We start from the raw sequence: 72,089 nt of genomic DNA on the forward strand, positions 1-72,089 counted from the left end.
GTTTATTTAAATGTATCAAAACCAGACTGCATTTTGTTTATAAGTGATGGACAGGAATAACAACCTGCAGAGTAGGTTACATTAGCATATTTATATAATAGAAATTTGGCACGTCAAGTATATCTGACATTAAGTCATGTTATGCAAATTGTCTTTCTACTCTCCGATAATTAAAACTGAATAGTTCTAAGGTTGGTATTATTCTCTAACACAGAAACCAGAATATAAGGTCACCTTTGAAAATATCTACTTGATGTTAACAATAATAATTAGATTAATAGGACAGTTATGATAAGAATTGCTTTGAGAAATTAATGTTAATTAACTTGGAAAATCAAATATAATTAATTGATTTATTTAATACATCCATCTGCTATGGAACAGTAAGGCATGAGGGCACACATTTTATACAGCACTGTGTATCTGAGTTCAATTGAGATGAGGACAATTTTAAGAAGGATAGTCTGGGGTTCCAGCAAAATGTGCTTTGAGATGACCACATAAGAAGCTGTAATATTATAATTGGGATGATGTCTTTTTTTTGTAGGAGAAAGACTGAAAAACCTTTTGTCCTTTTTGATGTGATCCACCTCACTTCAAAACAACTCACTTTATTTGTAGAAAGGACTATGGTATAGACATAAAGCACAAAATCTTGTAGGTCTTGTGGTACAAAAATATCCAAAATCTTTATTGACACAGTTACAAAATTCTTAAAAAGGAGGTCTCTGCAGGATGCTCCTCATTTGCATGAATAATCACAGGAAATTTCAGTAATTTGTAAAAAAGGCTTTCAGCAAGAAATCAATTGGCAACGACACGCTCGTTTCGGGCATATAATGCCCTTCATCAGGCCACTGTATAAGCACTTTCTATATATCCTGTAGGCAATACATGGCAGGAGCAAAGGGCATGACAGAAACTAGGTCTGACCAAGCAGACACATATCACACAATCCTGATGGCAGGTGTGAAGATCACCAAGCAGCTATAGACAGGAGTGCACTCCTGCCATGTATTGCCTACAGGATATATAGAAAGTGCTTATACAGTGGCCTGATGAAGGGCATTATATGCCCGAAACGAGCGTGTCGTTGCCAATTGATTTCTTGCTGAAAGCCTTTTTTACAAATTACTGAAATTTCCTGTGATTATTCATGCAAATGAGGAGCATCCTGCAGAGACCTCCTTTTTAAGAATTTTGTAACTGTGTCAATAAAGATTTTGGATATTTTTGTACCACAAGACCTACAAGATTTTGTGCTTTATGTCTATACCATAGTCCTTTCTACAAATAAAGCACATAAGAAGCTGAACACCTATCAGGAACTGAGTTTCTAGTCATAGGCAGGCATGGGCTCACGAGTAGTTACGAGTCCCTAAGGACTGGAATTTGTGATTTAAATGAGGCTTAATTGCCTCCGGTGTGCGGATGTATCTGAACAGGTTAGTTACCCATAAGTCCGTCATCCTCCCTGCGCTCCAAACAGCTTGCACACTTCCTATTGGATGCGTTGCAAGCCTCACTACACACACTTACTCCTTCAAGCCTATTGGACGTGTTGCAAGCCTCACCACCGCGCACTTCCTCCTTCTGGCTTGAAGGAGGAAGTGCGCATAGTGAGGCTTGCAACGCGTCCAATTAGACGAGTGCAAGATGTTTGGAGTGCAGGAAGGACGATGGACTTATGGGTAACTAACCCCTTCAGATCCATCCGCACACCTGAGGAACTTAAGCCTCATTTAAATCACGAATTGAAGTCCTTAGGGACTCGTAACTACTTGTGAGCCGATGCCTGGATAGGTCCTATCAGCCCCACAGTGACACTATCATGCCTCATTCTCAAGTGTGCGAATAACCTGCAGATCTAATAGGAGCTTGAATAGCCACTGTGATTACCTAAGTGAGCTTTATGGTGCACTAAAACTTTGATGGACCATTTGGTCTCTTGGGGCAGTAGGTGATAGGACCTAGAGATATTCTGGATGTGAGGAGAGGCTACTACATTCCGAACCCATCATCTCCCACACATGAAGTAGTCAGAGATGAGAGGATAGAAAGCAGCAACCAAACTCTTGCTGTAGCACAGATCATTGTAGCACAGATCATCTGACCTCACCTACCTCCTCCTTTTGTTGAGCTTAATTCTGGAAACAGTTGGCTGACTGAAAACCAGCAAGTGAAAGTATGTGCATTGGCATCCATTTCTCTATGCAATAGCCACATGGGAAAATTAAATTAAGCTTCTGCATAAGTTTCTACGTGTGTTAGAAATGCATATGTGTCACAGAATTAGTTCCATAGAATTGTGACACTAATCTTCTTGAACATTGGTGCTCTTCAGAACCACTTGTCTCTATTCTGAATGGTTGTCGAACAGCTGTGTAGAGTGGCTTTTAAAGGTGGCCATTAACGATACAATCCTGCGGACAATCAATCTTTGTAATCAGTTGGAAATGTATGTTTGTGCCCATTAATCGCAGCAAACCTGATAGCCAATCCAATCATATTGATGGGTTAGATCTGTTCTTCGGATGGATCCCATCAACCTGATCAGATTGGTTAGCAGGCTTTCATCTGTTAATAGGCACGACTGATTATTTCCAATCGATTACTGCAGTGATTGGAAAAAATCGTCCATGGGATTGTATCATTAATGGCCACCAGTACACTATTCTTTTCTGTGTGCACACTAAAATAAGACATGATAACTTGAGGCTCACCCTAGGTTTCTGATCAGTCTCTCAGTACTGGGAGCTGGGCAGTAGGGAGGAAGAGGACTGTCTGTCACCTAATTTTTTATCGGACTTCTGACTCCTCCTTAAAAACAACTTTTATATCTTATCCAATAAAAACATTGCATAACTATAATTGGCATCTCATATTTTGTTATGTTCTAGAACGTTTCATTATTCTTACAAAGCAATTTCTTTAGTTTGAATGAATTATAACGATTAAAACTGTAAAATAACTTTTTCAGCTGAAGGTCGGCTTTTCAGCTATCACAGTATCATCACAGTTATGTTACATCTCAATCTTTGATTTGGAGTTTTTTTGTAGGCTTTTTTTCATGCTCATTGCACAATGACAGTTGGTATTATCATTGCACATGCAACACAGTTGATGTTGAATTATGGAAAGACCCCAGATACTTCTGTTGAAGGTCACAAACTTACAGTGGCAGCAAGCTTTAACTTCATCAGTTCATCAGTAGTACAGATGCACTCTGTTGTACCAAGTTCAATGAAAAATTGAATTTCATTAAAAATATAAAGAAATAAAGAACATATGTGATCAGTAGGACTGCATTCCCTTCTGTGTCTCATAGAAGCTCAAGGGTTACTGAACATCTATGCCATTAGACAACAACAACATCTCAAACCATCAATAAAAGTCTGGCCCAACACTTAAATCCTACTCTATGGTTGTGAAATATGGGGCCTTATTACCCACCCAAATCAATCTAAATGAAAATCTACGACTAAAGTAATATCCACATGACAAACAACAAAAAAAACCTTTTCAAGTCCAGTGAAGCACTTCAAACATTGTTTGTCTAGCTGAGCTTCGATATATTCCCATTACTGTGTGAGATACAGAAGAGAATGCAGTCCTACTGGGCTTACATACAAAACAACACCCCCAATTCATACTACCAGAAAGCCATTTTGCAAAATGAGGAGCAAGAAAAAACCTGTACCCTGAAAAATGTCATCAGCTCCCTGTTCAGTCCAAATCCACATCTAGGAGACTAACATACCCAGATTAAATACACCACAACCAAGTATGTGGATGCATGGAGGATGGTAACCATATTCAAGTCTGTGCAGGGAGACCATTCACTGAACTCATACATAAAAATGTGCAAAACCTTAGAGAGTGGGAAGTCCTTAGCAATACAGACTTTAGTGCTCACAAACTGAAATCAAGTCTGGCCAAATCAAGTGACCAGGAGACAACAACATTCAGCAGAGATAAAGAGAGTGTGCATGAAGTGTTGGAAAGAGAGAGATTGTGGAAAAGAGGGCTTGGAAATACACTGGGGGCTATTTTACTAGGCCAGATGATTTTAAATTCAACTTTGTATGTCTATTTTTATAAGGTAGGATGTGGTTGCATCCTCTCTTGGAAATCAGTGGACACGATTTGCAGAAACTGGAGACTGCTGCTGCCTTATGTCTGAATTCATTTATTTCACCAAGACCAACAGGCGTTGTACCCGGAGTTATTTTTGGAACATACAGGGTCGGTGATGGCACAGTGAACAGTAGAATATACATAAGTACAGAATATACATAGAGTAGGCATATGTACATCATATAGAGCATAGTGGAGAAAGACCAGGAGGTAGTCTGAGTGCTATGTGAGCAGAGCTGTGTGGCAAGGCCATGCTGTGGTGTTGGAATTCGGGATTGTCTAATGCTGGGCATACACGGCTTGATTTGCTGCTCGATTCTCCCGCTCGATAGATTCCCCGCTCAAGTCCGCAGGTGATTCTCTTATCTTCCGGTCATTTTTCTTATCTTTTTTGCATTGTCTTCAATGCGGAATAGAGCAACGAAACGATCAAACCAGAAATCGGACATGCTGGAAATGATCTATTGAGCCATCTAAATGGCTCAGAATCTAGCCGTGTATTCCCAGCATAAGAGCGGTATCAGTGGGGAGGACCAGTGGGAGATAGAGTGCATTTTTAGAGCATACCTTTAAGGTGTTAAACACCAGGCTTGAGTTAGTCCACGTGTGTAGTAGTATTTGTGGACAACTGGAACTGCTAGACCTCCCGATTGCTTGGGTCCTTTTAAGGTCTGTCTATGAATCCTAGGAGGTTTGCTTCTCCAGATATATCTATTGAAGGTCATTGGTGTTCTTTTTAGGAAGGATTTAAGAATGCATACGGGAAGGGTCTGGAATAGGTACAACAGTCTTGGCATTACATTCATTTTTATGACTGCTACCCTTCCTAGCCATGAAAACTGTGGTTTATCCCATTTCATGAGCTCTGAGCATATAAGTCATCAAGTGTTGACAGTGATCTTCTCTGCCAGTTCTGATAGGTCATCTTTCATCAGGAAGCTAAGTAAGTTGTTTCAGATTTCATTCAGTGATATGGAGGGTGCCTTATTGCTAGTATCTTTTGCATTGGCACCTCTGGCAGAGAAAGTTTCAGCCTTGTTGGTTTATGCCGATGCTGGTAACCGGGGGTTCAGGAAATTTGTGACTGATTGCTGGATTGGGTTTCCACCTTTTTGAGTTTTAGAAGCGTCAAGTCGTCATCTTTGTTTCTTCAGTTATATCTTCAGCTACTTTTGGCAGGAGTAAGTGGCAGGAGCTCTGTTGAAATGTGTCCTCACGAGGCCATGGCTTGCTCCGCCTCCACTTTTGAAATATGAACTGGATTTTATCATTTAGTGACAGTTAAGATGCAAGAGCAGGACCCCAGCCTAACAGAAGTATAAGGTCATATTTCCTCTTCAACCCTGCATTAAGTTAAGAAAAATCCCTAACTACTTGTATGTGAGGGCTTTAGCTGCTTTTTTACATGCTGAGAAAAGAAAGAAAAGAAAAGCTGATTACATTTTTTTATCAGATGAACAGAATCCATTAAATCAGATCCTTAAAACAAACGTACACATTAAACTCACAGTTAAGTTATGCATTAAACTCGCAGTTTGCAACACAATTTGTTTTATTCCTGATAGTCATGGCATAAGTAAGAATAACATTTTAATTTCTATGGCACTAAATACATCATCACTCATTACCATGAAGAAAGCAGGATGTTAAACATATTTTAAAAGGTTGTCTAATATTGGATTATCATGAAAATTACTTTACACTCGCTCTAAATAAAGAACTTAAGTGTTAATAATTTGAATTAAACCTGTTCACATTTGTGTACTTAATGCGAAATAAGCTTTAAATCTGAATGCTGAAAAATAAAGACTTAATAACTTGCTATTGTCACTTATGCACCATGTAGACCCCTGATACCAACTGGCAGCCCTAGAACCACATTCTGTTCTTCACTGTTTACTGTGTGGCCCCTATACTGTTTAATGCAAGAAAGGAAATTCCAATATTAAGCTGTCACAGCATTATTTTTAGAAACATACAGCCCATTCTTATGTACAGGTTCTCTTGTTCGTGTTTAGTAACATGCAGCTGTAATATAACAGTCTTTAGTAATATAGTATGTATAGTATGTAAGTATAGTAGGTATAATTTCTTATCTAGATGAACATCTATTTATTTAAATGAATTGAAGTTGTGCAATATAAATAATAATAATAATAACAAACTAGCTTTATTTGGGTGATGGCAGCCAGTGTGGCTTGCGAATTTTCGATTTCAAAAAAATATTCATAAAAATACATTGTATTTTTGCAAGGTGGTCATTTTTTTTCTGATGCAAAAATAAAAAATGCAAAAAATTGGCAATTTCAATGCGAAATTTTGCAAAAAGCATGGAAATCATTTATATATAAAAAAATGTGAAAAATCACAAACATATTACAAAATTATTTTTGATGGCATTTTCGCTCAAAAATCAAATTTTACATTATTTTCGTGAAAATTAATGTGAAAAGAATATTGTCTTTTTCGCTTATGGAAGCCTCTAATTGACCTCAGCTGCACGGAACAGGTGATAATAAACCCTATAGGAATATGTGGACCTGCACATACAGTATTTATCACAACTCAGGAATTAACAGCTGTAAATGCATTCACAGACACCACTATTACTATCTTACTAGGGAGAAACAGAAGAGATTGGACAAAGCTTTCCAGTAACAGCTAGTGGTCTAGGCACAAAATCTGTATACATGAAGTTGTTGCCACATTCAGTAAAAACTTACCGAATTCAGCTGCTGCTGGTGCTCCATATGGGAATTCTCTTTTTCTGCAAAAACTGAAGAATGGGCTGTTTGGAATCAATTTACAGACACCACCATTATTATCATACTAGAAAAGAACAAAAGAAAAGGTGACACTGCGAATCTGAGGTTGTGGAGGAGCAATATAGCTTCAATAACTATAAATATCCAGGGCATATATTGTATAAGGGTTTAAATGAAAAATACTTTCCTAAGCATGGGTAACCCTTAGGGAGAGCAAAGAATCAACATTTTATGACACTGGTGGGGTGGTTTAAGCCTGTATAGAAGGCACAGCAATAATCTAGCTACAGAGCCAAATTTACAACTCAGGAGATTGTAGGTGCAGGTGTTCTGGCACCCTAAACCCCTCTTCTCAACTGCGGACACACTCCTATATTAGGTAGGTAGGCGTCCCTCCTCTCTAGACTAGGTAAACAGATTTTCCCTAGTATTTGGTAACCCCATTAATCTAGGTAGTAGATCCCCCACCCCAAGTATAGGGAGCCAGATGTGCTCCCACCCCATTATTAAGTACCCCCCATAGGTCAGGGTACATTTGGGGAGGGGAGCTGCCTCTCCTGCATGAGCCTACAGGGCCTTATGGTAAATCTAAACCAGCCTTGCTATGATATAATGAAAACATATGGAACTAATGACAGCAGATTTTCTGGGCTATGAGGTGCTTATGGGGTGAAAGTAGGATGATTTTACAAAAGCAGTAAATTATTTCTGAAGTTTAATTTTCCATAATTTAATACACCCAATTTGAGCATATGGTCAGAGCCATGTAAGTTTGTGCTCCTTAAACCCAGTGGTTATAACAGTGGAACTGTTTTGCTGCTTGGTGCTGACCTCCAATGACTAGTACATAGGGTGGCACAGTGGATGGCACTATTGCCTTGCAGCACCAGAATCCCAAGTATAAATCTTAGCTAAAGTGCTATCTGCATGGAGACTGTATGTTATTTCCATTTGCCTGAGTTTCCTGGGCACACCAATTTCCTTCCATATCCTAAAAACATACTGATAAGTTAAAAGGCTATGAGCTTGATTCTCTAACCGGCGCTAAGACGGTTAGTGAGCCTTAATACCTAGTGGGCGCAAACCACGGAGTTAGGTGGTTTGCGCCCACACATCGCGCACAGCAGCGTGCACAGCGGTGCACCGGTAATAGTGCGCGGTGCGACGTTAACATCGCACCCACTGCGCTGTAAACGTCACACCCGGTGCACCGAAAACAGCGCATTGGGTGCCCCCAAAGCAGCATATCAATGTGCTGCTTCGGGGATACCCGATGCGCCGGTTTCTTTTTTTTTTTTTAACACATTTTATTGAAACCAAGGCAAACACATCTATATATAACCCATTGTTTACATCGCCATGTTCATACATCCATCAGCAAAGAAAAAACATTGTTGCATGAAACTAAGGATTGATTTACATCGCATAGAGTATGCCTTGGAGATTTTTCATTTTCTCCCCAGCTTCCCAGAACTATCCCCAAACCTATCCTCCCCCCACCCCACCCAATAGAAAACCTCTCCCCTTGCCTCTACATGCTCCAGCACTCGCTGAACCGTATAGTCTCCAACCCTATAGCAAAGTATGCCCGAGAGAATGTTACACTGCCAATGACCCCAATGTGCCATGCATTTGCTCAGCTAGGTACCACTTTGTATAAGTAAAGTTCCCCATTAATGCTGTTCTTTCCGGTGGTGTAAGCTGAGTAGTTATGAACTTCCTCCAATTCTTAAAGAAGGTTTTCGTCCTTTTATCTTTTGCTTGTAACGTGTTCATTTTGTCTAGAATAAAAAGGCGATGTAATTCCTGTTTTGCCATTCCCACTGTAGGTATGTCATGTTCCAGCCATTTCATAAATATTGCTTTGCGAGCTACTATCAGTATTAAGTGAAACAATGTTGAAGGCCTTAAATGTACATCCTCTACATCATTGGGCACATAGCTAAAAAGACACAGATATGGATCCTTTCCTATGTTCTTGCTACATATCCTATTTCCATAAGATAGCACTCTATCCCAGTATGAGGTTAATCGTGGGCAGGACCACATACAATGCAGTAGGTCAGCATTTTGGAGTTTACATTTCAGACAGAATGGATTATAGTGTGCTGGCGGTTTCTTATATTTAATATTAAAAGCATACTTTGCCTTATCCATTACCATCAAATGATAAGTTCTCCACACCTCGCTGACAATACTCTTTCGTACCATATTCCAGCCTACCACAATCTTATCTGGCAATGTTTCATCTTGAAAACTTTCACTCCAAGACTTGAATATTTGGTTTTTGATTTTATTTACCCAGAAATTTTGTAGCCCTCTATACAATTCTGACAAAGATTTGCTTCCTCCCCCTGGTCTCATGTAATGGTCAAAATCAGTTATTCTTGCTATGTGTCGGATTTCCCGAATGTGGGAACGCACCAGTGATTTAATTTGTAAGTAGGGAAAAATATCACTTCCTGACAGCCCATAAGCTTTCCTCAATTCAGTAAAAGGCTTCCAGGTCCTTTTTCTAATGTCTAATAGATGTCCTAACGTTGTTATCCCCTTTTGGTCCCAGATGGAGAAACTAAGTTGTTGGATGCTGGGTGGATAACCAGGGTTACCCCAAATTGGCAAGTATTTGGACAATCGCATAGGTAGCTTAAATAGTTTCCTGGTGTCCTGCCAGGCAGCAATTGTGTCTCGGAACATCGCATTTATCTTTATTCGCAGTAGCAATTGCTTGAGTTTCGCATGCAGCACCCCCGCTGGGGTCCAGGGCAATAATATTTCAGCTTCTAAAGCATAATTGAAGTGCGTACTTGTTTGATTTAGCCAATCTCTAGTATGCCGAATAAGTGCAGCCAAATTATACGCTCTGATATTAGGCAAATTAAAGCCCCTCATTTCTTTTGGGCATTGTAGCTTGGCTAGAGCTACTCTCGGCTTCTTCCCTTTCCAGAGAAACTTAGAAAAAGCGGATTGTAATAATTGCAGGTCCTTGTGCCTGAGTAGGAGTGGGATTGTCTGCAGGGGGTACAATAAGTGGCCCATTGAAACCCGATGCGCCGTTTTCAATGCACCGGTGCAACGTTTACAGGGCAGCGGGTGCAACGTTATCGTTGCACTGCATACTATTACCGGCGCACCGTGCACACTACTGTGCGCGATGTAGCTCTGCGCAGCTGTTAGTGCACACAAAGCTGCTTTTGGGGCACTAAGTGGCTTTTCACTCTGGCGCTAATACTTAGCGCCAGTTAGTGAATCAAGCCCCATAAAGTATAAAATACTGATGGTATGCTTGGCATTCTTGTAAAAAGTTATACTTACTTTTGCTGTATAACTGACTCTCGGAGCCCCTCTGTGCCGCAACTTCCGATGGAAACTATAGTCTATAACTATGGTAGAGTATACACTGTGAGCTCCTCTGAGAGATAATTAGTGAAATGACTACAGCCTACACTGCAAAGGTGTCATTGCTATATAAATGCATCTTAATAAGTTTAAGTTTTGTCGCATTAAGTTTCAACTATTTGTCATATAGCTGTTAATGCAGCTTAGTTTAGATTGCAAGGCAAGGGTCATATATTCCCTTTTATAGATAAACATTGTTTTCAAACACTGCCTAGGAGGAGATTACAGATAAGATAGATGTTGATGGTGTCTGAACAAAAAAAAACCTGATCTGAAGGATGGACTCTAGTATTGCAGGGAGTGAAGAAGTAGTTGGGCCCCCTTATAACTAGAGATGGCTCGAATCTCCAATTTTCGGTTCGCGAACCTCGAACGTGTACCTCCACAAAAATTTCGGTTCGCGTGAACTTTTCGAACCGCAATAGACTTCAATGGGGAGACAAACTTGGAAAATTAGAAACATTTATGCTGGTCACAAAAGTGATGGAGAAGATGTTTCAAGGGGTCTAACATCTGAGTTTTTGCATAGCGGAGTGGGATACACGCCAAAAGTCCTGAGAAAAATCTGGATTTGGCGCACAGCAGTGTTTTAAGGGCAGAAATCACATTGCATGCTAAATTGGAGGCCTAAAGTGCTTTAAAACATCTTGCATGTATATACATCAATCAAGCAGTGTAATTAGTGTCCTGCTTCACACTGACAGACCAAGCTCACTGTGTAACGCACCGCACACAGCAGTTTGTAGTGACGGCCGTGCTGGACTGGTGCGCACTATGGCGAGAGTGCAGGTGATGGTGACTTCTAGCCCATACGGTCGCCAGGCTGAGGTAGCTCAATGACAGAACAGTGACTGTCCAGCTGATCGAATTTGGTCTGTCCACAATGCAGCAACAACCTTAATATCTTGGGTGTGCCCCCCCCCCCCCCTGAGACACTCATATAGCTGGCGGTCATTGCTTCATTGTGATACGCAAGCCCCTTCACCGCGGCGAGGTAACGATCATGAAGGGGAATTGACACATGTACATGCCTTTTGTTTTGTTGTTGCAGCTGCAGTGCAGCCAGAAAAATTAGGCAGGCATGTAAACGCACCAGAAAAAGTAGCATAGCGGCCGCTGCTAGCAGGAATCCACCTGGAGTCCTGGACCCTGTTGATGGAGGCAGAAAAGGCAGTCAAGCGGCCTGCGGGCAGAGGTGCTATGTGGGGAGTGACTTAGTCTTGGGGCAGGCAGTCACACGGCGTGCAGGCAGAAATGCTGTGTGTGGGAACTGACTTAGTCTTCGGGCGGGCAGTAGCCCTCCGGGACCCATGCCTCATTCATTTTGATAAAGGTGAGGTATTTAACACTTTTGTGACTTAGGCGACATCTCTTCTCAGTGACAATGCCTCCAGCTGTGCTGAAGGTCCTTTCTGACAGGACGCTTGAGGCAGGGCAAGACAGAGGTTGGATGGCAAATTGTGACAGCTCTGGCCACAGGTCAAGCCTGTGCACCCAGTAGTCCAAGGGTTCATCGCTGCTCACAGTGTCTACATCCACACTTAAGGCCAGGTAGTTGGCTACCTGCCGGTCCAGGCATTGGTGGAGGGTGGATCCGGAAGGGCTAAGGCGAGGCGTTGGACTAAAGAATGTCCGCATGTCCGACATTACAATGAGATCGCTGGATCATCCTGTCCTTGCCTGTGTGGACATGGGAGAAGGATTACTGGCAGTGGTACGTTTATTGCGTTGTGCTGTGACATCACCCTTAAACGCATTGCAAAGCATAGTTGCCAGCTTGTTCTGCAAGTGCTGCATCCTTTCTGCCGTCTGGTGATTTGGAAACATCTCTGTCACTTTGTGCCTATACCGAGGGTCTAGTAGCGTGGCCACCCAGTACAGCTCATTCCCCTTGAGTTCTTTAATACGAGGGTCCCTCAACAGTCTGGACAGCATGAAAGACACCATCTGCACAAAGTTGGATCCAGACGTACTATCCTCAGTAACGTCAGGTAAGTCCTTCTGCTCCCCCCAGCCACGAATAATACCACGGGAACGTTGAGCAGCACAAGCCCCCTGCGACGCCTGCTGCGGTTGTTCTTCTGCTGCCGCCTCCTCCTCCTCCCCCAAAGAAACACTTTCCTCATCATCCGAGTATGACTCCTCTTCCCCACACGACTCTTCCTCCTCCTCCTCCTCCCCCCTCTGTGCTGCTGCAGGTGTTGAGGAAACATCTGGTTCTGATGAGAATTGATCCCACAACGCTTCCTCCTGTAACTGTTCCTGTTCACGCTCCTCCACAGATTGATCCACCACTCTACGCAAGGCACGCTCCAGGAAATAAGCATACGGGATCAAGTCGCTGATGGTGCCTTCACTGCGACTCACCAGGTTGGTCACTTCCTCAAATGGGTGCATGAAGAACATCCCCATCTCCCTAGATTCTGTCCTTCTACTGTAGTTGTAGAGGTACTGGGTGACAGCTTTTTCCTGTTCTAGCAGGCGAGAGAACATAAGGAGGGTCGAATTCCAGCAAGTCGGGCTATCGTAAATCAGGCGTCTCACCGGCAATGGCTTAATATTGGCAAAGCGTGCCATGGCCATGTAAGGCCGCCTGAAATGCCCACACACCTTCCTGGCCTGCTTCAGGACGTCCTCCAAGCCTGGGTACTTTGACACAAATATTTGAATGACTAGATTCAGTACATGTGCCATGCAGGGTACATGTGTCAGCTTTCCCAAATTCAAAGCGGAAATGAGATTGCTGCCGTTGTCACACACCACGTTGCCAATCTTCAGCTGGTGCGGGGTCAGCCACTGATCCACCTGTTTGTTAAGAGCGGCCAGGAGAGCTGGTCCAGTGTGACTTTCCGCTTTGAGGCAAGACATGTCTAAGATGGCGTGACACCGTCTTACCTGGCATGCAGTATAGGCCCTGGGGAGCTGGGGCTGTGTAGCTGGAGAGCAGATCGCAGTACCAGTAGAGTTGAACTGCCACTCAGGCAAGGAAGAGGAGGAGGATGACAGCAAAGAGGATGTAGCAGGAGGAGAGGAGGTGGCAGGATGCCTGCCTGCAAGCCGTGGAGGTGTCACAAGTTGGTCTGCTGCACAGCCACATACTCCTTGCTTGTCAGCGGTCACCAGGTTGACCCAATGGGCTGTGTAAGTAATGTACCTGCCCTGACCATGCTTGGCAGACAAGGCATCCGTGGTCAGGTGGACCCTTGACCCAATGCTGTGTGCCAGAGATGACACCATTTGCCTTTCAACTTCACGGTACAGTTTGGGTATCGCCTTTTTAGAGAAATAATTGCAGCTTGGTATCTTCCACTGCGGTTTCCCAATGGCCACAAATTTACGGAAGACGTCAGAGTCCACCAGCTGGTATGATAGCAGCTGGCGAGCTAACAGTTCCGCCCGGCCAGCTGTCAGACCCCGGGCAAGTGGGTGACTGGCAGAAATTGGCTTCTTCCACTCAAAGATTTCCTTCACAGACACCTGGCTGCTGTGGGCAGAGGAGCAGGAACCGCTCAAGGGCAGAGGTGGAGTGGAGGAGGGTGGCTGTGAAGGTGCAAGGGAGAAAGCTCCTGAAGATGCTGCACCAAGGAGGAAGAGAAGAAGGAGGGTGGCTTTTCTTTTGTGTGCCGCTTTTGCTCAGGTGCTCTTCCCATTGCAGTTTGTGCCTTTTCTGCATGTGCCTTCGTAAGGCAGTTGTCCCCACTTTGGTGGCCTTCCCATGGCTCAATTTTTGGAGGTAGAGAGAACACGTGGCATTGCTCTGATCTGAGGCAGACACATTAAAAATGTCCAAACCGTTGAGCCCCCCTGGGGTGATGGCACTATGGTGGCATCAGCAGCTGACATTGAAGGGCATGTTGGCTGGATGTCCATAGGTGGCGTAACATGGCGCCGGACACTGCCACCAGCTGTTTCTGATGACGAGCTCCCCGTGCTTCTTTCAGGAACTCATCTCCTCCTACTCTTCTCTGACTCCCCCTCTGAACTGTCCCCTTGGTCATCTTGTCTCTTAGGATCCCACGTGGCATCCGTATCATCGTCATCATCATAATCATCCTGCCCAGCTTTGCTTGCCTCAGACACCTTCAAAACTGCACAAACAGCAGGTACTTCATTATCCTCCTCCTCACACCTTACGTCCATAGTGTCACCTAACTCAGACATATGAGGTGGTGTAACTTGCTTAGCGCCTTCATCTTGTTGTAACAATAATGGCTGTGCATCAGTGATTTCCCCACCAAATAACTCCTGCGTACTGTCAAATTCAGCAGATGTGGTGTTTATAGTAGCGCTGGTGACTGCGGAAGATGAGGTGTTCTGTGTTAAATAGTCTACCATGTCCTGACAATCTTGGGAGTTGATGGGACGTGCCTTCTTCTAAGCATTGTACTTTGGTCCAGGGCCGCACGAAATCACATCAACATGACCTCGCACAGACCTGCCGGGTGGCCTTCCTCTGGGTCTGCCTCTACCTCTGCCTCTACCTGTTTTGTCCATTTTGTCCATATTGGGGGGATGAAGTGAAAGGTATGCACTGACTTGACTAATACAATGCGCAGTCACACAGGTGCAGTTAACAGGTATGCACGGAGTGGTATATCACATTGCGTGCACTCACGTAGGTAGGTGGGTGCACTGAACACAACAGGTAGGTATATGCAGTGATGGGTATTACAAATGTGCACCTGTCACACACACGTACCGTGAACAGGTACAGTGACTGGTGGTATTAAATATCACACTGCGTGCAATCACGTAGGTAGGTGGGTGCACTGAACACAACAGGTAGGTATATGCAGTGATGGGTATTACAAATGTGCACCTGTCACACACACGTACCATGAACAGGTACAGTGACTGGTGGTATTAAATATCACACTGCGTGTGCTCACGTAGGTAGGTGGGTGCACTGAAGTGAACAACAGGTAGGTATATGCAATTATGGGTATTACAATGTGCACCTGTCACACACAGACAGGAGCCGGACAGGCACAGTGACACTGCATGCGCTCACGTAGGTAGGTGGGTGCACTGTGAACAGCTAGGTACTGTAAATGCAGTGATGGGTATTATAATGTGCACCTGTCACACACAGACAGGTACCAGACAGGCATAGTGACACAGCGCGTGCTCACGTAGGTGGGTGGGTGCACTGTGAACAACAGGTAGGTATATGCAGTGATGGGTATTATAATGTGCACCTGTCACACACAGACAGGTAGCGGACAGGCACAGTGACACTGCGTGCGCTCGCCGCTCACGTAGGTAGGTGGGTGCACTGAAGTGAACAACAGGTAGGTATATGCAGTGATGGGTATTACAATGTGCACCTGTCACACACAGACAGGTACCGGACAGACACAGTGACACTGCGTGCGCTCACATAGGTAGGTGGGTGCACTGTGAACAACACGTAGTTACATGCAGTGAATGGGTATTACAAATCTGCACCTGGCACAGTAGTAATTATACCACTAAGGGGCCAAAGGCCAGCTGTGACTCACTGCACTATGGGGGCGACTCGAACTTCCGGAAAAGTTTGCGGTTCTTCGTGAACGCGAACCATGTTGGCTGGCTGTCCATTGGCGGCGATACATGGCGCCGGACACTGCCACCTGTTGTTTCTGAAGATGACCCCCCCCCTGCTTCTTTCAGCAACTCGTCTCCTCCTACTCCTCTCTGACTCCCCCTCTGAACTGTCCCCTTGGGTCATCTTGTCTCTTAGGATCCCTTGTGGCATCCATATCATAATCATCATAATCATCCTCCCCAGCTTCACTTGCCTCATACACCTCATAAATCTTGTCTGTTAGGATCCCACGTGGTATCCATATCATCGTCATCATCATAATCATCCTGCCCAGCTTCGCTTGTCTCAGTACCTGCACGTCAGCCCGACCTCGAACAGACCTGCTGGGTGGCCTGCCTCTGGGTCTGCCTCTGGATCTGCCTCTGCCTGTTGTTTTGTCCATATGGGGGGAGGGGGGGGGCTGAAGTGAAAGGTATGCACTGACTTGATTATTACAATGTGCAGTCACACAGGTGCAGTGAAAGGTATGCAGTGACTGGTATTACAATACAATGTGCAGCTGTCACACAGGTGCAGTTAACAGGTATGCACGGACTGGTATATTACACAGCGTACGGTCACACAGGTACTGTGAACAATTATGCAATGACTAGTATTACAAATATGCAGCTGTTACACACACAGGTACCATGAACAGGTGCAGTGACTGGTATATAACGCTGCTTACGGTCACGTAGGTAGGTAGGTGCACTGAACAGGTGGGTATGCAGTGATTGGTATTACAAATGTGCAGCTGTCACACACACAGGTACCGTGAACAGGTGCAGTGACACTGCGTGCGCTCACGTAGGTAGGTAGGTGCACTGAACAGGTGGGTATGCAGTGATTGGTATTACAAATGTGCAGCTGTCACACACAGAGGTACAGTGAACAGGTGCATCAGTGTGCTGGCGCAGCTAGCAAAGTGCTAGCTGCGTCCAGCAAAAAAAAAATTAAACAAATCGGCCCAGCAGGGCCTGAGCGGCACCCTCCGGCGGCTACCGCCAAGGAGGTTAAACAATGTCTAACCAGAACCTCAACTCAACCTCAAAACCTTAAACAATACCTAACTGTAACCTTTCTTACTATCTTTTATTAATCATCGAATTTATGATTCTAAAGCCTGGTACACACTTTCATTACGATTGGCCAATCACTGACTAATTTTACAACCTCCACGTAATATGAGGGTAAACAGATATTGAATACTATGAGAAGTTTGTGTAGGTAAACCCTCATTCTACATGGGGATGGTAAAATTGGTCAGTGATTGGCCAATCATAATCAAAAGTGTGTGCCAGGCTCAATATATTTGTAACTTTGTCAGAAGATATTTTATTTATTTGCTTCCAATCATTGTCCCCAAGGTAATATCACACCCCCAAATTGTAAAAAATAAACCCTGAAGCTGTCTAGCTTTGCCAATCGCATTCACTGGAATTCTTTGTGTGTTATTGGAGCATATGACATGGTACTTATTGTAGGCTTCATTACTGTAGAAGCAATCCAAAATCCCACAGGAAGAAATAAAATCTATAAACCACATATCAGAGAAATCCTTTCAATTCTCCAATTATAAAAAAAAAAGGCCAACAATGCAATTTTTACACTTCATGGGTTCGGTGCTCATTTGAGAATAATGAACATGATAGGAAGACTGTGGTTATTTTCTGCCGTTGAAGTGTTTGGAGCTGAAACCTTTAATACATGTTGAGGCGCTACTCTTGAATGATCACTAATCCGGCCTGTTAGTGCAATTTACAGTAAATGTGGATAAACAATCTTGTCCCCAATTTTCAGATAAACAATATCCGCTGCAGCTAAAAACTGAGGACCAAGTATTAAAATTATGACCAGTAAACATGCCTAGTGGATACATTAAAGAGTTGAATGTCTGACAATAAAATAACAGTCGTGATGCAATATTAATAGAAATAATTAACATCAGGAAATGTTATGTGTTTGTGGCTTTATTTTATTTTCATTTTTTTCTAAAAGATCTATGTGTCACTCACTGCTTTTTTCATTAAATGTAAGATAAAGATTTATTAATGGAAAAAATAAGAACATGGATTGAAATAGCACTCTGATATTCAATGCTTTGGGTAAGACGTATAAACCTAATTTCATGTTTCATTTTTGTTGTTTGAATATAAGGATAACCTGGACAGCATTACAAAAAGTGGTAGAGGTATATTATGTCATCATGATCATTATCCTTTTGGAAAGTCCAAGTGCGTCCCATATATGGTTGCTGGGCGAATGACTGCAAATTGTCTCCCACTTCTCTAATTACATGTAGTATTAATTGTGAATCAACTTCAACCAAATTTTCTGTGCTGCTGTAGTGCCCCCCCCCCCCCCCTGCCCAACTCAGTTCCACTTCCATGCTTCACAGTAGGGATGGTACTTTCACCATAATCTTTTTTGAATCCTTCCGAAGCAGGATGATATGTTGGAGCAAATGGCTTTCTTCTGGCAAATTGTCCATGCAGCTCATCTTTCTTCAAGTGCCTCCTTATTTTGCATCTTTAAACATCTACACTATTTTTCTGTAGAGAAGCCTGGATATCAGCTAAAGTTATATGTGGCTTTTCTTTGCATCCCAAACAACAAATTGTATCTCTCAGTTCTTGCTGAAATTGTTGTTGGTCTACCTGACCATGGCTTGATGTCAACAGAACCACTCGATTTCCCCTTTTTTATGAGCGTTTGGATATGTGTTTATATATTTTCCAGAGAGCAGATGAGACTAAATTGTACTCCAAGAATATAAATACAATTATAGTCTTCTTTTTTATTAGCAAATATGTGTGGATGCAATGTACTGCTGTTTAATTGACTGTGCATCTCTGACCTTTCATAATAACCTTATTGAAAAATAAAGAGAACTGACTGAACTGGCAGGAAAGAGTATCTTGTATATTCACATAAATGTTTCAAATTATATAAACCACATCCTCTTGTCCATCTGACTATTCTATAAATACATTATATATATATTTATTGAGCTGTTTTTTAATTTCTGTAATTTATTGTGTTAAATAGAAAAAAGAGCAGAGAAAATTATTTTTGCTTTATGAGATAAAGCAAAAACATTGATCTGAATTGAAAATACTTCCATTTCAATGTTTCTATTTCAAATTCCAGTTTTCAAAGATGTCTAAATTTTCCAAATTTCCAGTGGAAATTGCAATATTGTACAAATTTTCCGTCTTTAATAAGGCAATTCAGGGTATTTTAGTGGCATCCACCTTTAAAATAACTGTACACATACAGGTAATATGGGGGCTAGTTAGAGGCTTACTGATAGAATTAAGGATACTTTTAGGTGTACTTAAAGGGAGGTATGTTCCATTGTTAGTAGTAGGTTCATTGCTGTTCTTAGTGGTGGGATTCTTCTCATTGTGGCAGGCAGGTGTGATGAAACGATTTAAGTTGTACGCTTTTTAAGGGAAGGGGTAAGCTTGTTGATTGTAATCATGGAGCCAAAATATACTGACGTTAATTTATCAGTGCATATTCAGTGCAACACTCATCAGAATGGAAGCAGATGAAACACTGTGCCTTTAAGAAGAAAAACTCTGAAAGGGACACTTTTTCTGACAGAGTTGAGAATTAGCCAATAGGTATGCTATGAGCTTTTAGAAGAGCAGATGCCCTGGACCGTAAGACGTTACTGGTAAATACGGATCAAAAAAAGAGGAATAAAGTAAGGACTCTAAAGACTACAGATTTGCGTGTATCTTTAACAGTGATGAGCAAAAATTCCATTATTCTTATGTTATTTTCGTGAAAATAAGTACAATTTTCACTTCGACAAGCAAACATGTGCCCGAATATTTTAGTGTTTTTTTCACCTAATAGCTGCCGACTATTGCGGTTAATAGCTCAGCCATCTTACGAGCTAGAATCACCAAATTTGCAGGATATGTTAGGGAGAACAGTGGGTACAAGAGGGAAAAAAGTTTTCAAAAATACCTTATAGTTTTGGAGAAAATCGATTTTAAAGTTGTGATAGGAAAAAGTATAAATTTAAATGCAGTAAATGAGAGATAATGCAGCAACTTAACAGTAGTGTAAATTGACATATATCAAAAGAAAGTGCAATGAATTTCATGTCAGGGTTTCCAGGGGGTCCGTACTAGTGATGTCACGAACTTGAAATTTTCTATTCACAGACACAAATTTGCCTCAAACGTTCGCGAACCTGCACCGTGTGAACTGTCATAGACCTTAACAGGCAAGAAAATTCTAAAATCTAGAGGGACTTTTTCTGACCACAAAAGTGATAAAGCAGTTGACCTCCAAGGGTTTTTAAAAATAATGAAAATGTATTTCATTTTTCTATGGGAAGGTGTATAATAGGGTATTTGGATGTGGTTTTACTTTTTGGCCACAAGATGGAGATGCAGAATCAGTGTGTTTTAAAAATAGAAACAGAGCCAAGTGTTTATTATTTGTTTATATTTATGTAAACACAGGAGCTTAGAAACTCGTACTGGTGGTTTTAAAGTGGTTAAAAAGGCCTAACACCTGGACCATTGCATGCCGGAGGGGGATCCATGCAAAAAGTCCCACAAATTACGGAGTTGGCGCAGAGTCGTATTTTAATCTCTAAAGGGCAGAAATCACATTACATTCCTAATTTTGTGAAATAAAGTGTTTTAAAATGTCTAGCATGTGTACATGTCGATCAGGTAGTGTAAGGGTTAGGCCCGGTTCACACTGACAGACGAAACGCCACATTTAGTGCACCACTAACAATTGCAAAGAGCTTTAGTGATAACTGCTTATGGACTCCCTGGAAACTCCATGGAAGTGGAAGCTTTAGCCAGGGATCACTATACAGCCGCATTATGGCTGCATAAAGATCCCTGGCAATGCTGGATGTTTTAAAGCACTTTATTCCACAAATTTAGGGATGTAATGTCATTTCTGCCCTTTAGAGATTAAAACACAACTTTGGTTCAACTATGTCATTTTTCGTTTGACTTTTGCCATGGATCCCCCTCCAGCATACCATGGTCCAAGTGTTAGGCCCCTTTAAACAACTTTTCCATCAGTTTTGTGGGCAGAAAAAGTCCCTCTTGGTTTTAGAGCTTGCCCATTGAAGTTTATGGTGCCAAATTTGCATTTGTGAATGGAAAATTTCAAGTTCGTGACATCACTAGTACAAACCTCCTGGAAACCCCATCATGAAATTCATTGCTCTTTCTTTTGATATATGTAAATTTACAGTACCGTTAGCTTGACACATTATCTGTCATTTACCATATTTAGATGTATACTTTTTTCTTATCATAATTTTAAAATCGATTTTCTCCAAAAATATAAGGTCTTTTTGAAAAAAAAATTTCCTCTTAAACCCACTGTTCTCCCTAACATATCCTGCAAATTTGGTAATTCTAGCTGGTAAGGGGTTTTTGCTAGTAACCGCAAAAGTCGGCACCCATTAGGCGAGAATGCTACAATTTTAGCAGATGTACATAAAAATCTCAAAAGTGAAAAACCCGAAAAATGTAAGCATATTTTTGTGAAAAAAATCTCAAAAGAAAATGGCATTTTTGATGCGAAAATGCCTTTGGCAAAAATTCGAAAGCAACACTAATCTTTAATTACTCACCTATGGCAGACATTTTGGGTGGTCTGCTGGTTTATCCTTTATTGAACATGGTAAGTGTGATAATTTTTATGGTGTGTGATGACTAATGTGTATGTTGGGCATCTGACAAAATGGTCACATTGTGAAACGTGTCAGGACACTTGACCTTTCTATCACCCCCCCCTGCAAGCCACTGTATTAATGCTGAATGCAAAGCTGACCTCTTACAGTTCTGCATAATATGTTACTTTATAAATAAAATGCACTAAATATAATAATAATACCAAGGCAGTACCGTGCTGCAGGCAAAAATCCATTCTGCAGTGCATTCTTAGAATGCACTGTATTAAAATGTGCTGCTGTGAATATGATCTCTAAGGCCTGTTCCACATAGGCAGGTAAACTGCATGAGTGCTGTGCTGCTCAGCCTCAAATCTGATGGCCACTGCCCATCCTCATGTGTGACCACATATGTGTCAGTGCTTGACAACTAGTCCAGTTCCCAGGAAGCAGAAAAATCACCTCTTGTCACATCTGACTGAGTGCAGCTCCTGCCAATCTTCGATATACCTCCCTGATATGGACACTTCCCAATTGCTCATACTGATCACTTCCAAATGCCCAGTGGGTGCACAGAAACAGGCAGTGACGGTGGTAGATGCAGTGCTGCCCATGTGAAAGAGGCTTTAAAGTACCGGTAAATAAACTATCACAAACTTGATATACAATAACTGCTACAGATGCTGCAAGCAGTCAGAACAAACTTCTAAGTAGCAGCTCTAATATCTAAACACTAAAGCTTTGATCTGAATAAAGTGTTATATGTATGGATAAAAATAATTTATAGTTTTATGGTTGAATTTAGTAGTTCTTACCCTTCATAACTGACAGAGTGTACATTGTCATTTTGTTTGCCATAATGGTAATTGATTCCGATATTGAAAAAACAGTGTTCAACAAAAAATAGCCATAGTTAAACAGCATTGACATAAAAATAATACATGGTTGCTTAAATTTTGAGATGATTGTACTCTGTATTTTTTACTGGGAAGTTTTTATTCGGTGTTTATAGCCATGGTATAAAATCGGAAGGTTGAAGGCTGAAGTTTAGGAAACTTCAGCTTATAGTAACAATAATAATCAATGTAATATGTAACAAAGGATTCAGCCTAAGCTGAATACAATGGATTTTATATTTTTTAGCAAATTAATATATATCCAGGCTCTCAGTTGAGATGAATGAAAATGAATAAACAAAAAATGCCAATAAATGGTATTAAACACAATGTCATAGCTTAAAACCAAGCAAGAAAACTACAATTAAATTAGAAAAAAAAAAATAAAAAGTAATAATTTGAAATAAAATGGAATAATATGTCCAATGTACATACATTGTATTTCAGGATTTTTGATGTTTAACTGCAGGCAAAATTTTAATACTTTTTAGAAAAAAAACATGAATAGTGCTATGCACACAAAATCAAAGGGAAATATAGTTCAGATGCGGCATCTGCAGTGCACAACTCTGAAGTCGTAAAACCAAGAGCCCACTATAACTAGGTAGTGGAGTTATGATAAAATATGATTAAAAACCATAACAAGAAGGTAGGCTTACCTCAGATGACACAAATATTGGATAAAACGTTAATTTGCACTATAGTAACGCATTTTGTGGGAGATATACCTACTTATTCAGACCAATATACAGTGTCTAAAAGCATTAGTACAGACAACACTCAAAACTCTGGGTATGTAATGGTAAGCTTAAAACACGATTCACAGGAAAAACCTGTATAACATCATGTCACATGATTATCAAAAGTAAGTAATGTCATATGCCTATACATAAAACATATCATCCTATAACCATGCAACAATTGTGAAGCAGTGAGGGCAGGCCACCCCAGGTGTCACCATGGTAGGGGGGAGACCTGGAGTCCACTGCAGCCACCCGTGTCCTGGTGCAAACCCCTCTGCTGTGACTGTGTACCCAATTCTGTGCTCCCCCAGCTGAGGCAATGCAGAGTATTGCGTGAGCGGAGCCATGTTGCTGTTATCCCACCAGCTTTGCCGGAGTCCAGCAATGTCCAACCTCCTGTCACCACTCAGTTGGCATAATGTTGGCACTAGGGAGTGAGCTGAGTGGTGACCGGAGGACACACATCAGTGGACTTGGCAGAGCAGGTGAGATAACAGCAGCATGGATTCAGCACATTGATATTCTGCATTTCCTAAACTAGGGGAGCACAGGAAAAGGATTGGGGCCCCTAACATCACCAGAGGAGGGGGGCATTAGACCACCATGGAAGCTTTATTGGGGGAAATTCGACCACTAGCTCCAGGGAACATTAACATTAGGGAATCTTAGGTGGTGGTGGTGGGGGGGGGGGGGGGGGGGGGGGGCTGGCACTGGCACCAGGTAGCATTAATTCTTCATGGCAATCCACAGTGACCTTGGTCCATATTTGTGTTGTTTAACCACTTCACCACTGAGGGGTTTTACCCCCTGAGCACCAGAGCAATTTTCACCTTTCAGCGCTCCTTCCATTCATTCGTCTATAACTTTATTATTACTTATCGCAATGAAATGAACTATATCTTGTTTTTTTTGCCACCAATTAGGCTTTCTTTAGGTGGGACATTATGCCAAGAATTATTTTTTTCTAAATGTGTTTTAATGGGAAAATAGGAAAAATGTGGGGAAAAAAATAATTATTTTTCAGTTTTCGGCCATTATAGTTTTTAAATAATGCATGCTACTGTAATTAAAACCCATGAAATGTATTTGCCCTTTTGTCCCGGTTATAAAACCATTTAAATTATGTCCCTATCACAATGTTTGGCGCCAATATTTTATTTGGAAATAAAGGTGCATTTTTTTCAGTTTTGCGTCCATCCCTAATTACAAGCCCATAGTTTATAAAGTAACAGTGTTATACCCTCTTGATATAAATATTTAAAAAGTTCAGTCCCTAAGGTAACTATTTATGTATTTTTTTTAATTGTAAATTTTTTAATTTTTTTTTAATTACAAAAAAAAAAAAATGGGGAGTGTGGGAGGTAATGAGTTAATTTTATGTGTAAAAGTCATTTATTTGTATGTGAAAAATGTGTAGGGTGTAGTTTACTATTTGGCCACAAGATGGCCACAGTAACTTTTTGTTTTAATGCGACCTCCAAGCTTCCTTCCGGAAGCTTGGAGGAAGTATAATGAGCATGGACACGTGAGTTTTTTCTCACAATGATCGCGCTGCCCATAGGAGAGCAGCTGATCATTGCGGGGCTTAGATCAACGAACGGGAATGGATTTTCCCGTTCATTGATCTCTGGGCGAGCGGGCGGCGGCGGTTTTACTAGCGGCGGGCGGCGTGTTTACGAGCGGGAGCACGGGCAGCGTCGGGAACGCGGAAAGTACGTGTTTCTCCGTCCCTGGTTTTTAAAGGATGGAAAAAGGGGCGGAGAAATACGTACGCGCGGGGGTAAAGTGGTTAAATACCTTTAGGGTCACTTTGCCTAACCATGTTTTAGGAGGAAACTCAGACCCACTGCCTTTGAATTACACCCTTACATTACAGTTAGCTCCACCCACATCCTGTAATGGCCATGCCCATTTTTCACTGCCATCGCACTCCTTTCCTTTTTTAAAAGGGGTGGGGCAGAGGGTCTATAAATAATCAGTATCGGGTGTCAAATACCCTAGGTACACCACTGCTATGTAAACATAAAGAGATCAGTGTGATCGTTTCTGACTTTGTGGATTTTCTCTTCCCTGGACTGCAGTGCAATGAGGCTCAAAACATTGATTTTGATGGTCCCATCATCCCATATCTTCTTTAAGCCTAAATAACTATGTAAGAGTCAAATTTTATCGCTAAGCCGCTTGTCTAATGACAAGCTCAGATAATAGAGATGTGTAAACTGACATTGGTGTCAGTTAACTAGCACACATATATGTACACACTGTGCCCCCAGCAAACTTATTGGCACCCAGTGGGTGAACATAAATGAAAATGTATACTCACCTTCAACTGTCTAATCTTCTGTCGCCTCCATCTTCTCCTCTCCTTTGGGCCTTCATTCTGCTACTTTTACTCACTGCCTCTTGTGTGTTCTGTTGATGTGTCTCTCATCTTCTGCTGGGTCTCCCGTCTTCCCCTGTGCCTCTCATATTCTGTCATTTCCTTGCTGTCAGGCACCATTCTGTGCTCACTCATCCACAGATAAGGAAGTACATGATAATTGCCCCAAAACTGTTCAGAGTGATGCACCACGGATTAGATCAATCCGCCGTTGACATTAGTCATCAGTATAGGTATTGTATTTGTCCCAAAAAAAAGAGTTCCAATAAATAATGAAGTGACTTGAATTACAAAAAAAAACAACAATGGCAGCATTCTTATTTGGATGTGACTTTTATATTTGACTGAGAATTAAAGGCGTCTGCCTTAGCAACATTCTGGTAGTCTCTGTAAAGCCATGGATAGCATAAATAGATATGCTTGCCACCATCAGCATGTCTGTAGAGTTCACAGCAGGTCAAACTTTAATTTTACATTTCTTCTGCCATTCAGACAATATTTTGCTTTTGGGGTTTGATCGACTGTCTTCCTGCATATAGTAACTCAGTTATGCTTCATCTTTAGCTCAAGGACATATGACCAGACATTATCCTTGAGATTTTGATGCAATGAATAAGCGTATCATCCAGATCCCTAGACTAAAACAAAGAAACAGAAAAAACACACAAAACATTACTTTATTTTCAGACCACCAGTCTATAGTTATCTGGTATTCTTAAAGCAGTATACATTAATTGCTTTATGCCAAAAAATATTAGGACCTGTATTAAAGCCCTTTTCCTCTAGATACATTCTGATCTGAAATCAGATTGCATGTATATTCCCGATGCTCAGCAAATCGGAGGGGGCACTGTGCTTAACACTACCCCTGTTCCACCTTGGTGCTTTGTGATTTATACCAAATCACAGTCACACTGCTGTTAAAGTATTGTGTGATTGTGCTTCAGTATACTCTATGGATGAGCACTTTGCGATTTTCGTGCTGTTGTTCTGTGGAGCATGAAGCCCTGTCCCTTCCTGTCCCTTCATCTCCCAAAAATTGCTATCATGCTGCACATAATAACGATCATACAAAAAAACACAATGCAATGCATGGGAAATTGCTGCTCGATTGTGACCATGATTTGCAATGGAAAAGGCCTCTTATGCTGGGAATACACCAGTGGCGTAGCTAAGGAGCTGTGGGCCCTGATGCAAGTTTTACATGGGGCCCCCCAAGCACTCTATACATAACAATTGATACGGCATGCCAAAACCTGCCAATGGCAACTACAGTGTCAGAGGTGTAAGAAGAGGCTGGGAAACAGTTTGTTAGTGATTACTACTATTCACAGCATCTATAGAAATGATTATTATGAGCACAGGACCAATAGAGAGGTAATAATGTAGATGAGGGAGAGCCCTTCGGGGCCCCTCTGGCCCAAGGGCCCCGATGCGGTCGCTACCTTTGCACCCCCTATTGCTACGCCCCTGGAATACACCATGAGTTTTTTAGAAGATAGATGGCTCAATAGATCATTTCCATCTTCCCAATCTAATCCCTGCCACTAATTATCCTCAGAGAAGCTTGCAATCTAATCCCTGCTGTTAATCATGTCACCAGGGTGAAAGTCTTTTTTTTGGTGGGGTGGTGGTGGTAGGATGCAGTGGCTCATAGAGCAGCTAGTGATAGTTAGCCTTGGGTAGTAAAAAGTACAAATCCATCTCTGGCGAGTTTTACTGGGGGCACTCTTTCTGCCTACCTAATACTGGGGTGTCCCTCTCTCGCTACCTATACAGGGACTGCTCTGTGGCTACCTATGTTGTCTTACCACCTAATACTGGAAGTGTCTTCTCTTACTGCCTAATACTGGGATTACCCTCTCTGGCTACATATGCAGGGGTACTGGAAGGCCCACTTAATACTGGGGGCACAACTGGCTACTGTATCAAAACAGTGTGCCTGAGCTTGGGGGGGGGGGGGGGTTCCCTGAGAACGATTAAGCCTAGAACCTGCCCTGGTTGTCCAATGCAATGTGCCCATCTCAGATTCATCTTTAATCACTTCACCTCTTCCCTTTAAACACCATAGCATTTTTCACATTTCAGCTCTAACTTTATCATTACTTATCACACTGCAGTAATCTACACATGGTTTTGTTTTTTTCCACCACAAATGAGGCTCTCTCTGGTTGGTACTTTTTGCTAAAATTATTTTATTTTATATGCATTTTAAGGTGAATATGAAAAAAATATCAAAATTTCACAGCTAATATAAAACATGCTACTGTTATTAAAACCAACACTTTTTATTTGCCCATTTGTCCTGGTCATTACACCATTTAAATTATGTCCCTAGTACAATGTATGGTGACAATATTCTATTTGGAAATAAAGGTGTATTTTTTCCATTATGTGATTTTGGGTACTCTAACAAATAATGTAAGCCCTTATTTGCAAAAAAAATAACAGTAATACACCCTCATAGCATACATATTTTTAAAGCTAAGTTCCTAACGTTACAATTTATTTATTTATTGTCTTTTAAATTCTGTAGGAAGGGAGCATAATGAATTAAAAAGCTTGTTATAGGGATAGGACATGTATATATATACATATATATTTTTATTGTAATATTCTTTTTGGCCACTAGATGTCACACACAGTGACTGTCAGTGTTACAATGAAATGATTACTGTTGCTTGTTGCAACAACAATCATTTCAATTTAAGCACTTGGATTGGGTTTAGGAACATACATTGCTATTCCCCAATTTTTGCACTACAGCAGACAGGATGCGTCACAGACAGGGACGAGGATCTACCCCCCTGGGAGCTCAGGTGAGATTTTCATGGATGTAGATTCTGTCCCGCAGGAGGAGATGTGGTTAAACCAGGCCACTTCCCTCTGCTAGCAGGATAATATGCTAAGCAATTTTGTTTTCCACATTTCATTGTACTGTCTCTCTTATGTTTACTCCCATTGCTAGTTATAAATTCACTTAGGTTCTTGAAATACCCTTAAAATATTACCTGTCCATTGATAAACAGTAATTATTATTGATTTATTAAGCACCAACGTGGCACTGTACCAAGTAAGAAAGAAACTTGGGGTACAAAATAATACAGACCGTGATATTCATCGAGAGTTGATACAAAAATACAGAATAAGTAGTAATAAATTGCAAACACTGCTACAGTTTTCTTTAGCAAAGGACATGCATTAGGGGCAGCCTTATCCATGTGCCTTCCCTGCACATGTTCAGGGCCACCATTCCTGGGGGGTGGGAGGGAGTCACCACATGTGTTCCCCGGGGGACAACCTGGTGACTTTGGCTACTCATGTAACTGCCAGTGCCTCCCGTCACTGCAGCGCAGCAGGTCTTAGTGACACCATGTCCGTGTGCTGTGTCAGCCCCGCATGCATTACTAGTTAAGGCACTGTCTGCAGCCTGGTTCTCCCCATCAGCCCCAACCTTAGCAGTGTGGAGAAAGGACACCACGTGCTGAAACAATGGGGGAGGAGGCAAAACACAGTGGCAAATTTCAGCAAATGTTAAACATTTTTGTCATGAGCACAAGGCAGCTATGCAGTGTCCGCAACAGATGTGGCCATTTACCGTGCATAAGATACCATATTGACATTGGCGGGTGAAGGGGCAACCAATTCTTTCTCTGCCCAGGGCTACCACGAGCCTAGAGCTGCCCCTGCATGGATACATGCAATTAAATGCCCATCCACATGCATACTGTAATTAGAAAGGGAAAAATGCATTTTTATACAGAAGCAATAAAGGAAAAATGGAAAGTGAGCTTCTAGAAAGTTTGAAGTCATATCCTCATTTACACCCTTGATTAACCAGAGAGGTTGTCTAGGGAACATCTAGCCAGCTGTCAAGGAATACAGAAGAGCACTGATTTTTCTTTTCACTGCACATTCATTTAGAAAGTCTGAGAACCTGTACAATGTCTTTAGGTTGAAAATACTCTTGATATTTCTTTTGAAAGCCCACATCTCCATTATTCAAAGGCATTAATCTCTGCTGCGAAAAATGGCAACTTATGCTTCTTCGATCTAATTACAAGGTATTTATTTTGTCAGGATTGCTTTTGCAAATGCTGTTTTTCTTTGCTTCCAATTGAGCGTCAAGTTTTCTTGTACAATTGGGAATGTTTTAGCTCTCAGTGGTGAATTTGAAGCGGTAAATTAAGACAGCAGCATAAAAGGGAAATGTAATGATTCATTTTATGGTAGGCATTTTATTAGAGTGTCAATGGCAAACGTGATCCACCTGTAATCATTTCATCAGAAACCAAGAAGCAGCACAAGTTAACATCCACGATAAGAAGGAAAATTATTATGTCTGAGCACACAGTGTGAAGCAATAGAAGTCACAAGGCCTGTCTGTCAATGCTCTCTTTTGCAAAAACAGACAGTGAAATTCAGGTGAAAGATATGCTTCATAATTGGCAAACTCTTAGGGTGCCAATACATGACTTAATTTTTGGCATTGATATCTGGATGATTGGATCATAATGATATCGATTCTGCAACATGGCCACCTGATTGATTGTTTCCAACCAAAATTAGTTGAAAGGAATGATTGGGCATGCTGGAAAAAGGGCTCGATCGAATATGCGTAAGTAATGGGGTTCAATTTTCTTTTAACGGACCCAATGGACCACTGGCCGGTCTCTACCCAAGTGTATGTCCTCCCCCCAGGCCTGGGGTGAGTGTTGTATGCTCATCTGTTATGCAGATGTGCCTCCTCCAGTGCCCATTGTCTTTTTTAATTGTTAACATGAGCACCTGTACCACGTGACACCAACACATGTACTGACGTCACTTCATGCACCGGTGTCACGTGGCATGGGCGCTCACAACACTCATCGTAAACCTGGGGGAAGGGGGGCACATACACTGGGGGGGGGGGGGGGGGGCGGTAGGTGGCAGTGGCACTATTATGATTTCCAATAGATATTATACTGAAATCCATTTGAAATCTATTTGCAGTGTGAAGGCAGGCAATATATCCCTCTTTGATTAGACAGGGACCTATCTGATGGTCAGTCTGGTGGCAGATTGACAGGTGTATGGCCACCTTTAGTGTCTATGTTACAGGCAATGTGTGAAAAGCAGGCATTCTATAGAAAGAGAGAACATTTAAAAAAACAAAACATGTTTGTGAGAATGAATTTTGAATTGCACTTAATTTTCTTCTTTACACAAAGGCATTTCATACTTTGGCACTTAGTCTTGCACATACACCTCAGAAACCCTTGGCCACTACCATGGACTGAGCGGTAGCAACAGATCAAAGAGGTATTTCGTGGTCAGGAACATCTTCAACCCTCAGTACGCTTTTTGGACAAACTGTGAATTGTGATCTTGCATATAGTTGCTTTAAAATTCCTTGTGCTGTTTCAACTTCCAAGTCTGTAAAAGCCGTCTCCTGTCACATTCATAACAACTGCCAACAGATTGCATGATTCGCCGTGTCCCTTGTCGACGTCAGGGATGGGAACTCGCACAGTGTCTCCCAAACATGAAGGAGTGATTTTTTTTGTCAGAGTTCATTTTCCTTTTTTTTGGCCTGTACAGATTTGATGTCGATTGTCTTCTACCTTCGACAGCATTCTCAATGTTGAAGCAAATGTTGCACAAAACATGAACCCCATAACCTTCCATTTGCTCACCTTCATCGTCTTTAGTAGCATGCCGACAGATAGCGTGAATGATCCGCCCACACTCTCTGCATGCATAGGCACCGCTGCTTTCCTTTAAACAGACAACACGTGGCAGAAAAGGAAGACTCTTCAATATCCATGTATTCACCGACATTTTGGCTTTGTTCATCGTGAATTCTATAGAATGCCTAGGCAATCACTAACGAGACTACCGTATTCTATACTCTGCCGGTTTACCTTCTGGCATTGTATAGAATGCCTAGTAAATACATATAACGACACAGCTATTTCATACCTTGCCTAAACACTTTAGGCATTGTATACATTGTCTAGGCATTCTATAGAATGCCTGCTTTCAAACTCTGCCTGTAACATCTATACTGAGTGTGTGCATTTGATGCATACATTAAATGCTTTTGTGTGCTTTTATGTGTGTTGGTGATTACATTATTTTTTTTTTGTTAATTCCGGAACTGTGACCGCATTCTATATACATCTTGTGGTTGGAGTATAAAAATAATCTATGGGTCTGGAGGTTTATTGAGGATTGTATTTGAATTTTTTTAATCTATTTGGTGGCTTGGAGTTTGATTTGGTCGCTGTGTTGACAGCCCTTGGATGATGAGGGTGGAGAGTAGGTAGAGGTAAGATTATGGCAAGGAACTGGCTCAATCCTTGTTGCAGGAGAGCAGAAGGGATGATTTTTTTTGTGGGGGGAGGGGGATCAGTCCTTTTGTTTTCTTCATGTATACAATTCCCAGTATATATCAAAGTAATTATGAAGTGAATTTTTTTAACCTCCTTAGGACTGCTCCACAGCAATTGACGTGGATGTGGTGGCTGCCCCAGGACCGCCTAACGCTGATCGGCATGCAGTCCTGGGGACGGAGATTGCAGGGGATTGTGCGTGCCGATGCACATGCATTCCCGCTTGTATGCTCCGTTAGCAGCCTCCCAACTGTTAGACGGCGAATCCGCTGTCTATTTACTCTGTACAGCGCTGCGATCCAAGGCAGCGCTGTACTGGGGACAGCCATGTGACACGGCTTTACCCCTGGCAACTCAGGGGTGAAGCCTATGACAGCTGATCACAGTGATTGGCTGGCGGGCAGAGAAAGGGAGGTGAGTATACAAAAAAAGATGTGTTTTTATTGTAAAAACACAGATATAAATATTTATGGAAAAAAATAAACATCCTGGGAGCGATCATAGCCCCCCAACAGAAAGCTCTGTTGGTGGACAAAAAAGGGGGGGATAACTTGTGTGCTGAGTCACACCGCTGTCCCCAGTACAGCACTGCCTTAGATTGCAGCGCCGTCTAACAGCTTCAGAGCGGGGATCGCCGATGGGAGACTTCCAAGCGGAGATGCGCCCGCATTAGCGCGCGCTCTCCTACAGGCCCCATACAAAGCCATTCACACCAATCGGCAGTGAGTGGTTCTGGGGCTGCCACCACGTTCATGCCAACCAGAGAGAAGCGATCCGCAAGCAGTGTATAACAACTTTAATAACTCCTCCCTTTAGGTCAACCCCTGTTGATCTACTGTACAGGTTACCTCTAATATCAATATAAAAATGACAGCAATCAGTCCAGTGCTGGTCGTAATGGAAAAAGCTACGCTTACGGATCATTACGCGTAATTTTACGCTATTACGCATTACGAAATTACGCTTACGGCATAGACATTCAATTTCGGTACATGTCTGTAATTACGCATAGCACTTACGCAATTACGCGTAAGTATACCGTAATTAAGGTTATTACGTTATAGGCTTACGCGTAAAATCCTACTAGCAATTAATGCGTAAGGTCATGCTGCCAAGCGGAAAAGTTGACGCATGGATCAATGTTAGGTAGCCGCCGACTTTAAGGGTTAATAGCAAAGCCCCCTTAAGTGCTAAGAGCCTCAAATTTGGAGAATATATTAAGGAGATCAGAAGGAATAAGAGGAAAATTTTTTTTTCAAAAAGACCTTATAGTTTTTGAGAAAATCAATGTTAAAGTTTCAAAGGAAAAATATATACATTTAAAAACCCGCCGACTTTAAATCAGAAGGAACCCCATTGGTCTGCTAAGGACCAATGGGGCTCCTTGGAGCCCAAATACAAAGATGCTTTCGAGAGCTCTGAGCTATATAGCTCAGAGCTCTGTCGGGTGAAGGGACGCTAAGTCCCCGCCGGCTCCGCTGCCCTCCCCGCCTCTCCCACATGTCACCTATATACATGCTGGCACCCATGGGTGCCAGCATGTATATGGGTGACAGGTGTGGGCGGAGTGGACGGCGGGAGCCGGCGGGGACTAGCGTGTATGCGGCGGCCGGCGGGTGAGCGGCGAGTGACGTCGGGTGCGGTGGTGTTACAAAGTAACAAAGTTGTTACATTGTAATAACTTTGTTACATTGTAACTGATTAGTATATTTCCGAGGATATTGCGTGGGAACTGGCTTTTAAAGGGACAGGTAAGTATTAATGGTTAATTAAGAATATTAAAGGACTTTTTTCGTGGTTATGTTTTTTGTTCAATTAAAATACTTTTTCTATGTGTTTGTGTGTTTATTTACTTTTAACTCTTAAAGGAAATGCGTAAGGGGTACAAGTACCTCTATACTCATTTCTCCTGGGAGGGGGGGGTGGGCATCTGGGGGACCCCTTTTTAAAGGGGACTCCCAGATGCCACCATGAACCCCCCACCAGGAAATCGCGGCCTCCACCTCCACCGCCCATCGGAGGTGGAGAAGAGCCCCTTGTCCTTGGATTGGACAAGGGCTCGGAGGGGGAGGGGAAAGCTTGGCTGCCCCTCCCCTTCCGAGACCCCCCAATCCATGGACCATGCGGGCTGGTATAGTCAGGGTGCGGAGCCCCACGCGGCCGGTGCTTCGCATTCTGGCTATCCCAGTCTGCATGGGGGACAAGGGGTTAAAGAGGTCTGGGAGGGGGGACCCCACGTCGTTTTTTTTTTATATTTCCCACACTCAGAACGAAGTAAGTAAAACTCTTCCCACTTGGGGGAATCTATGAAAATAAAACACTATTGTTACCTGTGCAAAAAAAACTGACATTTTCCGCATTTAAAAGACATTTTTGCCCTTGAAACTTAAAAATCGATTTTCTCAAAAACTATAAGGTCTTTTTGAAAAAAAAATGTTTCCTCTTATTTCCACTGATCCCCTTAATATACCCTGTGAATTTGGTGTTCCTAAATTTTAAGCAGGCTTTGCTATTAACCGTTAAAGTCGGCGGGTTTTTAAATGTATATATTTTTCCTTTGAAACTTTAACATCGATTTTCTCAAAAACTATAAGGTCTTTTTGAAAAATTCTTTTTCCTCTTATTCCTTCTGATCTCCTTAATATATTCTCCAAATTTGAGGCTCTTAGCACTTAAGGGGACTTTGCTATTAACCCTTAAAGTTGGCGGCTTTTTTATATTATACGGGAGCGTAATATTACGCGATTACGGCAGACTGTGTAATTTCAATGGGAGTTTACTGTCTTACGCGTAATTTGTTACGCGTAAAACGTAACCCCACGGTCTACGCGTAATTAATTACGTGTAATACCGTAACCTTACACGTAACGCTTACGGTGCATTTGTAGTGAATTACGATGCGTAATTACGCTAATACGTAATTTCGGCCCAGCACTGAATCAGTCAAGTTTGAACTCGATAATCAATTACCGACCTCTGCATGTTACATGAAAGTAAGATTTTTGAACCATATCCATATTGATTTGATGCTCTGAGACACTGTGATGTTCAGTCAAATGATCTTATATCCTATTATGCAGATATATTTTTGTTTTATACAATTTTTGCTCTACCCACACATTGCAATTAGGGCTGACATTCCAACAGGTAGATACTTTTTTTGTGTTACAATATCTATTAATAAGAACTGACTCCTTGGGTTTGTAGAGATGAACCATCTGGGACTTGAGCACTGGGAATTCAGACATTCTTCAAACAGTCCTCAAGAAGAAGAGCTTGTTGGATTGATTGACATTTTTACACCCTCTCAGTACCCTCATTTTAGAACAGTGCAACAGGGCTAGAATGCATTTTAAAGGTTTGTTTTTAAAAAGTTTAAACTGAATATAAAGGTGGTCACTAATGATACAATCTTTTTCATCCAATCTTACCATGTCTATGTAGTATAAGAGACTGCCTATAGTAAACATGCAATATATTCATTCAGTTTACTCTTTTACTACATAGATTTGGTAAGATTGGATGAAAAATCGTTAGTGGCCACCTTTAGAGATATTGGAATTGGTCAACCAACCCATCATCCTGCTCACACTGCACTGGGCACTGCAATGAAGCCCTTCTCCACTGGTAAGTAATTTATTGCAGTATATGCAGTGGTGTAGCAATACAGGATGCATAGCAGTGATGAGCAATAATTCCGATATTCTTTTTGCATTAATTTTTGCAAAAATAATGTAAAATTCGACTTTGTAGCGAAAATGCCATTGAAAATCATTTTGTAGTAAGTTTGGGGCTTTTTGCATTTTTTGTGAATTTTCACACTAAAATAAACAATTTCCACACCTTTTGTGAATGTATGCGTTGGAAAAAATAATATTTGACCATATTGCAAGAATGCAATGTTTTTTCGCAAATATTTTCTCTAAATCAAAAATCGCATTTTCGATGCGGAAATGACTTTTCACAACAGTGGCATAGATAAGAAGCCATGGGCCCCAGTGCAAATCTAGCATTGGGGCCCCCAAGCATGCTATAGATAACAATTGATACGACACATCAAAACCAATCAAGGACAACCACAGTGTCAGAGATGCAAGAAGGGGATCGGAAACTGTGTGTTGATGATCACTATTATTCAAATCAACTATAGAAGTGGATATTATCAGCACAGGATCAGTAAAGAGATAATACTGTGTTTGAGGAGTGGGTTCCTTGGGGCCCCTCTAGTCCAAGGGCCCCGATGCGGTCGCTACCTCTGCACCCCCAATTGCTACTCCGTTCTCGCTAAACGATAACGTTTTCGCGCGAAAACGGCCGTGCTAACAGTTAGCACTCTTTTGTGAATCAAGCCCTATATGTGCATTGCATATCCATTCTTTGGTGAACTTTGGATCAGTTTATTGGTATAGTAATACCTTGATTGGCACTTTAAGCATCCTTATGCACTGCAAAATTGATGAATGTGTTATTGTTAATTGACTAATTGTTCACCCATTAACTCTTTTTAGCACATAAATATGCATTCAATATTTGCACTGCAGCACTTTCCATGTATGAATTTATTTTTAAATTGATCTTATTAATGGAGATGTACTGAACGGTTCGCCGACGAACAGTTCTAGGCAAACAATGGGTTGTTCGCCTTCGCCAACTCCTCTTCCTCCCCCCAGCCACGAACAATACCACGGGAACGTGGAGCAGCAGAAGCCCCCTGTGACGGCTGCCGCGGTTGTTCTTCTTCCGCCGCCTCTTCCTCCTCCACAGAAACACCTTCCTCATCATCACCATCATCAGAGTCTGACTCCTCTCCTTCCCCACACGACTCCTCTTCTTCCTCCTCCTCCTCCTCCCCCCTCTGTGCTGCCGCAGGTGTTGTGGGAACATCGGGTTCGTGTGTAAATGGCTCCCACGACTCCTGCTGCCGTAACTCTTCTCGTTCACGCTCCTCCACAGCTGTATCCACCACTCTACGCACAGCACGCTCCAGGAAGTAGGCGTAGGGGATCAAGTCGCTGATGGTGCCCTCATCGCGACTCACCAGTTTGGTCACCTCCTCAAAGGGCTCCATGACCCTGCATGCATTTCGCATCAGTGTCCAGTTGTTGGGCCACAACATCCCCATCCTCACAGATTGTGTCCTTGTACTGTAATGATACAGGTACTGGGTGATGGCTTTCTCCTGGTCTAGCAGGCGAGCGAACTTCAGCAGGGTGGAATTCCAGCGAGTCAGGCTATCGCAAATCAGGCGTCTCACCGGCAAGTTGTTTCTACACTGAATCTCCGCAAAGCGTGCCATGGCCTTGTAAGAGCGCCTGAAATGCCCACACAACTTCCTGGCCTGCTTCAGGACGTCCTCTAAGCCTGGGTACTTGGACACAAATCTTTGCACGACCAGATTCAGCACATGTGCCATGCAGGGTATGCGTGTCAGCTTTCCCAAATTCAACGCAGCAATCAGATTGCTGCCGTTGTCACACAACACGTTGCCGATCTCAAGCTTGTGCGGGGTCAGCCATTGCTCCACCTGTTTGTTAAGAGCAGCCAGGAGAGCTGCTCCAGTGTGACTCTCCGCTTTCAGGCAAGACATGTCTAACACTGCGTGACACCATTGTACCTGGCATGCAGCATAGGCCCTGGGGTGCTGGGGCTGTGTAGCTGGAGAGGAGGTCGTGGCACCAGCCAAGGAGGAGGAGGAGGATGACGACAGCGAAGCGGTGGTAGCAGGTGGAGAGGAGGTGGCTGGAGGCCTGCCAGCAAGCCGTGGAGGTGTGACAAGTTGGTCTGCTGCGCAGCCACGTACTCCCTGCTTGCTGCCATCGGTCACCAGGTTGACCCAATGGGCTGTGTATGTAATGTAGTGGCCCTGCCCGTGCTTGGCAGACCAGGCATCCGTGGTCAGGTGGACCCTTGACCCAACGCTGTGTGCCAGAGATGAAACCACTTGCCTCTCAACTGCATGGTAGAGTTTGGGTATGGCCTTTTGTGAAAAATAATTGCGGCCTGGTATCTTCCACTGCCGTGTACCAATGGCCACAAACTTACGGAAAGCCTCCGACTCCACCAGCTTGTATGGTAATAGCTGGTGAGCTAATAGTTCCGCCACGCCAGCTGTCAGACGCCGGGCAAGAGGGTGACTGGCAGACATTTGCTTCTTCCGCTCAAATACTTCCTTCACGGACAGCTGGGTACTGCTGTGGGCAGAGGAGAAGGAACCGCTCAAGGGAAGAGGCGGTGTGGAGGAGGGTGGCTGTGAAGGTGCAAGGGAGAAAGTGGATGAAGACGATGCACCTGAAGGAGGAAGAGGAGAAGGAGGGTGGCTTGTCTTTTGAGGGGTGCTGCTTTTCCTCAGGTGTTCTTGCCATAGCTGTTTGTGCCTTCTCTCAAGGTGCCTTCGTAAGGCACTTGTCCCTACGTGAGAGTTGGCCTTTCCACGGCTCAATTTTTGCTGGCAGAGACAACAGATGGCTTTGCTCCGATCTGAGACACACACGTGAAAAAATTTCCAAACCGCTGAGCCCCCCTGGGCTGATGGCGCTACGGTGGCATCAGCAGCTGACGTTGAAGGGCATGTGTGCTGGCTGGCCATAGCTGGCGATACATGGCGCCGGACACTGCCCCCAGCTGTTTCTGAGGACGAGCTCCCTCTGCTTCTATCATGGAGTCGTCTCCTCCTACTCCTCTCTGACTCCTCCTCTGAACTGTCCCCCTGGTCATCTCCTCTACCGGGAACATATGTGGTATCCGTATAATTGTCATCATAATCCTCCTGGCCAGCTGTGCTTTCTTCAGACACCTCCTCAAGTGCACCAACTTCAGGTGGTCCACCATCATCCCCATCCACACACTTTACGTCCATATTATCGCCACCTAACTCAGACGTATGAGGTGGTGTACCTGCGCCTTCTTGTTGTTGTGGCAGTAGTGGCTGGGAATCAGTGATTTCACCACCACCACCAAATAACTCCTGCGAAGTGTCAAATGCAGCGGATGTGGTGCTTGTTGTAGTGCTGGTGGCTGCGGGAGATGAGGTGTTCTGTGTTAAAAACTCAATCACCTCCTCACGATTTTGGGAAGTGATGGCACGTGCCTTCTTCTGAGCACTGTATTTTGGGGCAGGTCCGCACGAAATCAGAGAAACACCACCTCGCACAGACCTGGTGGCCTTCCTCTGGGCCTGCCTCTACCTCTTCCTCTACCTGGTTTGTCCATTTTGTCCATCTCGGGGGGATGCTAGCTATATGCAGAGAGGTGGGTTCTCACTCAACACAACCGGTAGTTAGATGCAGTGAGGTGGCCAGGTGGGTTCTCACTCAACACAACAGGTATTTAGATGCAGTGAGCTGGGTTCACTCAACACAACGCTAGGTATATGCAGTGATGAGGTGGGTTAAGTATACACAACAGGTACTGGGTAGTTAGATGCAGTGAGCTGGGTTCACTGAACAGTGAAGATACTTAAGATGCAGTGAGGTGGGTTCTCACTCAACACAACCAGTAGTTAGATGCAGTGAGGTGGCCAGGTGGGTTCTCACCCAACACAACAGGTATTTAGATGCAGTGAGCTGGGTTCACTCAACACAACGCTAGGTATATGCAGTGATGAGGTGGGTTAAGTATACACAACAGGTACTGGGTAGTTAGATGCAGTGAGCTGGGTTCACTGAACAGTGAAGGTACTTAAGATGCAGTGAGGTGGGTTCTCACTCAACACAACCAGTAGTTAGATGCAGTGAGGTGGCCAGGTGGATTCTCACCCAACACAACAGGTATTTAGATGCAGTGAGCTGGGTTCACTCAACGCAACGCTAGGTATATGCAGTGATGAGGTGGGTTAAGTATACACAACAGGTACTGGGTAGTTAGATGCAGTGAGCTGGGTTCACTGAACAGTGAAGGTACTTAAGATGCAGTGAGGTGGGTTCTCACTCAACACAACCGGTAGTTAGATGCAGTGAGGTGGCCAGGTGGGTTCTCACTCAACACAACAGGTATTTAGATGCAGTGAGCTGGGTTCACTCAACACAACGCTAGGTATATGCAGTGATGAGGTGGGTTAAGTATACACAACAGGTACTGGGTAGTTAGATGCAGTGAGCTGGGTTCACTCAACACAACGCTAGGTATATGCAGTGATGAGGTGGGTTAAGTATACACAACAGGTACTGGGTAGTTAGATGCAGTGAGCTGGGTTCACTGAACAGTGAAGGTACTTAAGATGCAGTGAGGTGGGTTCTCACTCAACACAACCGGTAGTTAGATGCAGTGAGGTGGCCAGGTGGGTTCTCACTCAACACAACAGGTATTTAGATGCAGTGAGCTGGGTTCACTCAACACAACGCTAGGTATATGCAGTGATGAGGTGGGTTAAGTATACACAACAGGTACTGGGTAGTTAGATGCAGTGAGCTGGGTTCACTCAACACAACGCTAGGTATATGCAGTGATGAGGTGGGTTAAGTATACACAACAGGTACTGGGTAGTTAGATGCAGTGAGCTGGGTTCACTGAACAGTGAAGGTACTTAAGATGCAGTGAGGTGGGTTCTCACTCAACACAACCGGTAGTTAGATGCAGTGAGGTGGCCAGGTGGGTTCTCACTCAACACAACAGGTATTTAGATGCAGTGAGCTGGGTTCACTCAACACAAAGCTAGGTATATGCAGTGATGAGGTGGGTTAAGTATACACAACAGGTACTGGGTATATGCAGTACTGGGTAGTACAATGTGCAACTCCCTGTCACACACACAGGTAGTCACTGAATGACCTGGGCTGCTGGCAGTGGCACACACACTATCAATTAGCAATGCTGTGCATGCAACAAAAGTGTCAGTTTGACACACAGAAAAAAAAAAAGTACAGGATGAGCTCTGACGAGAGCTGTTGCTGGGTGCTATAAAAGCAATAACAATCAGCCAGGAGCAAGCTAAGCAGCCAAGAACCTAACTAATCTGTCCCTAGAAGAACAAGTCTGCAGCAGCTCTCCCTAGTCTGTCTAATAGCAGGCAGACGAGTGACTGTAATGGCCGCCGGACCCTGCCTTATATAAGGGGGGGTGGGGCTCCAGGGCTTAGTGTAGCCTGAATGGCTACAATGTGCTTGCTGACTGTGATGCAGAGGGTCAAAGTTGACCCTCATAGTGCATTATGGGGCGAATCGAACTTCCGCAAAAGTTCGCCTGGTGCAGGCGAACGCGAACCCCCGAAGTTCGCCTGGAACCGTTCGCCGGCGAACCGTTCGCTACACCTCTACTCATCACTGCATATACCTACCTTTGTGTTGAGTGAACTCACCTCACTGCATCTAACTACCTTTGTGTTCAGTGAACCCACCTCACTGCATATAACTACCTTTGAGTTGAGCGAACTCACCTGACTGCATCTAACTACCTTTAGTGTTCAGTGAACCCACCTCACTGCTTATAGCTAGCCGTTGTGTTGAGTGAACCCACCTCACTGCATCTAACTACCTTTGTGTTCAGTGAACCCACCTCACTGCATATAACTACCTTTGTGTTCAGTGAACCCACCTCACTGCATATAACTACCTTTGGGTTGAGTGAACCCACCTCACTGCATATACCTAGCATCCCCCGGAGATGGTCAAAATGGACAAACCAGGTAGAGGAAGAGGTAGAGGCAGACCCAGAGGAAGGCCGCCTGGCAACGGGAGGTCTGTGCGAGGTGGTGTTGCTGTGATTTTGTGCGGACCTGGCCCAAAGTACAGTGCTCAGAAGAAGGCACCATCACTTCCCAAAATTGTGAGGATGTGGTTGAGTATTTAACACAGAACACCTCATCTCCCGCAGCCACCAGCACTACAACAAGCACCACATCCACTGCATTTGACACTTCGCAGGAGTTATTTGGTGTGGAAATCACTGATTCACAGACAATAATGCTACAACAAGATGAGGGCGCTAAGCAAGTTACAACACCTCATACGTCTGAGTTAGGTGGCGATAGTATGGACGTAACGTACGAGGAGGGGGATGATGAAGCACCTGATGTTGGTGCAGTTGTGTAGGTGTCTGAGGAAAGTGAAACTGGGCAGGAGGCTTATGATGACGATTATATGGATGCGACGTATGTTCCCAATAGAGGAGACGACCAGGGGACAGTTCAGAGGGGGAGCCAGAGAGTAGTAGGAGGAGACGTGTCCATGAAAGAAGCAGAGGGAGCTTGTCCTCCGAAACAGCTGGGGCCAGTGTCTGGTGCCATGTATCGCCAGCTATGGACAGCCAGCACACATGCCCTTCAACGTCAGCTGCTGATGCCACCGTAGCGCCATCAGCCCAGGGGGGCTCAGCGGTTTGGAAATTTTTTCACGTGTGTGTCTCAGATCGGAGCAAAGCCATCTGTTGTCTCTGCCAGCAAAAATTGAGCCGTGGAAAGGCCAACTCTCACGTAGGGACAAGTGCCTTACGAAGGCACCTTGAGAGAAGGCACAAACAGCTATGGCAAGAACACCTGAGGAAAAGCAGCACCCCTCAAAAGACAAGCCACCCTCCTTCTCCTCTTCCTCCTTCAGGTGCATCGTCTTCATCCACTTTCTCCCTTGCACCTTCACAGCCACCCTCCTCCACACCGCCTCTTCCCTTGAGCGGTTCCTTCTCCTCTGCCCACAGCAGTACCCAGCTGTCCGTGAAGGAAGTATTTGAGCGGAAGAAGCAAATGTCTGCCAGTCACCCTCTTGCCCGGCGTCTGACAGCTGGCGTGGCGGAACTATTCGCTCTGCAGCTATTACCATACAAGCTGGTGGAGTCAGAGGCTTTCCGTAAATTTGTGGCCATTGGGACACCGCAGTGGAAGATACCAGGCCGCAATTATTTTTCACAAAAGGCCTTACTCAAACTGTACTGTGCAGTTGAGAGGCAAGTGGTGTCATCTCTTGCGAAGAGCGTTGGGTCAAGGGTCTACCTGACCATGGATGCCTGGTCTGCCAAGCCCATTGGGTCAACCTGGTGACCGATAGCAAGCAGGGAGTATGTGGCTGCGCAGCAGACCAACTTTGTGACACCTCCACGTCTTGCAGGCAGGCCTCCTGCCACCTCCTCTCCTTCTCCTCCTGCTACATCCTCTTCGCTGCCATCCTCCTCCTCCTTGGCTGAGTGGCAGTTCAACTCTAGTGGTACTGCCATCTCCTCCTCTCCAGCTACACAGCGCCATCTCCCCAGAGCCTACGCTGCATGCCAGGTATGATGGTGTCACGTCATATAGACATGTCTTGCCTCAAAGCAGGGAGTCACACTGGACCAGCTCTCCTGGCTGCTCTTAACAAAGGGGTGGCATGTAGTGATGGGCGAACACCTGGATGTTCGGGTTCTGGAAAGTTCGCCGAACATGGCCGAGATGTTCGGCATGTTCGGGCCGAACCCCGAACTTCCCGAACATCCCGCTTTTGGGGGCCCTATGGGGTCGCAGGAATAAGGGGGGAGCATGCCCCGATCACGGGGGGGGGGTCGGAAATTCCCCCCACCCCCTCCGCTAGCGCTCCCCCCTCTGCCCGCTTCCCCATACAAAAGTTTAAGCAAAGTACCTGTAATAGTGGATGGCCTGGCAGTGGCACTGTGGAGTGAGGAGGAGGAGTCCGGAGAGTGACGCGTTGAGGGAGGCCGGGCAGCGGGCGTGAGGTCAGAGAAAGGGCGGAAGTACCACAAGGGTACTACCGCTGAACCGCCCGCTGCCCGGCCTCCCTCAACGCGTCACTCTCCGGACTCCTCCTCCTCACTCCACAGTGCCACTGCCAGGCCATCCACTATTACAGGTACTTTGCTTAAACTTTTTTATGGGGAAGCGGGCAGAGGGGGGGGCGCTAGCGGAGGGGGTGGGGGGAATTTCCGACCCCCCCCCGCGATCGGGGCATGCTCCCCCCTTATGCCTGCGACCCCATAGGGGGGCAGTATTCGGCCGAACAGGGCCCTGTTCGGCCGAACAGGGGCCCTGTTCGGCCCTGTTCGGCGGCCATTTAGTAGTTCGGGGCGAACCCGAACTTAAAAGGCCGAACACCATCAGGTGTTCGGCCGAACTCGAACATCACCCGAACAGGGTGATGTTCTGCAGAACCCGAACAGTGGCGAACACTGTTCGCCCAACACTAGTGGCATGGCACATGTGCTGAATCTGGTCGTGCAAAGATTTGTGTCCAAGAACCCAGGCTTAGAGGACATCCTGAAGCAGGCCAGGAAGTTGTGTGGGCATTTCAGGCAGTCTTACACGGCCATGGCACGCTTTGCGGGCATTCAGCGGAGAAACAACTTGCCGGTGAGACGCCTCATTTGCGATAGCCCGACTCGCTGGAATTCCACCCTGCTCATGTTCTCTCACCTGCTAGACCAGGAGAAAGCCGTCACCCAGTACCTGTACAATTACAGTAGAAGGACACAATCTGGGAAGATGGGGATGTTCTGGCCACCGAACCGGACACTGATGTGAAATGCATGCAGGACCATGCAGCCGTTTGAGGAGGTGACCAACCAGGTGAGTCGTGCTGAAGGCACATCAGCGACTTGATCCCCTACGCTTTCTTAATGGAGCGTGCCATGCGTAGAGTGGTGGATGAAGCTGTGGAGGAGCGTGAACAGGAACAGTTACGGTAGGAGGAGTCGTGGGAGCGATTTCATCCAAACCAGATGTTTCCTCGACACCTGCGGCAGCACAGAGGGGGTAGGAGGAGGAAGAAGAGGAGTCGTGTGGGGAGGGAGAGGAGTCAGTCTCGGATGAGGATGAGGAAGGTGTTTCTGTGGAGGAGGAAGAGGTGGCGGCAGAAGAACAACTGCAGCAGCCATCACAGGGGGCTTGTGCTGCTCCACGTTCTCGTGGTATTGTTCATGGCTGGGGGAAGGAAGAGGAGTTGTGTGACGTCACTCAGGAAGAGCAAGAGGAGATGGAGAGTACGTCTGGATCCGACTTTGTGCAGATGGCCTCTTTCATGTTGTCCAGCCTCTTGAGGGACCCCCGTATCAAAAAACTCAAGGGGAATTACCTGTACTGGGTGGCCCCGCTACTAGACCCTAGGTACAGGCACAAAGTGGCAGACCTGTTACCAACTCAACAGAAGGTGGAAAGGATGCAGCACTTGCAGAACAAGCTGGCAATGATGCTTTACAATGCGTTTAAGGGTGATGTAACAGTACAGCGCAATAAAGGTACCACTGGCAGTAATCCTCCTCCTCCCAAGTCCACACAGGCAAGGACAGGATGCTACAGCGATCTCGGGGTGATGTCGGACATGCAGACATTCTTTAGTCCAACGCCTCACCGTAGCCCTTCCGTATCCACCCTCCACCAATGCCTGGACCGGCAGGTAGCCGACTACATGGCCTTAACTGTGGATGTAGACACTGCGAGCAGCGACGATGAACCCTTGGTCTACTGGGTGTGCAGGCTTGACCTGTGGCCAGAGCTGTCCCCATTTGCCATCCAACTTCTCTCTTGCCCTGCCGCTAGCGTCCTGTCAAAAAGGTCCTTCAGTGCAGCTGGAGGCATTGTCACTGAGAAGAGAAGTCGCCTAAGTCACAAAAGTGTTCAGTACCTCACCTTTATCAAAATGAATGAGGCATGGATCCCGGAGGGCTACTGCCCGACCGAAGACTAAGTCAGTCCCCACACACAGCATCTCTGCCTGCAGGCCGCTTGCCTTCTCCGCCACCACCAACAGGGTCCAGGACTCTAGGCGGATTCCTGAATTTTTAAGGCCGCTGCTAGCAGCGGCTGCTATACTAATTTATCTGGTGCGTGTACATGCCTGCCTAATTTTTCTGGTTGCACTGTGGGCGACTGCAACAAAAAAACAAAAGGCATGTACATGTGCCCATCCCCCTTTGTGATCATTACCTTGCGGCGGTGAAGGGGCTTGCGTATCACAATGAAGCAATGACCGCCGGCTATATGAGTGTTTCAGGTGGGGGTGGCCCACCAAAGATAATAAGGTCGTTGCTTCATTGTGGTCAGACCAAATTTGATCAGCTGGACAGTCACTGTTCTGTCATTCAGCTACATCAGCCGGGCGACCATATGGGCTGTAAAGCCACCATCACCTGCACTCTCGTCATGGTGCGCACCAGTCCAGCACTGCCGTCACTACACAAACGGCTGTTTGAAGTCACTGCATACCTTTCACTGCATCTGTGACTGCACATTGTATTATACCTGGCAGTCAGTGCATACCTTGCACTTGAATGGATGGCAGACTTGCCCTCCATAACTTATTCTCGTGAAAGGCAAGTGGTGTCATCTTTGTCCGCCATAACAGATTCTCGTTAAAGGATTTAAAGTGAATTTGTTTCAAAAACAGTGGGTCCTCCCGAGTCCCGTATTGTTATTTTTGGTCACTACCTCGGGGCGGGCATGCCTGCTGCCCTCCTTGCCTGGATGTGTGGTGGCAGCCATTTGTTAGGCTACTACTCCAGACCGGAATCACACCAGGAAGGGTTCCCCTGACATTACTCTTGGTCACAATGGCAGACTTGCCCTCCATAATAGATTCTTGTTGCAGGTACTGAACAGCAAGTAGAAAATGTAATGTGAAAAAAATAGATGTAAGCTTTAACAATGGTAGAGAATGAACCATCGAAAGTTGATAAGGTAGACAGACATTACCTAACCAGACATCACTGAGTTAGGAAGAGCAATCTCGCCATGGTGCGCACTGCGCAGTAGTCCAACACGGCCGTCACAACACAGACAGCTATTTGTGGTGCGTTACACAATGAGTTTGATGTGTCAGTGTGAAACAGTACACTAATTACACTCCCTGATTGATGTATACACATGCAAGATGTTTGAAAGCACTTTAGGCCAGCATTCAATGTGATTTTTGCCCTTAAAACGCTGCTTTGCGTCAAAACCAGATTTTTCCCCTGGACTTTTGGCATGTATCTCACTCCGCCACCTGGGGGTCCAGGTGTTAGACCCCTTGAAACATGTTTTCCATCACTTTTCTGGCCAGCATAAGTGTCTCTAGTTTTCCAAGTTCGCCTCCCCATTGAAGTCTATTGCGGTTCGCAAACTTTTCCGCGAACCGAACTTTCCGCGGAAGTTCCGCGGAACAGGAAAATTGGATGTTCGCGACATCTCTACTTATTAATTGGTACTTATTGAATCCATGGTTTAGCTATAGATCAGGAACCCTATTCCCTCCTCTAGAAAGTTTTTGTCAAAGAAATAAATAACATGTATTATTACTGATTTACTTTCTTTTTCTTCTTTTTTTCTGTTTATGTGATTCAAGTTTAAATTGAACCTAATCAGAGCTGGGACAAGAATGTGTATGGGGCACTGAAGTTCTTTAAAGGACAACTGAAGTGAGAGGGTTATGTAGGCTGCCATATTTATTTCCTTTTAAGCAATACCAGTGGCCTGGTTATCCTGCTGATTCTCTGCTTCTAAAACTCTTAGCCATAGCCCCTGAACAAGCATGAAGCAGATCAGGTGTTTCTGACATTGTAAGATCTGACAAGATTAGCTGCATGCTTGTTTCCAAATAGATAATTAGGGTTGCTATGCAACTGGTATTGTTTAAAAGGAAATAAATATGGCAGTCTCCATATTTGTCTCACTTCAGTTGTCCTTTAAAGGACAACTGAAGTGACATGTGACATGATGAGATAGACATGCGAATATGTACAGTGCCTAGCACACAAATAACTACACTGTGTTCCTTTTTTTCTTTCTCTGCCCAAAAGAGTTTAAAATCAGGTATGCAAGTGACATTTTTTTCTCAGGGTCAGGACTGGGTCGGACCGGGTCAGAATATAGCATAACCCTCATTGATAAGTAATTACAGCCATAAAACGATTTACTGTCACTAAATGGTTTTTAAGAGCATGAAAGAGATAAAAAAGGGTCAATAATTCATAGATTTAAGCTCTGGCATGCTTCAATGAAGGTGTCATTGAGCAGAGACAATGAACAAGTAAAAACTTACAAACTAGATTTAAATATAAAATAAAACTGTGGGATATCTTAAAAAGTCATTTTTAGGAGGAGGAGAATAGATACAATTGTTTTTTTTATCAGTTTATTTTCACCTCGGAAGTCCTTTAAGTGCAGGCAGACAACATTTTTTAAATTTTTTTTCTATTATCAGTTTATACATTTTTTTTCCGCTTTCCTTTTTAAATGAATGACACTATGCTTCAAAAAGGTAAGGCAACAAAATGGCATGTTTCAAACACTCACTTGGATGTATTTATTTTTTTAGTTTAGTATTGTCAATTAAGGGTACAAGCCATACAAAGGTCTGCAAAATGTATAGAATGCATTTAGAATTGTAAGTGCTGAGGTGCCTTAATTTTTTATAAATTAAAATATCTACTGCATGTAAATTCGATAAAAGATACTGTGGTAGAAAATAATACAAAAAGAAGAAAAAAACATACATGACAAATAATGTGTTTGTTTCTTTAGTTATCTAGTGCTGGTGTTGCCTAGCAACAGGAGAAAGCACAATGCTTCAGCAATCACGTTGCTTCTTACCTTTATAGCTTAATAAAATGCATAGGGTGTGTATCGCAGCACAACAGGATACCATTTGTAAAGTTAGGTACTGAATGAAGATAAGCAATTTGATTTTCTGGGTATGACTCATGTTAGGATGATTGTCTGAAGGCAGCTGTTAGTGAATATGTTTTATTATTTGAATTATCATTTCTACATGCCATGCTGTCAAATACATCCAACCTCCACTGCATCTTCATACCCTTTCCCCTGACCGCTAAGGAAATTAAAAAGGGTTGTGTTGTGTCATCTTCTCCAGGTAAGATTGCAGTAGGAGTGCATGTATGTTAGTTTCTTAGTGACTAAAAGGACTTGGTCTTGTTCTGCTTGGAGTCTTCACTAATCAGCCCCAGTGCTTCTAAATGTCATGCATCCTCACCAGGTACAGAGGTATGGTCAGAGAATGTGAACCCCAACCTGTCATTGCTCTTTTGCCTTTCATCTCCATCCCAAACCCACTCATGCAGGGCACACATTGGATCATTCATGACTGGGTATAGTTATTGGGCCAGGGGTGTTACTAAAGGGGACACAGGGGAGCAGCACCTGAGATCGCAGGAGGGCCCAGAGTTGTGGAGTGCCCAAACTACTAAACTTCCTTTCCTCTGATACAGGGTACTAGACTTCAGATCAGGTGTTTTTGTGTCTACACTTGTTATGGGTGTGAAGATCATGATGGCCATGGCCACACGTTTTATGACCCTTGTAATATGGGCCCCCAGGCCATGAAGGGCTTTAAGAGAAGGCAAGGGAAGGGTTGTAAACATTGGGGAGTCCCATCAAAGTTTCAATGGGGGGCCCTATTAATTGACGTTAAGCCACGGTTAAGAAATGGACTAGTGAAGCTGTAGAAAAACTGCAGAGCTGCTTTGATTTAACTGACTGGAATTTATTTAAAGAATCCTCCAGTGACCTAAATGAATACACTGACGCTGTGACATCATATATTACCTTTTGCGAAGAGTCCTGTATCCCCACAAAAAAAGTGCACCAGGTACAATAACGATAAACCCTAGTTTACATCACATCTTAGGAAGCTGCGCCTCGATAAAGAAAAGGCATATCGTACAGGCAATAAAGTCCTCTACAAAGCTGCAAAATACAAACTGCAGAGAGCCATTACCTCTGCAAAAAAAAGATTATTCTCAAAGACTTGAGGAAAAATTTTCTAAAGCCGAATAAATCTCCCCCCTCACTATATAACCTGCAGCTTGCAAATGAACTGAATACATTTTATTGCAGGTTTGACACTACCAACAAAAGCCAAACACAACAAGTCAATTTGCATCTCTGCAATAGGCCAACTGAGCACTCTTCCAACCAGCCATCGTCTCCACCCTCTGCAGTGCCTCAGTATGTACACAACACAGCAGACCAGACACAATCTGCTAACCTGTCCCCAGATGTGCATGCTCTAACAATATGCCAATCAGATGTAAATAGACTCTTTAAAAGACAAAACACCAGGAAAGCAATGGGGCCAGACACTGTTTCTGCGAAATACTTGAATCTCTGTGCCGACCAATTAGCGACTGTATTTACAGACATATTCAAAGCATCTCTAGAACTCTCAATTGTTCCTGCCTGTTTTAAAAGCTCAACTATTGTACCAATTCCAAAAAAAAAAAAAAAACCTACATGCTTAAATGATTACAGGCCTGTTGCCCTGACATCACTGGTCATGAAAGCATTTGAAAAACTGATAATGACTTATCTGAAATCCATCACAGATCCCCTGCTGGACTCTTTGCAATTTGCCTACAGGCCTAATAGATCCGCAGACGATGCCGTGAACATGTGTATGCATTATGTACTACAGCATCTAGACACCCCAGGAACCTACACCAGGATTTTATTTATAGATTTCAGCTCTGTATTTAATACCGTAATTCCATCACTGCTGCACAGCAAGCTACACATACCTGAATCCATCTGCAAATGGATAACCGACTTCTTAACCGACAGGAGACAGCGTGTTAGACTTGGTAAACTCACATCAAGCTCTCTGACAGTCAGTACTGGTGCACCACAGGGCTGTGTGCTTTCTCCACTGCTCTACTCACTTTATACCAATGACTGCATCTCCACAGATCCATCTGTTAAGGTTCTGAAGTTTGCAGATGACACAACAGTTGTTGGTCTCATACAAAACAGGGATGAGTCTGCATACAGGCATGTGGTGGGACAGCTTTCCTCCTGGTGCAGCAGCAACAACTTGGAACTAATTGCTCTCAAAACTATGGAGATGATAATAGACTTTAGGAGATCTCCCCTCCAGCACCTCCTCTTAACCATAAATGGATCCACAATAACCCAAGTAGAATCATTCAAGTTTCTTGGGTCCACAATCTCAAACGACTTAAAATGGGACAACAACACTGCCACTATTGTCAAGAAAGCACAACAGAGAATGTACCATCTACGGCAGCTGAAAAAGTTTGGCCTACCTCAAAATCTAATGGTGCAGTTCTACACTGCAATCATCGAATCCACCATAACATCATCTATGACTGTATGGTTCGGCTCCTGCTCAGCATTAGAAAAGGGGAGGCTGCAGCGCATCATCCAATCAGCGGAAAGAATAATTGGCTGTAGCTTACCTCCCCTGCAGGATCTTTACGCTAGCAGGGGCAGAAAGAGAGCAACCAAAATTGCCTCTGACCCCTCTCACCCAGCTCACTCCATCTTCCAGTGCATGCCTTCAGGAGTAAGATTCCGGTCAATCCAGAGCCGGATTAAGACTGAATGGGGCCCTAAGCAAAGTAGCAGATTTGGGCCCCCCTCTGAATATTATATACATATGAACAGTAAATATATATATACACACAGTATATGTTGTGTGAACATTGAGTGAGGATGGAAGGAGGCAGTTAGAACTGAAGAAAAACAGCCGGGGGAGGTATACAAATTGAGCAGGGCAGTTAAAACTGAGCATGCAGCCAAAGTTGGGGTGAGGAAAGAAAATATGGAGGAGGGCAGGCAGAAGCAGTGTTGTGCACTACAAGTAGCTAAAAGTAGGTAGCTACTCATAATCAAAATTTAAATTAGATAGCGCTGCCTGCGGCCGAGGGGGGTTAGCTTACCCATGCCTTAGCCAATGCACTCCATGTCGCTCCCATGCTGTCCTCTTCTGGGTTTAAAAAAAGCAAAGGAGTGACATGAAGTGGAACGCATCGGCAGCGGCATGGGTAAGTTAAACCTCCCCTCTACTATAGGCAGCGCTAATTTAAATTTCGATTACAAGTAGCTACCGACTTGTAGCTACTCGTAGTGCACAACACTAGTCATATGTGAGGTAGTGATCAGGATGAAGTAAATCAGATAGAAGGCAAAAATGGAGGTGCTAGCCATAGGGGGCAGGGCCGCGGGTCAACAACATATGTAAGGGGGGGGGGGAATCAGGATGGATTGAAACAAATCAAAGTCAGCTGCAGACAGTGGGGAAATGAAAGCACAAGTTTCAGCTCAGGACAAACCATACTCACAAACATGCACAGTGACAGCACTCACAGCAGGCATCCTATTCTGCAGCTGCCTGTTGCATGGGCCGTGGAGTCTCTCTCTACTCTCCATCCCCACGCAGTGAGCTGATGTTAGGAGCAGGGGGAGGGGTGGGAACTGCAGTGTGAGCCCTCTGTCTGTCTGGCCATTTGTTGAGCCCTCCCATCTTTCCCTTGTTTTGCAGTTGCGTCTAAAGTGAAGAAAGTTTAAAATCAGCTGCTGCTTCATTCCTTCTCCTCCCCCAGTACATTGTGCACGGAGGTCTCTCCCTGCTCTCATGGGGATTCTGACTTGCTGTCACTGAGACCCCCCTGCGTCTGTTGCCTGCTAAACAGCTGATCTGATCAGCTGATCTCTCTACCCGGCTCCCAAGTCCCTCCAGCTTTCTTTTAGCTGCCCGCTATGTCTATGCATAGGAAAGCGGGCAGCTGCAGGTAAACTTTGCAGGGGCTGCTGAGTGTGAGGAGGAACAGTGAAGGGCCGGATTAGGTGCTGATGGGGCCCCTTAAACTCTGACTGGGGCCCCAAGCAGCTGCTTGAGGTGCTTAGTAGGTTAATCCGGCCCTGGGTCAATCACTACCAAAACCTCTAGACACAGGAACAGCTTTTTTCCTCAAGTGGTAGCCATACTTAATGCTGAACCACGTTAGAGCTGCTAGGACTGAAAGTAATCAGCACAGAACTAAACATGAACAATTCTCACATTGCTTACTGCCACTATACTTATAATGTCCTTAAAGTGGTCTAACACCCAGCATTTCAACTTTGCTTTAAAAGATTGCTTACAGCTTAGAAACGATTATGCCAGATTTTTTTTTTTAGCAGAAATTCACTGAATGGATTAAACATGACGTTTTAGTGCTGCATTTAGCTAGAAATCCTCCTCAGTGCTTAGGTTTAGTTACAAATGTATCTATTTACAAAGTAATAAACAAACACTGCTCTGAGAGAACAAAGAGGGCTTCCCCGGCAGGCTTTTCAGAGGTCTAATTGCATTCCAAACAAAGATACATTTGTAACTAAAGATAAGAACGGAAGCGGATTCCTAGTTAAATCCAACACTAAAATGTCATGATTAACCCATTCAGTGAATTTCTGCTTAAAAAAAAATCTGGCATAATAATTTCTAAGCTGTAAGCAATCTTTTAAAGCAAAGTTATAATGCTGGGTGTTAAACCGCTTTAACTTGTAATATTCACACTGTCTGTCCTTGTATTGTTTTTGTTTGTGCTTGTTAAGCAACTGCCAAGACAAATTCCTTGTAGGTGCAAACTTACTTGGCGAAAATAAATTGATTCTGATGTATACATTTTTTAAAATACATGTATTTTATTTAAGAATTCCTGCTTCCAGGTCTTAAGGCCCGTTTCCACTATAGCAAATTTGCATGCATTAGCCGTGCACGAATTCCCATACGCAATGTATTTCAATGGGCCTGTTTCCTCTTCAAGCAAAAATCGCCTCCACCCACAGGCGAAAAAAACTGCCTGCTTCCGTAACAGGTTTTTTTGTAAGTGTTTTTGCTTACACGTTTTCACATGTGTAGGTCAATAATGATGAATGGCTTAGAAGTCTTAGGAGGAGTCCTGTACTCATTAGCCAGGGTGAAAGTCCTTATCCGATTCATTTATTTTTGGGGTAAGCAGGTAGCTTTATAAAACAGAGGTGCCATTCATGCTACTGACGAGCTACTGTTTGTCCCCTATCTTATTGCCTGATGAAGCGGGCTGTGCCTGCGAAACGCTTTGCATCTTTTGGGGTACCAATAATAAATTTATTTGTTTAATTCAGACAGTATTTTGAGTCTGCCTTCCGGAGGTAAGTCCACCACTGCCTCCCAGCAAATTTTAAAATTTGTATTACCTTTTATCCTGCTGGCGCCTCTGTTTCTCTCACGATAATACTGTGTCCACCCCTGGTGGAGGGGTGACCTACCCCTACTTTCCTGATCTACAGAGAGCGACATCTTAATCCTGAGTGAGGACAGGTCTAATCTCCTCACCTGCATCTACAGTGGTTGCCTAAGAGGTAACCCATGTTTGTGAGTATATTCATCTCACACTTACATTTATCCACGGTTTCCAATACATACTACACTATATTGGGCTCTCGGTGTCTCCTATTAGCTTTATAAAACTTCTTCCCTCATTCTGCGGGAACTGGAGTGGGGCATTCATCTTCCCTATTTTGCAGAGTAGCACAGCTTTACATTTACCTACTTCAGCACTGTCTGTGCTCCTCTGAACAGCCACCTGGAAAAGCAAAGGAGACCCTATGCAGTGCACGGGCAGGTAAATAATACACTAGCATGATGAGAGGTGCCATTAGTATAAAGGTGGTGCTTTATTGGCCTGACCTTCTATTGGGAGAAGATGGGGGCTTCTCTGGGTACCCTTGAATGAAAGGGGGGGGTAGAGAGTTGGGTTGATGTGCTGGCCACACTTACTGGGGTTGAGGGGGGTTTGATGCTATGGAGGGGCCCCCATACATCTTTTATTAGCGGGGCACCATGGTGTGTACTTATACCCCTGCTGTCAGATGTAGCAAGCTGGTATCCAGAGTTGAATTGCGACTCTGTTGATCTCCTTGCTCGATAGTGAACTACCACATTTTTTTGCCTAAATTCAGTTAAAAAACTTTTTTTCAGAGTGCCATTTTTCACACACACCGTACACTTTGCCAAGTATCACACTACAGGGCCACTACAAACTGTGCATATGGATGGCCATCCAGACAGTGTGATGCCCTGCCCAGAATAATATGACTTTCCCAAGTCATTGCAACCGAGCCCTAGCTGCTCCTGATGTGCAGAAAGCTGTGGACAGTTCACAGTTTCTGTACGTTGTAGTCACATTTTTGCCTTGGCAGAATGCAATTACAATCTCACCTGGCCACAGCAAGTGTCCTAAACTGAGGGATCACACATTGCAATCCTTTGGTTTACTAATTCAACCATAGAGAATACAGGCAAATCCTTTATTGGGAAAAAATCAACAAAAACATAACACAAATTCTGTTCTTGGACCACAAAAACATCCAAGAATAAAAGAAACATATAACAAAAATGTTTCCTCTTTAGCTTTCCCAATCATTTTATACAACTTTTTTTTATATTGTTTATATATTCTACACTAAACACAGATATTAGACAGTTACATTTGTATGGAAAGCTGCTGCCTTTCCATATTGTTTATGGATATAAGAAATAACACATTCAGCTTGTAAAAGGTTTGCTCAGTGACTCTTTCTTTTGCTTGCTTTAGACAAACAGAGGAATTTTTAGTTTTTGATTCATTTATTTTGATGGCCTGCTTAGTAGTATTCCCAACCCATCTTTAAGGACAGTGTTTTGTTATTATCACCAGGCATTAAGACATCCAAAGTGAAAACATTTTGTGAGCTTACAGAGCCTAAGATATACTCCTTTCAGTGTTGTTCAGTGTTGTTTGTCACAGCTACTGTGCATGGGGGAGGTGTTAACTCAATGCCATAAATAGCATCATTATAATGATTGTCCCTTTGCCTCCTTCATCGTTTTCTCATCATTAATCACATAATGTGCATTTGTTAGGTGCAGTGAACATTACCTGTCTTTGTCACTGATGCACTCAAAACATGTTAGTCACTAGTAAACCTCAAGCTAGACACAAAACTGTTCATTTTTAGGATAGTTACAGCTTGTGAACACTGGTGTAGTACTATTGACACACATTTGTGTGTCAATTAAAACCTCAGTAGAAGCATGATCCGCATGAAACTGCAATCAGGCTATTTGTGCCCTGCATCCACCACCTCACTGACTGCCCACCAGGACTGGTATGTGCACCCATTCTTACATAGTTTTGCAGGCTCGCACTCTTATATTTTACGCTGATGCATCACAATTTTATGAATAAACCAAGTTGCAGTGCCAACCTTCATTTCTTTTCTCCATAGCCGACATTTACCCTCTTGGTCAGAGGCAGAGCACACAGCATATGGACTTTTATTGAACCTGCTGATCCTGGTAGGTTCAGTTGCATCAATTTGTGCGACGCTGCAGTGCCAGCACTGTGTACTATCTACTTCCACACATTGGCCTCAATTCACTAAGCAGTTTAGACTAGTCTACATATGGTTTTTAGTCTACTGATGGTTTGGTCAGTTGCATCAAAGGGGAATTCACTATTACCAAATGTTTTAGACCTGTTTTTAGACCTGGTCTAAACCATTTGGTAATTAGGTGGGTAAAGGAGGGGAAATGATCAAAAGATGCAATTAACAAATGAGTAGATATGACTGACATCCTTCTTTGATGAGCTCTCCTCTGCATACAATTAAACTCCTGCATAATTAATTCAAAAGGTTCCATTCTCACATCTAAAATACCTCACAGAATTACTTTACCTACAGAAATCAGCTGGTCTAATCTCTGTCAGAAAAGTGGGCGTGGTTACTTTTTGTTTGTCTTTGTGAATTGTGTAATTACTAAATGTTAGACCAGGTGTAAAAACAGGTCTAGAACATTACAACAAACCATCAGTAGACTAAAAAACATCTGTAGACTAGTCTAAACTGCTTAGTGAATTGAGGCCATTTGTGAAGCTTGAATGGATATGTATTTTGAGTGGGATAGGATCTTATGAAGAAGTTTGAACCCACATTTGTAACTGCTTTTAATAACTTTTCCTTTGGAAGTAAAGCACTTTTTCTAATTAAAACACTTTATTTAAAAAGGCTCTGTAACAAAATTGTCAGCCTTATTTCTTCTATCCTATAAGTTCCTATACCTGTTCTAATGTGGTCTGTCTTACTGCAGCCTTTTCTAGTTGCACAGTGGCTGTATTATCTCTGTTATATAATCTACTCTTCTTTCCATTGTCAGCTTTTTCGACTCATGCTGGGATTTGCTGCTCTGCTTGTGATAGGAAAAAGCTATACACACCCTCTCCACGCCCCCTCCAGGCTTTGTATGAGTCACAGACTGAGCTTCTCTCAGCCTATCACATGCTGGTTAGCAGCCATGTCTTTTGTTTATAAACACTGCCTAAAACTGGCAATTATAAGCCAGGAGTGCAGCAGGGAGTGGCAGAAACACCACAGAGGGACCCAGGAGAACATAGTGAATAGAATGGTATGCTTTTTATTGTAAGAATTTTAGAGTACAGATTCTCTTTAAAATATTTTTGTGATTATATTGAAATTAATGAGAATGCAGAGTAATGCTTTACAAACACATCACTAATGCAGGTTTAGAAATACTCCCTCTTTTTAGACATTGTGCTTCCAGGAGCTGTGTTTCACTGTGCTTCTGCATAATCTTATCCTTAGGGAATTCAGGGTTGATGTTTCCCTTAACCAACCCTGAATGCAGGAGAATCCAAAGACTCCTCTCCCAAGAGTCAGTTTTTAAAGATTTCCTCAAAGCCTCAGTGCACTTTTTTGGATGCACAGACACCATTCAGGTTTCAAACTGAAGAAATGCAAAACCTCACAGGCTCTCAGTAAATGTAAGCATAATAATGGATGTACATGTACTCATAAGAAAAAGGAGCAAAAGACATGCAGTAGGTCATTACTTAGTATCTTGTCAGCACGTGACCAGCACTCTTTATTTACTTTTACAGCCTAAGGAAGGTGGTGGTGGTGTGCGTGCGTGTGTGTCGGATACTTTTTTTTCTCTCAATTCCTGGAATTTACCTTTCATTTATAACCTTATGTCACTTATTTAATTCAATTTTCCTCCTGAATATTCTCTTAGGTGATCATTTTTCGTATTTTGTTTAAAATAACTTTTTAGCATTCTGCAACTCAAAAGGTTCCAAAAAAATAGGTGAAAGCATGCTATCAAAATTATTTTGAATATTTTCTTGCTTGCTCATTGCTTAAAAGGCAAGATGTGAAAATATAATCTAGGATAAAATTTAGGAGAAAAAAGTGAATTGAATAAGGGTCTATGAATTATGGGGATACTTGGGGTAGTGGCTTGAGCTGGCTTCATTTTTTTAGTACAAGTTTTAGTACAAGTTTTTGCTTGATCTTAATTATTCTTTTAAAAAGGAAGTGAATAGTCTACAGTAATCTATATCAGGTTCTGACAGAAAACCATCTTGGTAGAACGTTCTGTATAACTCAGCTAAAAATGTTTTAGGCCACTAATATTTTGTGTAGTCCACTAATCTGGTGTTTTCATGTTTGTGTTGACTCTTTATGTGTTGACCGAACATTACATTTCAAATAAACGCTATGTTGTGGTTATAGAGCAAACACTACAGTGTCTGTCATCTTGACGACTCGCCTCAGTAAGGCAGGTCATGCTCCTACCTCCCCATGGTCCTGGTGCCTTGCCGTGCAACAAAGCTACTTGTGCATGTGCACTACATTCTAACTTGTGCACCTTAGCTACCGGCGCTAATGCATGGCCTCAGTACACTCCCATGTTCCTGTTCTGGCTTAGTGCGTGCACAACATAGCTGGCATGCTCTTTATTGCCTAGAGCCATTCCCTTATGAGAAGAGAGCGCACATTTCTTGCCTCTGCTCGTGCACTGTAACAGTTTATGATGCTGCTGACATCACAGGCTGCTGAATGACATGGAAGAAATAGCAGAAACTGCAGACATTTTTAAGATATACAGTGGGATGAAAAAGTTTGGGCAACCTTGTTAATCGTCAGGATTTTCCTGTATAAATCGTTGGTTGCTACAATAAAAAAAAGTTAAATATATCATATAGGAGACACACACAGGGATATTTGGTAAGTGAAATGATTTTTATTGGATTTACAGAGAGTGCGCAATAATTGTTTAAGTAAAAATAGGCAGGTGCATACATTTGGGCACTGTTGTCATTTTATTGATTCCAAAACCTTTAGAACGAATTATTAGAACTCAAATTGACTTGGTAAGCTTAGTGACCCCTGACCTACATACACAGGTGAATTCAATAATGAGAAAGAGTATTTAAGGGGGTCAATTGAAAGTTTCCCTCCTTTTTTAATTTTCTCTGAAAAGTAGTTACATGGGTGTCTCAAAACAACTCTCAAATGACCTGAAGGCAAAGATTGTTCAGCATCACAGTTTAGGAGAAGGATACAGAAAGCTGTCTCAGAGATTTCTGCTGTCTGTTTCCACAGTTACGAACATATTGAGGAAATGGAAGACCACAGGTTCAGTTCAAGTTAAGGTTCGAAGTGGCAGACCAAGAAAAATCTTAGATAAACAGAAGCGACGAAGGGTGAGAACAGTCAGTCAATCCACAGACCAGCACCAAAGACCTACAACTTCATCTTGGATTTCACTCAGTATTATCAGATTGTGGAGACCAATGTCCAGGAATCAGTGACAAAACTGAAGCTGCGCTGGGGCTGGATCTTTCAACAAGACAATGACCGTAAGCACTTCTCAAAATCCACTAAGGCATTCATGCAGAGGAACAAGTACAACATTCTGGAATGGTCATCTCAGTCCCCAGACCTGAATATAATTGAAAATCTGTGGTTTGAGTTAAAGAGAGCTGTCCATGCTCAGAAGCCATCCAACCTGAATGAACTAGAGATGTTTTGTAAAGAGGAATTGTCCAAAATACCTTCAACCAGAATCCAGATTCTCATTGGAACCTACAGGAAGCGTTTAGAGGCTGTCATTTCTGCAAAAGGAGGATCTACTAAATATTGATTTCATTTCTTTTTTGTAGTTCCCAAATGTATGCATCTGCCTAATTGTGTTTACACTATTATTGCACACTTTCTGTAAATCCAATAAACTTCATTTCACTTCTCAAATATCACTGTGTGTGTCTCCTATATGATATATTTAAATTACATTTTTTATTGTAACTACCAATGATTTATACAGAAAAATCATGAAAATTAACAAGGTTGCCTAAACTTCCGCATCCCACTGTATGCCTAGTTTAGGTTTCCTTCAAGGTCCTGCATTAGAATCACACACGTAACTAAAAATGGCATGTAGTTACAGTGATGTTTCCCATCTCTGGAGCGAACAGCCATTGTGAATATGTTTAGATAGTAGGAATTCTCAAGTTAAAATCTTGCAGCTGATTAAGTGTTTCCTAGTAACATAATTGTTGTGCTTACACAATGTTACAGTGCATCACTGTCCATGAAATACTGATTCCATTGCTACTCTATGGAGAAACCGTAACCCTTTGTTGAAAAGAGACATGTTTAAGTCAGAAATTTGTTTTTACAATATACCATGCAAAAGCAATTAACAATAAGCATTTATTTGTTTATGATAAGTGATATTGAAGTGAGAGGAATGTAGGTGCTGTCATTTTCACCTTCCTTTTAAAAGGGCTATTGCCTGGCTGCAATACTATTATTTAGTCAGTCAGTAAAAACAGTGAAATCAGAATATCTAATCTGCATCTCCGCTCAGAGTCATTGATGCAGAAAGTATCGAAGGTGAGTAAGAGAAGGTGAGTAAGAGGGTGAGCACGACAATTAGATAAGTCAAAAATGGCACCATCCGTATTTCTATGATTTCGGGTTCCCTTTAAAAAAGACACACAAAACATTGTAATGAAGACAAATGGCATTTTCCCTATATATTTTTTAAAATCTTAAAGAACAAGCGAAACCAATGCTAACCTAGAAATAAAGAACACACATATAAGTAGATAAATACTACTTCTACTTGCATAACAGATGCATTGTGCTATCCACGTAATGATTCCTGTGAATTTTATAAAGGAAAAGCAGAAAATCCTATTCTAGGCAGTGGCCATTTTGCCAAGCTAATGCTGACATCATAACCTCCCTGGCTCTTTTTTCCCCCCCTCCCTTCTCTTGCTCATTGTGTATTCATTAGCTGCCCTCCTCCCAGAGTCTTCAGACACACCCACTGAGGTGTATACTAGGAACTGCACTGTCTTTTTTTTTTCTCCTCCAATCCTTGAGTCACCTCAGCCTTGCTTGTAAACACAAGTGAGCAGAGGTGTTTCAGATAAGAAGCTAGGCAGGAAAATAAATGGAAGAGGAGGAATATATTATAGATAAAGAGAACCCCCAGCATTCAACTATTTGGCACTGACTACTAAAGGGCCAGTGCTCCTTAAGTATGTGATAACTCCAAATCATGTAGTATAATTACATCTGCACCGGTGGAATAAATGACGTGCTGTGATCACCCCTGGAGTCACAGGGACCATGCATATCAGTTGAAAGTATCCTCACAGTCTAAAACGTAAGTATTTTATTAAAGCTCTTTAAAACATCATAGGCGAAATCTGAATGCGTCCCGATCCGGGACGCATTCAGATTTTGCCCATGATGTTTTAAAGAGCTTTAATAAAATACCTACGTTTTAGACGGTGCGGATCCTTTCAACTGATAACTCCAAATCATAACAGCAGAAAAAGTTTTGCAAGTTTTGAATGTAGGATTAGCATCTTTATCACTTAATACACTCCGACCATTTGCTGTTGAAATTTGATTTTTATGGTGACAAAACCGCTTTAAGAGTAGACCTTTATTTAGTGCTTTCTCACAGAAGAGGTGTGCAGTGCACACCTTCGCTTCAATTCATCAAAGGGTGTTCGATAACAAAATCCCAGTCCTTAAAATACCGCATTCGGTATTTTACACTTCACTGTGCTAATTCATCAATATTTTCACACATGTGGTAGATATTCGGTAAGTTACCGAAGAGGTCCGTGCAGTGAGGGCATTACAATAGGAAAGAGGCAGCACCGACATCCCTATACATGTGCCTTTTATATTTGTTGTGCTGCCTCTGCTCTTGCTGAATCTGTCTCATTAGTCTTAAGTTTCTATTTACTTGCCACAGCTTAGATGAACTGCTGAGAAACATTACACATTCCCTGCTTAGGTCATTTTGCCATGAGCTCCCACTTGCATCTCTGCATATTTAAACAGGCACTCAAGGGGTTACACTACCGAAGGGTGCCTAGAAAAGAAGGGTGTCTGGAAAATAACTTTAATTCTTTTCTCTCCCCTGGCTGCCTGGGGGGGGGTCTGTTCCACCCGAGAAGCCTGGCCAACCTATCAGCAGCACTTGCAGGGGACAGGGGAGGTTTCTATGGTCCTGTCACACACGGAGAAGGCATTCCAAGCTCCTTATTGACAGGGGAGAGCTGGAGATAAACACCGCACATGTTATCGAATGCTGTGAGCTTGATGAATTAACATTTGCTGACATTTTACTGACATGTGTTGAGGTAATCACTTAACAAGTCGGTAATTTATCTCTCTGCACAGGAATGTCTGCTTCTCATGCGGTAACTGCTTTGATGAATTAACATTTTACTAAGTGCTCCGTAAAATCAGCTGTTTTCAGCATTACCGAATGCGGTAATGCTTGATGAATTGAAGCCCTTATCTGTAAAATACCATTTAAAGTAAATATGAAGTAGTAGACAAAGGAAAAAAAAAGATTTTGATACTCATCTATGGAAAGGGGAGGCTCTAGATCCCATAGAGCTTTCCCGTTTCTCACTCGGCCCCCACATACCACCGCTGTGAAGTTATGCACCTTTTGGGACTCCATGACAATCTTCTGTAGTACTTGCATCCCTGAGTACTCCCAAAGACAGGTGCATCTTTACTGCTCATACGCGAACCTCAGACTTGCTTACGCGCAGTATGGATCTGCTCGTCTTTGGTATGAAAATGTATATAATTTATAATGTATCAAGATGAGCAAGAAGTTAGAAATCAGGATGATATCATTTATTGGCTAACTAAAAATGAATAAAAACAAGCAAGCTTTCGGCCTTGCAGCCTTCGTTGGGCTTATTTCCTGTTAGTTTATAAGCCAGACGAAGGCTGCCTGCAAGGCAAAAAGCTTGCTTATTTTTATTCATTGTTAGTTAGCCAATAAATGGTATCATCCTGATTTATAACTTCTTGCTTTTACTGATGGCTAACACGGTACAATACCCTACTGCTACTACTATGCTTGAAGGTATCAAGATGAGCTATCAGTTCTGTTCATAACACAGAAACAAATATAGTTTAAGATGACCGTGAACTGTGAAAAGTAAAGAAAGAGCAGTGCATATCACAAAAAGGAATACTTAGATAATTAAGCCTATGCATGATTTTAGAAGCACAGTACAATGTAATGCTGTGGTCAAACTACTCAAAGAAAAAGGAAGATATTCTGTGGAAGATAGAAGGTGGAGCAGAACATGCTCATTTAGCTTGTGAGCTATGTTTGCCCCAGGAGAATAAGTCAGCATGGGTTTGAGACCTTTAACTCTCTGTCACGGATAGCATGGAGTTTATGTGCTGTGGTTTTCGTAATGTCATTTCATACACAGTAAGAAGAGCTAGAGTTGAATCTTTCATGAAGCGTATGCCTGGGTAAAATTATATGGTACAAGTCACCCTGTACTCTGACTATGGCGCTAATGGTAGACTGGATTATCTGTGATAGCGTTTCTTTAAGTGAATCTAATGACAAAGATGGTTCTCTGGAACAGCAGATGGTCACATAAGCTTTTGCTGCAAATGCTTTAATGAATGTTTTATGAAAACTGTTCTTAAAAAACTGTAATAATTTAAAGTTACAAATGTATGATTATAAGGTGGTGGTGAACATGGAAGGATATAGTCCATTCAACTAGAAGGTAAAAGTCCAATTTTAATCAAAAACTAGGTGAGCAAAGCTCGTTAAAAAGGTCAGTCTTTGCCGCAGCATCACAGCGTGCATGCGTGCGCCCACCCATCTCGCACACACAACGCCACGTGCACACACACACGCCCCCGCCCGCCTGCCTGCCCATTGCATGTTTTTTCCCAGAATAGATAAATATAGATATTTTTGAAATGTTTGTTCTTTTCCAACTAATTTTGTTAGATAATCTACTGTATAGTGCAACACATTTAACTGATTAGTACAAGTTTAAATAAAGTTCACTTTCCACTGGCCAACTCAAGTAGTTTAATACAGCAAAATGGCACTCTATGCCTAGGAGGTGCCTAATGCCTATTACTTGATACCACCACCATGGTCCCTAGGAACACAGTGCAGTCTCAGGTTTTAAAAACTATGAACTACTACTGTGTTGGTAAACCTCAAGATATTTATGAATACACTATGTCATAATCCTCAATCCATATCATTTATCCCCCACATTCACTCTCTAACCACCTCTTGTTATCTTCAACTCAAAAACACATCTCATATCCAACCCTTTTTCTCTCAGGCCTCCACAAAAATGCACATATACAATATGCCCTAATAATATCTTGCCTATCTACTGAAATACTATGCTCTGTGGACTGCTATCTAACAGACTTGCATTCCTCCAATCTATACTTAACTCAGCCTCTATTCTCTCACTTCATCTTCTGCTCCTCTTTGTTAAGCTCTCCATTGGCTGCCAATTAGCTTTTAACTCTAACCTTCACAGCTCTTCACAATCTTTCTCCTTACTACCATCCAGGTACAATCCCAAACGCAACCTCGGCACTGCACTTTCAGAAAATGCTAGCAGCCTGTATACTTCAGAGCTTGCACCAATAGTTCCACTTACCCCTCCATTCTGACATCCATGTATACTTACACCTTTCTGTCCAGCAGGGCCAGATTTACCACTCAGTAGCCTATAGGCACATAAGCTGTGGCGCCCTGAACTCTGCCCCTTAACACTTCAATTTATGATTGATTAGACATTTTGTCTAATCAGTCAAACAAGTTGTGCAGTGTATCGTAAAGAAAGTTTATCTGCATGTGGCAGCAGCTTTGGCTGTCCTGAAACCTGCAAATTCACACACAGACATTGCCAAAGCAAAGTTCACAGATACTGTGCATTGCTTGGTGAAATGTGGCTACTGACCATGCTTCTGTGAGCAAACCTTGGCCCTCATTGCAGTGATGCTTCAGTGAATGGAGTTGGGTGGTGTGACCACATAAACAGCACACAGCTAATATAATCTGTCACAGCAGATCAGATTTTTGGCAGTGAAAGGCCGTGCATTCAGCAAATAAAAGATGCTTCTTTGAAAACATGCAGACAAAAGTATTCCATAGATTTCTGCATACATCTCACTGTATCGGAAGGAGGGTGGAGTGAAGTGGCACATGGCGGACATCTGCTGGGGGGGCTCTGAACCTCTTCTGTGGTACCATATCACACTCTTGCCCCTTCTCTGTAATCAACTACTGACACATCCTTATTTGGAGAGAGAGCGGAGCAGAGTGATGCATGGGGGACATCTTCAGCGGCCGTCTCTACAACATAAGGCCCCTGTAGGCATGAGCCTACAGTGCCTTATGGGAAATCTGGCTCTGCAGCCCAGTGATTTCACCTTTCCCTCCCACTAATACACTGTGCTATGCTTTTGTGGGGTGGAGGATACTTTACACATGGCTTATATTGTACACCTTTTGGAGGAAAGCTTTGATAATTGCTGTTGATGCGCTTTTACAAAGGGCCAAAATTAGTTTACAGTTCACAAATATTAGGCACATGCTGCATGGTGCCTAAGAGCCACTCGTCCATCTAATGGGCAGTTTGAGAACAACATCCAACATGAAAGGGCATAATTATTACAGTATTATTGATTTATATACACATTCAAATACATTTTTTTCAACAAAATTGCCACTCCATGTTTATATGCTTACTATCTTTTTTTTTGTAAGGTAGTTTTAACATAGCTTGGACTTCTGTTTTTTGGTCATTATCTTGCTTTAGGAGGAATCCCTCACTACCTAGGTGCATATCGGAAGTTACTGAATGGCCCTGAAGAATGCTATGACTGCGGTTTTGGATCAGGTTGCCTCTTACTTTGTACAAGTTAACTACCCAGCATCCAGCAAATCAGCCATGAACCATCACACTTTCTACTCCATATGTGCCAGTTGCTGTCACACACTGTGGAATTATTCTTTGACATCACTGACAAACATCCTGCATGGTAAACCGAAGACGGTACATTCATCAGTTCATAACACCTTGTACCAGTCTTCAGTAGTCCACTGGCAGCAGGGTCGGACTGGGACCCTGGGGGCCCACCAGAGAAATTTCAACCTGGGGCCCACACATCCCATTACTGCGGTGAAAAAAGGAACATGACCATGCATCGGAAGGTGGGCGTGGTCATGATGCATCATGGACAGGGCCAAATGTACATGAACTTAGCAGCATTGTAATGAAGAAACACTGCTACCCAGTAAAACTTTGCATAGAGTCCCCCTTTAATATAATGTCCCAGTTGCCATACATATGACATGGATTAGATTGTGAGCTCCTCTGAGGACAGTCAGTGACACGACTATGTCAATTAATCTAAGTCAATAAATCTAAGAATCTAAGGCCTCCTTTCCACGGACTGCTGATAGGCAGTGAAATGCCTCTCAAACTCTCTCAACTGCTTACTGCTGCCTGGTAACTGCTTGTTGCTGCATGATAACTGCTTACTTCTGCCTGGTAACTGCTTGCTGAGCACACAGCTCAACAGTTCGTGGAAAGGAGGCCTCAGTCAATCTAAAATCAATTACCTGGTGGGTGGCCTAATATCAATTACCTGGAGGGTGGGTGGCCTAATATCCATTACCAGGTGGGTGGGCTAATATCAATTACTAGGTGGGTGGGCTAATATCAATCACCTGGAGGGTGGGCTAATATCAATTACCAGGTGGGTGGGCTAATATCAATTACCTGGAGGGTGGGCTAATATCAATTACCAGGTGTGGGTGGGCTAATATCAATTACCTGGAGGGTGGGCTAATATCAATTACCAGGTGTGGGAGGGCTAATATCAATTACCAGGTGGGTGGGCTAATATCAATTACCTGGAGGGTGGGCTAATATCAATTACCTGGAGGGTGGGTGGGCTAATATCAATTACCTGGAGGGTGGGCTAATATCAATTACCAGGTGGGTGGGCTAATATCAATTACCAGGTGGGTGGGCTAATATCAATTACCAGGTGGGTGGGCTAATATCAATTACCTGGAGGGTGGGCTCACACAAGCCTAAGTAAGGCAGGGTGGGTGATCTAATAAGTGAGCTTACACTTTGAAACGTCTTATGTACATAGGCAAAAGAGGTTAGTATGTTAGTATTAGGCAGAGTAAAGGTTAGTGTCAAGGTGGCCATTAACGATACAATTCTCCAGATGATCGACCATCTGATTCGATCGTAATATCGATCGGAAACAATCATTCAAGATCACTAACAGAAGTAATGATGCTAACCAATTTGATCAGACCAATGAAATTGATCCAGAAAATGAATCTATTCCATTAATCTGATCAAATTGCATAGAAGCTTTCATTCCGCTAGTGGGACCGAACGATCATCTCCAAAAGATATTGAGATTAGGTGATCGTCTGGAGAATTGTATCGCTAATGATCATTAGCAGAGGAGAGAAAAATAAATGCAATGCAGGTAGGTAATCCACACAAATAGATGTATTAAATGGATAGGACTTACTGCAATTCAGTGACAATAACTGCACAAAATAATCATAAATAAAAAGTGCAAATGCTATAATCATACACCAGGAATACAATAAACTGCATAACCTGAAAGTGCAAACAATACATTGTTGTAAACTAAAAGAAAATACAAAACGAGGGATGAATAGTGTGAGAATTCTCCAGACAGGAAAGAGTGGAGATAGGGAGTTGTGTAAACTACAACAGAGAGAAGAGCTGACAGCTATTTCAGGCTCAGCTCAGTGCTGGGACAGGAGAGTGTGTACACGGAAGGGAGGGGGGGGAAGGGTAGTGTCTGCAGCACTGACAGGCAGGAGGTAGCCAGAGGGTGAGATAAAAGAATACCTGCTGGCAATGGCATTCCGTGGAGGAGGCAGATCAGCTGGACCAAAGACATGTCTGTGCTGGCTGATTCAAATTAGCCGCGCTGTTGCAGCTTTCTCCTCACTGCTGTGCACGTGGGGGGCAGGGCCTCTTCCAGTAACCAGAGTGACTCTCGTCTCTGGCTGTATAGTGTATTCCCATCTCTGTCTGCTGTAGAGCGGAGGGGTGGAGCCACGCCCACTTGCTGTGTTTTCTCTGTTCAGCCGGAACTATAAACTAATTGCCGGCTGGAGACAGAGAGCGCAGGGAGGCGGAAGGTTAAAATAGTCCCTTAGCCTGCCTGCGCAGCGTCTCTGCAACAATCTTCTGGGGGGTGATTTTACTTATTGAAATGGCCCAGCCAGGGCTGCATTAAAGATGATATTAAAACACATGTAGCCAGAAAACGCGCCCCGTCTATGGGCCCCATAGTTATCCCTACGCCACTGGCCCTGGGGCCCACTGGAGATGTGGAGGCAGGGCCCACCGACCAAAACATCGGCACTTCGCTGGGTCAGTACGACGCTGACTGGCAGTGTTTTATGAACCAGGCAAACCTTTTTTTTACTTATTGTGAGATTTTAGCAATGGCTTTCTTGCATCAACTCAACCTGTCGAACCTGCATTTCAAAGTCTTATATTTACAGTTGAAATTGTGACATGCCTACTATGATGACTGTAAAGCTGTGCTTGGAGCTGTGGTCCCTGGATCCACTTATGGTGCAAGGGGTGACTTTGGATCAACCAGACCTCTTCCTATTAGAGGTTTCTCCAGTATCTGATTGCTTTTTGATATTGAATGACACTGTACTCACTGATACCTTGGGCTTTCTTTGCAATTTCTCTGTAGGAAAGATCTCCACTTTTAAATGTTTTGGTCTGTCTCTCTTCCATTGTTAATCACCTTTTTTGTTCTCTCCAAAAAGCCATTTTGTACCATTCTAAAATATACATAATTTTACAGTTTGGGGTAGCCTTACTTATTTTTTAAACCTCTGGCAGATCACCACTTACTTTTGTACAATGTCAATCTATTAACTGGACTTGAAGTGCTTCAGTTTAGAAAAACTGGAACAGTTGGAGTGTTCTAAATCTTTGACCAGTAGTGTACAATATACATAAATATGAACACACTATCAGGGGCATAACTAGAAATCACTGGTTCCACCTTCAAAACTTTGTATGGGCCAGCCCCCTTCACTTTCTGCACAGGTAAACTGAGAACCAATGCTATTCAGTTGGCTAGTGCACACTTGAACTGAACTGGGATAAATCTGAGTAAAAGTACACTAGTCGGTATTCGTGATTAAAAACCCGCAGAATTTAATGGTTAATAGCAAAGCCCACTTACATGCTAGAAACACCAAATTTGCCAGATATGTTAAGAAGAACAGCGGGAACAGAGGATTTTTTTTTTAAATAGAACTTATGGTTTTTGGGAAAATCGATTTTAAAGTTTCAAAGGAAAAAAAGTACATTTAAATGCAGTAAATACATTAACTGTCATTTACCGCATTTAAATGTATACTTTTTTCCTTTGAAACTTTAAAATCGACTTTTTCAAAAACTATAAGGTCTTTTTGAAAATTGTTGTTCCTCTTGTTCCCACTTTTCCTCTTAACATATCTGGCAAATTTGGTGTTTCTAGCATGTTAGGGGCTTAGCTATTAACCGCTAAAGTCGGCAGGTTTTTAATCACAAATACCAACTAGTGAATCACGAGTAACTCGTGATCATGAGTCGGGTAATGAGTGCAATCATGAGTGCATTCGTGATAAGCATTCGTGATTCGCCAATCACTAATGCTGAGTACGACCTCGTGATCGCAAAAAAAATGCTCATAATCACGAGTTACTTGTGATCCCGAGGTCGTGATGAGCACCACTGAAGGGAACTTGAGGTGAGAGGGATATGGAGGCTGCCATATATATTTCCTTTTAAACAATACTAGTTGACTGGCAGTCCTCCTGATCCTGTGCCTCTAATACTTTTAGCCATAGACCCTGAACAAGCATGCAGCAGATCAGGTACTCTGACTCAGGTTTTACTCATATGCTTGTTCCAGGGTTTTGACTCAGACACTTCTTATGCCAGAAGATCAACTTGGCTGCCAGGCGACTGGCATTGTTTACAAGGAAATAAATATGACAGTCTCCATATCCCTCTCACCCTGGGTTCCCTTTAAATGACTCTGTGAAAAAGCTGGCTATATACCTTGCTTACACAATCAAAAAGGAATGATTTGGACATACCCAATGTCCTAGAGTGTTGCCCTCTTGCTCACATGAAGGTGAAACGTTCAAATACCTTTTGTTTTAAGCAATACTGCAAGGCACAGCTGTATCATTCCAATGTTTTATATTGTCCTAATTACAATAAATAAATGAAAAAAGGGATCTAGCTATAAGACAAGAAGTTTCACTTAGCAGTTTCAGAGACACCAGTGACCAGTGTTTTCACATTGCTATTGCAGTAGATGAAAGATCCAATATCTTAATTATTTATCATAGAACTAAATGATGAAGTGCCTGGATAATTCTGCAATGCTCATTTATCTGATCATTGAAGGATAAAGCTACCATTAGGCCAGGAATTATGACTAGACTATGACATTAATGATAAAAATTAAAGATGAACATCCCATAAAAATAGACCATATACTTCTTGCACATTAATTCTGCACCACTCTTGATTATTGCTTTCTAATAGAAGAGATGTGACTGTATAACTAGATTTTTGATGTTACCTTCACTGACGTTGTACCTGTAAATTGCTATTAAATAATACACTGGCTCCATAAAGTACACCTATCATTAGAGATCTATGGAGACTGCCATGGTGTTCTTCTTCTATAAAGGCTGGTCCTAGTAATTTTGCTACAGTCCTTTCTGACACAACTTCTGGGACAGAAGCTTTTTTTGTGATGTGAATGATTTATAAAATATGATAGTCATATGATGAACATTACATTCAGGAAAATAACATCTTGGAAGTTTGCATTTTTTTAACTTGATTACAAATGAACAAGCTTAACCACTTCACCTCTAAGAGATTTTTTCCCCTTCAAAACCAGAGCAATGTTCACATTTCAGTGCTGCTTCCATTCATTCGGCAATAGCTTTATCACTACTTATTACACCTAAATGATCTATACATTGTTTTTTTCCACCACAAATTAGGCTTTCTATGGTAATTTTTGCTATGAATTATTTTATTTTATATGTATTTTCAAAGGAATAAGAGGAAAAAAATTATAAAAATGCATCATTTCTCAGTTTTCAGCCATTATAGTTTTAAAATAAAATGTGCTACGGTAGATGAACCCTGCACATTTTATCTGTCCATCTGTCCTGGTTATCATAACATTTAAATCGTGTCTCTACTGCAATGTATGTTGACAATATTTTATTTGGAAATAAAGGTGTATTTTGTTGTTTTTGGTTCTGTCATTGTACTCTATCAATAATTACAAGCTCATATTTGAAAAAATAACAGTAATACACTCTCATGGCATACATATAATAAGTGTTTTATTTTGATACATAGTATAGGTAAATAACAATTTTATTGCTGTTGATTCATTTTGTCAAAAATAATTCAAATGACATAGGCCTTAGTTCCAAAACACCCCAAATTGTATTATCTTGTTTAATTATTTACATAATTGGATAGCTTTTTGGTACCCAGTAGACCACAAGTAGCACCAATGGCTTTTTCAAGGCTATTTTTTTGTTTAACAAAATGTAATAGTGTCATTCGTGCTTAGCAAAGCCCCTGGAGCCTCAGAACATTTGATAAAAGTCATAAATTTCACCATTCTGAAAACTAGAGCCCTAAGCCTACTCAGATATTGGTATTTTGGAACATTTGGACTTACGCAGTTTTGCAGAAATTTTGCCATAACTTATTTATTAATATTTTTTTTTTTTTTTTTTTATACCCTATATGCAAATTCAGATACCATTTTGGGCGCACAGCAGACTGTTAATCACAAGTAGCACCAATGGCTTTTTTCAAGGCCATTTTTTCACCAAATTTAATAGTGTCATTCATACTTAGCAAAGCCCCTGGCGCATCAGAGCATGCAATAAAAGTTATAAATGTCAATATTCTGACACCCAGGCCTACTCAGATAATGGTATTTGGGAACATTTGGACTTCAGTTTTGCTGAAATGTGACCATAACTTTGAAAATGTTATTTTATCACAGTTTTTTTGCAGTTTGTCGCTAAAAAAAATCACATGACATAGGTCTCAGCCCTAAAACACAAAACTTTTGTCCTTGTACTTAAAGAGACTCCGTAACAAAAATTGCATCCTGTTTTTTATCATCCTACAAGTTCCAAAAGCTATTCCAATGTGTTCTGGCTTACTGCAGCACTTTCT

The 72,089-nt window shown here is 42.8% G+C and overlaps 1 long non-coding RNA gene across 1 annotated transcript; it reads right to left on the minus strand.

Annotated features, from left to right (window-relative positions):
• Positions 1–4,249: 4,249 nt before the first annotated feature.
• On the minus strand, positions 4,250–51,995 carry LOC137570667 (uncharacterized). The gene is made up of 4 exons (XR_011031130.1): positions 51,934–51,995; positions 25,495–26,189; positions 6,861–6,966; positions 4,250–5,545 (listed from the first exon to the last, which is right to left on the minus strand). It is a non-coding gene; the product is annotated as an uncharacterized lncRNA (long non-coding RNA).
• Between the last annotated feature and the right edge of the window lie 20,094 nt (positions 51,996–72,089).

This window comes from Hyperolius riggenbachi, chromosome 4 (genome assembly GCF_040937935.1).
Source record: "Hyperolius riggenbachi isolate aHypRig1 chromosome 4, aHypRig1.pri, whole genome shotgun sequence".
Classification (NCBI taxonomy): domain Eukaryota; kingdom Metazoa; phylum Chordata; class Amphibia; order Anura; family Hyperoliidae; genus Hyperolius; species Hyperolius riggenbachi.